Source organism: Erythrolamprus reginae, chromosome 2 (genome assembly GCF_031021105.1).
Source record: "Erythrolamprus reginae isolate rEryReg1 chromosome 2, rEryReg1.hap1, whole genome shotgun sequence".
In the NCBI taxonomy this organism is placed as follows: Eukaryota; Metazoa; Chordata; class Lepidosauria; order Squamata; family Dipsadidae; genus Erythrolamprus; species Erythrolamprus reginae.
This window is the reverse complement of record NC_091951.1, coordinates 23,772,721-23,830,009: the sequence shown is the minus strand read 5'-3', so window position 1 is coordinate 23,830,009 and position 57,289 is coordinate 23,772,721. Positions and strand designations below refer to the sequence as shown.

The 57,289-nt window shown below is 42.2% G+C and overlaps 6 protein-coding genes across 16 annotated transcripts; all 6 read left to right on the top strand.

Moving 5' to 3' along the window:
- Positions 1-365: 365 nt before the first annotated feature.
- Positions 366-6,558, top strand: LOC139159947 (zinc finger protein 774-like). Of its 2 annotated transcripts, XM_070737437.1 has the most exons (4): positions 366-533; positions 1,090-1,244; positions 4,099-4,275; positions 4,715-6,558. In XM_070737437.1, exon 4 carries the CDS (start codon positions 5,196-5,198, stop codon positions 6,138-6,140), a length of 945 nt encoding a protein of 314 aa, XP_070593538.1. In that variant the 5' UTR covers positions 366-533; positions 1,090-1,244; positions 4,099-4,275; positions 4,715-5,195; the 3' UTR covers positions 6,141-6,558. The 2 variants fall into 2 exon arrangements, with proteins under 2 accessions (XP_070593538.1, XP_070593539.1); XM_070737438.1 differs by lacking the exons at positions 1,090-1,244; positions 4,099-4,275.
- Positions 6,559-11,523: 4,965 nt separating this feature from the next.
- LOC139159917 (zinc finger protein 84-like) lies at positions 11,524-15,857 on the top strand. Of its 2 annotated transcripts, XM_070737373.1 has the most exons (3): positions 11,524-11,650; positions 12,062-12,216; positions 12,805-15,857. In XM_070737373.1, the coding sequence occupies exon 3, from the start codon at positions 13,362-13,364 to the stop codon at positions 14,895-14,897; it is 1,536 nt and encodes a 511-aa protein (XP_070593474.1). In that variant the 5' UTR covers positions 11,524-11,650; positions 12,062-12,216; positions 12,805-13,361; the 3' UTR covers positions 14,898-15,857. The 2 variants fall into 2 exon arrangements, with proteins under 2 accessions (XP_070593474.1, XP_070593475.1); XM_070737374.1 differs by lacking the exon at positions 12,062-12,216.
- Positions 15,858-19,942: 4,085 nt separating this feature from the next.
- On the top strand, positions 19,943-26,577 carry LOC139159935 (zinc finger protein ZFP2-like). Of its 6 annotated transcripts, none has more exons than XM_070737416.1 (4): positions 19,943-20,200; positions 20,612-20,766; positions 23,632-23,808; positions 24,248-26,577. In XM_070737416.1, the coding sequence occupies exon 4, from the start codon at positions 24,729-24,731 to the stop codon at positions 25,839-25,841; it is 1,113 nt and encodes a 370-aa protein (XP_070593517.1). In that variant the 5' UTR covers positions 19,943-20,200; positions 20,612-20,766; positions 23,632-23,808; positions 24,248-24,728; the 3' UTR covers positions 25,842-26,577. The 6 variants fall into 6 exon arrangements, with proteins under 6 accessions (XP_070593517.1, XP_070593518.1, XP_070593515.1 ...); XM_070737417.1 differs by having other exon boundaries at positions 19,943-20,204; positions 20,659-20,766; XM_070737414.1 differs by having other exon boundaries at positions 19,943-20,204.
- A 4,605-nt stretch (positions 26,578-31,182) lies between these two features.
- Positions 31,183-35,661, top strand: LOC139159928 (zinc finger protein 84-like). Of its 4 annotated transcripts, none has more exons than XM_070737393.1 (3): positions 31,200-31,265; positions 31,707-31,864; positions 32,452-35,661. In XM_070737393.1, the coding sequence occupies exon 3, from the start codon at positions 33,525-33,527 to the stop codon at positions 34,806-34,808; it is 1,284 nt and encodes a 427-aa protein (XP_070593494.1). In that variant the 5' UTR covers positions 31,200-31,265; positions 31,707-31,864; positions 32,452-33,524; the 3' UTR covers positions 34,809-35,661. The 4 variants fall into 4 exon arrangements, with proteins under 4 accessions (XP_070593497.1, XP_070593494.1, XP_070593496.1 ...); XM_070737395.1 differs by having other exon boundaries at positions 31,212-31,265; positions 31,710-31,864; XM_070737394.1 differs by having other exon boundaries at positions 31,243-31,261.
- A 1,381-nt stretch (positions 35,662-37,042) lies between these two features.
- On the top strand, positions 37,043-43,147 carry LOC139159930 (zinc finger and SCAN domain-containing protein 2-like). Its single transcript, XM_070737400.1, has 2 exons — positions 37,043-37,170; positions 40,243-43,147. Exon 2 carries the CDS (start codon positions 40,920-40,922, stop codon positions 42,114-42,116), a length of 1,197 nt encoding a protein of 398 aa, XP_070593501.1. The 5' UTR covers positions 37,043-37,170; positions 40,243-40,919; the 3' UTR covers positions 42,117-43,147.
- A 10,391-nt stretch (positions 43,148-53,538) lies between these two features.
- Positions 53,539-55,672, top strand: LOC139159942 (zinc finger protein ZFP2-like). Its single transcript, XM_070737429.1, has one exon. The coding sequence runs from the start codon at positions 54,174-54,176 to the stop codon at positions 55,197-55,199; it is 1,026 nt and encodes a 341-aa protein (XP_070593530.1). The 5' UTR covers positions 53,539-54,173; the 3' UTR covers positions 55,200-55,672.
- Positions 55,673-57,289: the final 1,617 nt, after the last annotated feature.

Here is a 57,289-nt window from a genome sequence, read left to right as displayed (position 1 = left end):
TGGAATGTCCTTCCTCCAGAAGTTGTGGGTGCTGTATCGGAGGAGATTTTTAAGAGGAGACTGGAGAACCATGTATCCGGAATAGTAAAGTCTCCTCTGATTGGAGAATTGGTTTATTCTGTAAGAACTTCCCGAACGTTCAGGGCTCGGCATGTAGCTAATCTCGCCAAGTTTCACTATTTCACTTTGATGCATTGCAAAGGTGGCTTGCTCAAAGTGATTTGATGGCATGTAATCCGTGAAAACGTCTTGCAAATGCCTCAATAGGTAGAGACGGGACGAGCCTGTTTTACCCCCTCCTACCGGGAGATGGCGACAGACGGGCAACACGGGCGCCTAGAAAGCCGTCGCTACAGTAAGGAGAGGCCTCTGGCGTTGAGCTTTTTAAGGGGTTAAAACCATCAAGTACTGCATTGCTAGAAAGGAGGAGAGAGAAGGGCTTAATCATTAATGGTAGCGGGTCGCTCACGGGAGGAAGGTGGTCCGCCGAGTATCTTCTGCGCTCTTCAGAGAGTCGCAGCAGCAGCTGGTGGGTGAGTTGGGGACGGGTGGGAGGAGAGACTGGGAGCAAGAAAGGCGGCTTGGTTTCCTCCGCAGCGAGGAAGCAGAGAAGCATCTAGAATATATAAAAACACAGTTGGATGTGAGCTTGGCGGTCCTGTAGTCCAACCGCCTCCTCCAGCGTGGGAACGTAGAGCGTTTCAGACAAATGGCTGTCTAGTATGTTCGTCAAAGTATCTTCTTCTTCTTCTTCTTCTTCTTCTTCTTCTTCTTCTTCTTCTTCTTCTTCTTCTTCTTCTTCTTCTTCTTATTATTATTATTATTATTATTATTATTATTATTATTATTATTATTATTATTTATTATTTATTATTATTATTATTATTATTATTATTATATTATTATTATTATTAAAAGCCTCCATTGTGGAGCACCCACTGCTTGGGAAGCCAAGCCCTTCCACTGTTCGCTGTCAGGAAATTTCCTCTTGTTCCTAGAATGCTTCTCTCCTTCACTGGTTTCCATCCATTAGGTGTTGTCTTGCCTTGTGGTGCTTTGGGAGGTAATCTCTTCTCTTCTTTCTGGCAGGACCTCAAGTATTGGAAGATGTCACTTCTAACCCTTCTTTTCACCAGACTAGACCTACCCAATTCCTACAACTGCTCTTCATATTTTTTAGCCTCAAGCCCCCAGTCATGATTGTTGCTCTTTCATTTCTTCTCGTGAAAGGAACCTTCCTGTTGGTAAGTATTAAGTCCAGTATAGCTGACCCTCTAATCCAGTGTTTCCCAACCTTGGCAACTTGAAGATATTTGGACTTCAACTCCCAGAATTCCCCATCCAGCGAACGCTGGCTGGGGAATTCTGGGAGTTGAAGTTCAGATATCTCCAAGTTGCCAAGGTTGGGAAACACTGCTCAAATCTAATCATCCTCCATCTTTTGCATGAGAGATTCCTCAGGAACCTCCAAGAAGAAACTGGACAGCCATTTATCCAGAATGGTAGGGGTTCTCCTGACTGAGCAGGAGATTGATCTAGATCTAGAAAATCTCCAAGATCTCTTCCAACTCTGAAGTTGTGTTATGGACATGCTGGGTTTTTTGACACTAATATTGGAAATCCCCAGAAATATCTTCTGGGATGTTTCCTTTTTTGTTTCCATATCTGTCCAATAACCATGGCATTTCCTATTGGTGCCCCATCCATGTATTAATCAGTTTCAACAGTGTTTAAGGCAGCACTTTTTAAAAAATAGCTTTGAGAACCTTTGGGATGTTCAGTTGTATAGGTAACCCTCCCTTACCATTTGTTCCCTGAGCCTTCACAGTTACAATGGCACTGTAAAGGGAGATATACATCTGGTCCACAAATTAGTGGTCATTGTAACACTTGTTCAGTGACCTGAAGAAGTCAGCAGTTCCTGTGGTTATGATGGTGCAAGAAAAGGAGGTGCACATTTATAATTTCAGTCTACCACATTCAGGATCCCCATTTGTGGCATTCCCAGCTAAAGTTCAAAATCTTTTTCTTGCATGCAGAAATAAAAAATGTGTTTCTCTGTAACAAGTCATTGATTTCATAAATGCAAAACACTATAGTTTTTTTTATACATAGAATAAAGGTAAATATTGATAGTGGGTGTTATCTTTAATTTAGATGTCAAAAGGGTTTTGAGGGTCTCGGTATTTTTTTTCTCTGGGAAATGGGATCAGATGGTTCAGTGAGTGTTTAAGGTTACTGGTATTAAAAGAAAACTTTTATTTTTTTAATCTTTTATGTTCTCTTTAATAATCTTCTGTATTAAGATTTAATTTAATTTATTTGACTTATACACCGCCCTCCAATATTTCTATGCCACATGTCCACCATAAATGATAAATTTTCTTATTTACATTTCCAACATTCAAGGTGCCTTTATACATTCTTTAATTTTAGGCACCAACATCATAAAACCATTTGGTATAGAGCTTCCTGCCTGAGCAGATGGTTGGACTAGAAATCCTTCTAATAGAATCCTTCTATGTGTTCAAGCATTATTTCCTTATCCACTGAATCATACAATGCTTTACCCACCCATTCTGCAAATTCAATGTCAGGGTTCCATGTAACACTCTCAACCAATGAAGACTCCGAGGCAGGCAATTCCTCAAAGTTTGAATTTATAGAAGATGTCATGTCGGCACATTTGGAAAAACCTGAATCTGAAAGCTTTCGGTTTTCCCCACCCAAAAGAAAATCACAGTTCCATACACTGCACCCACATATCCATCACACGATCCAATCATTCCACTGTCCCAATTGGAGACATTCCCTGTGCGTCTATCCAGGTGTAGACTGAACCTCCTTGACTCCCAGAGAAATTTACTCTGCCCCGAGTCTGCGAGGAGAAGGGCAGCCAAGGAAGGAAGGAGGGAGGGAGGGATGGAGGAAGGAAGGAAAGAAGGAAAGAAGGAAGGTTGTTATGGCTATAAATATCAGTCAGGTCACAACCCCCCCTCCCTATTTCCCATTCACTAAATTTGATAGCACTGAAGATCCAAAAGAAAAGATGGGTCCCAGGGCTGACATCCAATTTCAATAGCAGTTTATAAACCTTACAACAATATGTTCAACAATTCATTTCCAATTTCTAATACATTTTTCACAAAATCGTATCCATAACTCTTTTTGTCTAGTTCAAATATTTATTTCGATTGTACATATATAAATCAATGGCAAACATTCTTCCGATTCCAACTGCTCTTTAGATTTGAGGATAGGATCACAACCAAAAGTCCACCAGTCTGGCCTGTAACACAAATTTTGTTCCCAGCTTTTAAATGTTATATTCCAATTGCTTATGTCTAAAACAAATTTAAAAAATGTTTACATTCATCATAAACTTCGGTTTTGTGACCATGGCAATGAAAATTATGCATTTTTTTCTATAGAAACAGAAGCTTTTATCTAATAAATTCCATTGCTTGAATCTTGATGTCAGAAGCTCAGCGTTGGACTTGGTGAGACCAAGTCTCTGATCAGATCGTTGAGGTCTTTTTGGTTAGGGACGTATGGCTTCTGCTCCTCATCTGCATATGAAGAGAAACTTTGGCCGGCCAGGAAGGACGTCTTTGTGACGTCAAAGCTCCACCCATGGAATTCCCTATTGGGATTCCCCACCTCCTTTCTAGCCTCCCGACCGGCCCGACAGCTCCGCTGCTGTTTCAAAAAGCTAACAGCCGGGCGGTGGTGCTTCTCGGCCTCCTCATGAACCGAACGCGACCCCGAACTTTTGCTGAACTTCCGGGTTCGGCGTTCAGGTGGCCGCCGAGAAGTCCCCCAGCTGTTTCAAAAGGCGACAGTGGGGCTTCTTGGTGGCCTCCCGAACGCCGAACCTGGACGTTCGGCAAAAGTTCGGGTTTGTTGTTCGGGTTCGGGAGGACGCCGAGAAGCCCCGCCAGGCAGCGGGGCTTCTCAGTGGCCACCCGAACTTTTGTCGAACCACTGTATGTATATATATATGTGTGTGTGTGTGTGTTTGTGTCTGTGTCTGTTTTCGTAGATTTTCACGGGTACAGCTATGACGGTCTTGGTATATTCTGGTGTCTTCCCGTGTAGGATTTGGAAATTTCTGGTGACGTTTCGACGAGGTCCCACTCGTCATCTTCAGGCTGGTGTTTCTGTCCTTGTTCTCAGGCGAACACTGCGAGACCTGAGCTGCCTTCCTTCTATAAATACTGGTGGCTGGGTGTGGTTTGATGGCTCAGCAATTGTCTGCTGTGTAGAAACTTCCTGGTGAGTCAGTGGGGTAACATCTGGGGTCGTTGATGTAGCTGAGGTATGCTGATTAGTTAATGGTTGTAGATTAGGCGTGATATCCTGAGTAGTTGGAACTTGCAGGCTACTTGATTGTTTTGCAATTTGTTTTCTGAGTCTGGTTTCTATGGCTGGGATACGTTTGAGAGCTGGTTTCCAGATGTCTGGTAAGCGGGAGGTATCAATATGAACAAGCGGGATGTTATTGACCCAAGTCAACAAGTTTATTTCCTGATTGAATGAATATTTGAATTTGGATCTCAGAGAGCTGCACTGTATCAAATGAATCATAATTAACATTAGAAGCTATTTCAGCATTGTGGCATGTTGGATTGTAATGTACGCTTTTTTCACATGTTCTGCAACCGTTTTCTAAAGAAACAATTTTAAACTTACACTTTTGTTTTCAATCTTACAGATGAAGAGAATACCAATAAGAGCACTCGGGACAACTGAGAATAACCAGCAACTTTGAAAATGAAAGCAATGTCCTCAATGTGGGAAAACTTTCATTTTTAACTCAAGCCTGCTGAATCATTGGAGGGCTGAGAATAATCAGCCACTTTGAAATTGAAAGCAAATTGAGCCTTCAGAAAAGCCCACAATTCTCCAGCTGATGAGAGACAAAGGGGAGAAAATCAAGAAGAGATTTCAAATTGGAAAAAGTATTGTGTGCAGAACTCGACAATAGATTATATGAAAAAGTCAAAGGAGATTATATTTTTCGATTCAGAAAAAGAGAAAAATATCTAGAAGTGAGTGGGTAGGAAAAAGACAATTGAAGGGCCACAAAAGGTAGACTCTAATGCAGGTCTGTAAACAGTAATGCAGGCCTTTCTCTCTGCGGAAGAAAACAATAGTTTGAATCAAAGCTCCGTGCAACAAAAGATGTACAAAAAATGAAACCTTTTGAATGTCCTGATTGTCGGAAAAGTTTCACTGCAAATTCCCACCTGCTGGGTCACCAGAGGACTCACACAGGAGAGAAACCCTTTGAATGTCCTGATTGTGGGAAAGGTTTCAGTTTCAATTCAAGACTGGTGGTTCATCAGAGGACTCACACAGGAGAGAAACCTTTTGAATGTCCTGACTGTGGGAAAGGTTTCAGTTTCAATTCAAGCCTGGTGATTCATCAGAGGACTCACACAGGAGAGAAACCTTTTGAATGTCCTGACTGTGGGAAAGGTTTCAGTCAGATTTCAAGCCTGGTGATTCATCAGAGGACTCACACAGGAGAGAAACCATTTGAATGTCTTGATTGTGGGAAAGGTTTCAGTCGCAATTCAAGCCTGGTGATTCATCAGAGGACTCACACAGGAGAGAAACCTTTTGAATGTCCTGATTGTGGGAAAGGTTTCACTGCAAATTCCCACCTGTTGGATCACCAGAGGATTCACACAGGAGAAAAACCCTTTAAGTGTCCTGATTGTGGGAAATGTTTCAATTTGAATTCCAATTTGATTAGACACCAGAGGACTCACAAAGGAGAGAAACCTTTTGAATGTCCTGATTGTGGGAAAAGATTCACTCAGAATTCATGCCTGGTGAATCATCAGAGGACTCACACTGGAGAGAAACCATTTGAATGTCCTGATTGTGGGAAAGGTTTCAGTCGCAATTCAAACCTGGTGAAACATCAGAGGATTCACACAGGAGAAAAACCCTTTAAGTGTCCTGATTGTGGGAAAGGTTTCAATTCTAATTCCAATTTGGTTAGACACCAGAGGACTCACACAGGAGAGAAAACTTTTGAATATTCTGTTCATGGGAAAAGTTTCAATCAGAATTCTCAACTTTTGGAACACCAGAGGACTCACACAGGAGACACCCTTTCAGTGTCCTGATTGTTGGAAATGTTTCTGTCATAGGTCAAACTTGGTGGTCCACCAGATGATACCTACAGGAGAGAAACCATACAAATGACTTATAAGTAATACAGGTGTACACACAGGAGAAAAAGGAAAAAAAGGTCCATATTAGGCAAAAGTTGATGAATTTAGAGAAGGCATAAATTTCATTTTTCATCTGTCATTGGAAGTGTAGGTGAGAAATGGATTATTTAAGTTGGAGCCTGATTCATTTTACTGAAAGATACATTATCTCAGAAGTAGATCTATGAATGAAGAAAAACAAGTGAAAACATTTCTTTGGTAAAGGAATAATATATGGGTTTTTTTTAAGGCAAATATTGATGAGTTTAGATAAGGCTTAAATTTGATCTTTGATCATTCACTGAAAAATATTAATTTGATGGAGGTGAAATGTCTGGTTTTTGTTTTTGTTTGTTTGTTATCAAGATCTTCCATCTCCATAGCGTCCCTCCAAGCCAGAGGTCCCCAAACTATGGCCCGCGGGCCAGATACTGCCCACTGAGACCATCTATCCAGCCCGCGGCAGTGCACAAGATTTTTCTGATCGAATCTCCCGTCCACTCAGTGCGTGCGGTCTTGCTGCTGAGCTTCTGGTGGCCGCGAGGAGAGGTGGAGAGCAAAGCAGCAGGGAGGAAAGCGAACCTGCAATTGGCCCCTTTCTTTCCCGCCTTTAGTGAGAGAAACTGTTGTTGCTCTGCCATAGGGAGCAAAAGTTCCTCTCCCTAAAGGCGGGAAAGAAAGGGGCCAATTGCAGCTCCACTTTCCTCCCAGCTGCTTTGCTCTCCACCTCTCCTCACTGTCACCAGAAGCTCAGCAGCAAGACCACACTGAGTGGACGGGAAACTTCGCCCTGCCTGCTTTCCAGCATCTTGGTTCCTCCGGTGCTGCTTTTTTCCCTCTTCAAAGTTTTTGCAGGGCGAGGTTTGCATTTGGGCAAGGATTCGGGGGGGCGTCTGCTGCAGAGAGGGAGGGAGAGAAAAGGAGAGAGAGTGTGAAAGAGAGAAATAAAGCAAGAGAGAGAGAGAGTGAGTGAGAAATAAAGCAAGAGAGAAGGAGAGAGAAAGCAAGAGAGAAATTGAGAGAGGGAAGAAGAGAGAGAGAAAGGGAGAGGAGATAGAAAGAGAGAGAAATAAAGCAAGGGAGGGAGGGAGAGAGAAAGCAAGAGAGGCTTATAGGGAGAGAGAGAAAAAGAGGGAGAGAAAGCAAGAGAGAAACGGAGAGAAAGAGTGAGAGAGAGAGGAAGAGTGGGAGATAGAAAGAGAGGGAAATAAAGCAAGAGGGAGGGAGAGAAAAAGCAAGAGAGAGAAAGAGAGAGAAAAAGCGCGAGAGAGAAATAAAGCAAGAGAGAGAGAAAGCGCGAGAGAGAAACGGAGAGAGAGAAGGAGATTTGTTCATATGTTTTTTTATAGTCCGGGCCTCCAACAGTCTGAGGGACAGAGAACTGGCCCCTGTGTAAAAACTTTGGGGACCCCTGCTCCAAGCCTTGCCCTCTTCCACAGGATCCTTATAGGTATTTCTCTCCTCCCCAAGATCTCCAGAAGCCTGGTCTATCCATAGGGAAATGCTTTCACCCAAGAGCCAACAAAGATAGGATTAGTCCTTCCCAAGGTCTCCACAAGCCTTTCCCACACACACACAGATTCCCCAAAGGCTTTATCCTCTCCTGCTGTGTCCCCCCAGTACTTAGGCCTAACTCCCACCCCACTAGGCCTCACAGCCTCCTCCATACCCTTGGAATATCTCTGAACCTAGTGTTGATGAAAAAGGCCAGGACCCGCATCCGATGGCCACATGGCTATGTCCTGGAAAAAGCCATTATTTTCAGTGTGCCTGGGATTCAACCTTGGGCGGGCCATGGGATGGATTTGTGGATACAGCTGGCTAGCACTGATCAGCCCATAAATTTTAGAATGACTTGTGTAATATTTTTGTTACTACCAATATAATTTGGTAGTAAAGATAGAGATGAGAAAAGAAAGCACTGCGTGCAAAGTTGGTGTATGAATGAGAGTACAAAGAGAAATAAAGAAGAAGATATTGTGTTTTTGCAAAGAGATGCATTGAGCAATCATTTATTACCTGAATTAGCCTGAAACCAGAACAACCTCACCAGCAGGTCGCTACAACCAGAAAGAACCCACCTCTGCTCAATCCATAGGGAATTCAATTCAATTCAATTTATTAGATTCGTATGCCGCCCCTCTCCGAAGACTCGGGACGGCTCACAACAGTAATAAAAACAGTATAACAATGGAACAAATCTAATAATAAAATATATAAAAACCTCAACAATTAAAAACCATACAGCACATACACATCAAACATGAAATATAATAAGCCTGGGGGAGATGTCTTAGTTCCCCCATGCCTGGCGATATAGGTGGGTCTTAAGTAACTTGCGAAAGACAAGGAGGGTGGGGCCGTTCTAATCTCCGGGGGAAGTTGATTCCAGAAGGCCGGGGCTGCCACAGAGAAGGCTCTTCTCCTGGGGCCCGCCAAACGACATTGTTTGGTCGACGGGACCCGGAGAAGGCCAACTCTGTGTGACCTTATTGGCCGCTGGGATTCGTGCGGTAGAAGATGGTTGGATCACCCAAGATCCAACAAAGGTAGGATTAGTCCTCTACCCATCTAGTAACAGAACTCTGCACATAGCTGGGAAGATTACATCACACAGCAATGCTCAACCAAGCATGGGACTCAGGACAGACTACACAAATCCCCCTACATGGCCCAGTGGGAGCCTGACAACCTGACAACTGTAAAAAATACGACTTTAGTAATAGAGTTCTTGAAGCGTGGAACTCATTACCGGACTATCCCCTAACCCCCAACATTTTACCCTTAGACTGTTCACGGTTGACCTATCCAGATTCCTAAGAGGTCAGTAAGGGGCGTGCATAAGTGCACTAGAATGCCTTCCGACCCCTGTCCTATTGACTCTCCTATATCCCATATATCTTCTCTTCTATCCCTATATATTTCTTCTATTCTCTCATCCATTATTTTATCCTCTACTCTCTCTTCTATTCTTTCTCTAATTCTATTTCCTCGAAGGTGTCCTCTATTACCTCCATTGTGTATTATTGTGTATTGGACAAAATAAATAAATAAAAATAAAATAAATCAGAATACAAGCTCAACTTCAAAAGCCCAGAGAGGGTATAAAATTCAGCCCCACTCCACATCTCTTCCCCTGTTTTTTTTTCTTTACTCAACGTTTTCAAGGTATGTGATTCTGTCCCTCATTAAACTTTCTTTCCAAGCAACTACTATGAACTCAGCGTCTCTTTCCTCACTCGGAACTGAATCCAGGAGGATATTTCTTCCAACAGATATTACAGGTAATCCTTGACATACAACCACAACTGAGCTGGGCTGACACACACAAACACACAAACAAAACGAAGGGTGGGGGATGGCAGCCTATTCTTCAAATCTCCAGAGAATAGGACAAGAAGACATATTAGAAGGGGTCCAACATAGAATTGAGGAGAAACTTCCTGTGGGTATTTTATTTATTTAATTTATTTATTTGTTTGTCAAACAATTATAGGGTGGTAATTTGTACATATAAAACATTAGATAAGTAATAGAAACATAGAAGACTGACGGCAGAAAAAGACCTCACGGTCCATCTAGTCTGCCCTTATACTATTTTCTGTATTTTATCTTTGGGTGGATATATGTTTATCCCAGGCATGTTTAAATTCAGTTACTGTGTATTTACCAACCACGTCTTCTGGAAGTTTGTTCCAAGGATCTACTACTCTTTCAGTAAAATAATATTTTCTTATGTTGCTTTTGATCTTTCCCCCAACTAACTTCAGATTGTGTCCCCTTGTTCTTGTGTTCACTTTCCTATTAAAAACACTTCCCTCCTTGACCTTATTTAACCCTTTAACATATTTAAATGTTTCGATCATGTTCTCCCTGTTCCTTCTGTCCTCCAGAATATACAGATTGAGTTCATGAAGTCTTTCCTGATACGTTTTATGCTTAAGACCTTCCACCATTCTTGTACACGTCATTGGACCCGTTCAATTTTGTCAATATCTTTTTGTAGGTGAGGTCTCAAGAACTGAACACAGTATTCCAAATGTGGTCTCACCAGCACGCTATATAGCGGGATCATAATCTCCCTCTTCCTGCTTGTTATACCTCTAGCTATGTAGCCAAGTATGCTACTTGCTGTCCCTACCATTATTATCATTATTTTTAATGATAAAAAGTAGACAATAGGAACGGGACGGAAGGCACAGTGGTGCGCTTATGCACGCCCCTTACAGACCTCTTAGAAAAGAGGAGAGATCAATTGTAGATAGTCTAAGGTTAAAGGTTTTGGGGTTAGGAGTAGAAACCCCAGAATCAGGTAGTGCATTCCAGGCGTTGATTACTCTGTTGCTGAAGTTGAATTTTTTGTAGTCAAGTTTGGAGCGGTTGACATTTAGTTTAAATCGATTTCGTGCTCGTGTGTTGTTGCGGTTGAAGGTGAAGTAGTCGTTAACAGGTAGGACATTTTGGTATATGATTTTATGAACTATAATTATGTTGGAAGGGAGACGATGGAGTTGTAAGTTGTCTAAACCAAGAATTTCAAGTCTGAACAATTACTAAGTAGAATGGTTTGTCTCCAGAAGTGGGAGACTTGCCTTCCATTGTTTATCCCCCCTCTAATTTTGAGTTATAGAATAGAATAGGAATATAATTTATATTGGCCAAGTGTGATTGGACACACAAGGAATTTGTCTTGGTGCAGATGCTCTCAGTGTACATAAAAGAAAAAGATACACTTGTCCATCGTGGCACAACACTTAATGATTGTCATAGGGGTCAAATAAGCAACGAAGAAGCAATCAATATTAATAAAAATCTCAGGATACAAGTGCCACTGTTATATTTAAGTTTATATTATATTTATTCAGTGGAATGTCCTTCCTCCAGAAGTTGTGGGTGCTGTATCGGAGGAGATTTTTAAGAGGGGACTGGAGAACCATATATCAAGAATAGTATAGGCTCCTCTGATTGGAGAATTGGTTTATTCTATAAGAACTTCCCGAACGTTCAGGGCTCGGCATGCAGCTAATCTTGCCAAGTTTCACTATTTCACTTGGATCCATTGCAAAGGTGGGTTGCTAAAAATCGAAAGTGAGTTGATGGCATGTAATCCGTGAAAACGTCTTGGAAATGATAGACGGGACGAGCCTGTTTTACCCCCTCCTGTCGGGAGATGGCGTCAGACGGGCAACACGGGTGCCTACAAACCCGTCGCTACAGTAAGCAGGAGCCTCGGGCGTTGAGCTTTTTAATGGGTTAAAACCAACAAGTACCGCATTGCTAGAAAGGAGCGGAAAGTCGGCCGGATCTGGCTGGTCGCTCACCGGAGGAAGGTGGCGGTGCCTTCTATGCTCTTCCAAGAGTCGAAGCAATAACTGGTGGGTGAGTTGAGGACGGGCTGGAGGAGACACTGGGAGCAAGAACCGGTAAGCGAGAAAGCAGAGAAGGAACTAGAATATAGAAAAACACAGTTGGATGTGAGCTTGGCGGTCCTGTAGTCCAACCCCCTCCTCCAGCGTGGGAATTTAGAGCGTTTCAAACAATTGGCTGTCTGGTATCTTCGTCCAAGTATCTTATTATTATTATGATATTATTATTATTATTATTATTATTATTATTATTATTATTATTATTATTATTATTATTATTATTATTATTATTAAAAGCCTCCAGTGAGCAGCAGCCATAGCTTGTGAATTCAAGCCCTTCCACTGGTCGCTGTCAGGAAATTTCCTCTTGTTCCTAGAATGCTTCTCTCCTTCACTGGTTTCCATCCATTAGGTGTTGTCTTGCCTTGTGGTGCTTTGGGAGGTAATCTCTTCTCTTCTTTCTGGCAGGACCTCAAGTATTGGAAGATGTCACTTCTAACCCTTCTTTTCACCAGAGTTGACCTACCCAATTCCTACAACTGCTCTTCATATGTTTTCACCTCAAGCCCCCAGTCATGGTTGTTGCTCTTTCATTTCTTCTCTTGAAACGAACCTTCCTGTTGGTAAGTATTAAGTCCAGTAGAGCTGACCCTCTAATCCAGTGTTTCCCAACCTTGGCAACTTGAAGATATTTGGACTTAAACTCCCAGAATTCTCCATCCAGCGAACGCAAGAAACCCTCATTTTCCCCCTCTGCGCAGGCACAGAAGGCTTTCCACATATCCAGAGGGTTAAAAACAAGAAAATGGCAATGTGCAGGTGGGTGGGCAGAGAATGATGCTGCTGCCGCTACCAGTTCTCAGAATCACTGGCAGTGCCATTACCGGTATGCCCGAACTGGGCTGAGCCATTACCATTTCACCCTGATTTAAAATGTTTGTAAAACATTTATCTGAATTTCAGAGATTCTACCCAATAATTACAGTATGAAGAATTTGTTATTGACCCAAGTCAACAAGTTTATTTCCTGATTGAATGTACATTTGAATTTGGATCTCATTAATCTGCAGTGTATCAAATGAATCATAACATTAGAAGCTATTTCAGCATTGTGGCATGTTGGATTGTAATGTACGCTTTTTTCACATCTTCTGCAACCATTTTCTAAAGAAACAATTTTAAACTTACACTTTTTTTTCCCAATCTTACAGATGAAGAGAATACCAATAAGAGCACTCGGGACACCTGAGGATAACCAGCAACTTTGAAAATGAAAGCAATGTCCTCAATGTGGGAAAACTTTCAGTTTTAACTCAAGCCTGCTGAATCATTGGAGGGCTGAGAATAATCAGCCACTTTGGAATTGAAAGCAAATTGAGCCTTCGGAAAAGCCCACAATTCTCCAGCTGATGAGAGACAAAGGGGAGAAAATCAAGAAGAGATTTCAAATTGGAAAAAGTATTGTGTGCAGAACTCGACAATAGATTATATGAAAAACTCAAAGAAGATTACATTTTTGGATTCAGAAAAAGAGAGAAATATCTAGAAGTGAGTGGGTAGGAAAAAGACAACTGGAGGGCCACAAAAGGTAGACTCTAATGCAGGTCTGTAAACAGTAATGCAGGCCTTTCTCTCTGCGGAAGAAAACAATAGTTTGAATCAAAGCTCCGTGCAACAAAAGATCACACGTATTTCAAGCATCAGAGGGGCAGACAGCTGATTGTAGCAAAATTTCAGTCAGAATTCCAACCTGATGGTACACTAGAGGATGTACAAAGTAAAGAAATCATATAACTGTCCTGATTGTGGGAAAGGTTTCAGTTTCAATTCAAGACTGGTGATACACCAGAGGACTCACACAAGAGAGAAACCTTTTGAATGTTCTGACTGTGGGAAACGTTTCAGTCGCAATTCAAGCCTGGTGATTCATCAAAGGACTCACACAGGAGAGAAACCTTTTGAATGTCCTGACTGTGGGAAACGTTTCAGTCGCAATTCAAGCCTGGTGATTCATCAGAGGACTCACACAGGAGAGAAACCATTTGAATGTCCTGTTTGTGGGAAAAGTTTCACTGCAAATTCCCACCTGTTGGATCACCAGAGGACTCACACAGGAGAGAAACCGTTTGAATGTCCTGACTGTGGGAAAAGTTTCAGTTTCAATTCAAGCCTGGTGATACACCGGAGGACTCACACAAGAGAGAAACCATTTGAATGTCCTGATTGTGGGAAAGGTTTCAGTAAGAATTCAAGACTGGTGATTCATCAGAGGACTCACACAGGAGAGAAACCTTTTGAATGTCTTGATTGTGGGAAAGGTTTCAGTCGCAATTCAAGACTGGTGATTCATCAGAGGACTCACACAGGAGAGAAACCTTTTGAATGTCTTGATTGTGGGAAAGGTTTCAGTCGCAATTCAAGACTGGTGATTCATCAGAGGATTCACACAGGAGAAAAACCCTTTAAGTGTCCTGATTGTGGGAAATGTTTCAATTTGAATTCCCATTTAGTTAGACACCAGAGGACTCACACAGGAGAGAAACCTTTTGAATGTCCTGATTGTGGAAAAGGTTTCAATCACAATTCCTACCTGTTGGATCACCAGAGGACTCACACTGGAGAGAAACCCTTTGAATGTCCTGATTGTGGGAAAAGTTTCAGTTTCAATTCAAGCCTGCTGAATCACCAGAGGACTCACACAGGAGAGAAACCCTTTAAGTGTCCTGATTGTGGGAAATGTTTCAATTTTAATTCCCATTTGGTTAGACACCAGAGGACTCACACAGGAGAGAAACCTTTTGAATGTCCTGATTGTGGGAAAGGTTTCACTGAAAATTCCCACCTGTTGGATCACCAGAGGACTCACACAGGAGAGAAACCTTTTGAATGTCCTGATTGTGGGAAAGATTTCAGTATGAATTCAAGCCTGGTGAAACATCAGAGGACTCACACAGGAGAGAAACCTTTTGAATGTCCTGATTGTGGGAAAAGTTTCAATCAGAATTCTCAACTGTTGGAACACCAGGGGACTCACACTGGAGAGAAACCCTTTAAGTGTCCTGATTGTGGGAAAGGTTTCAGTCGCAATTCAAACCTGGTGAAACATCAGAGGATTCACACAGGAGAAAAACCCTTTAAGTGTCCTGATTGTGGGAAAGGTTTCAATTCTAATTCCAATTTGGTTAGACACCAGAGGACTCACAAAGCAGAGAAACCTTTTGAATGTCCTGATTTTGGGAAAAGTTTCAATCAGAATTCTCAACTGTTGGAACACCAGAGGACTCACACAGGAGACACCCTTTGAATGTCCTGATTGTTGGAAATGTTTCTGTCATAGGTCAAACTTGGAGGTCCACCAGAGGACTCATATGGGAGAAATGATACAAATGTCCTTATTGTGGAAAAAGTTTCAGTTGGAATTCTGATCTATGGATACACAAGAATATACAGGAGTAAAGCTACATAAGTGTCCAGAGTGTGGGAAAAGTTTCACTTACTGTTCTGACCTGGTGAAATACCAGATATCTCATATAGGAGAAAAGCCTTATGAATGTCCAGATTGTGCAGAATGTTGCAGTCTCTCTGTGTGTAGTGATATAGTACAAGAACAGGAGAGAAACCCTTTGAATTGATTGTGGCAAAAGGTCCAGTCACCGTTTTCTCCTGGTGGTCCACCAGATGATACCTACAGGAGAGAAACCATACAAATGACTTATAAGTAATACAGGTGTACACACAGGAGAAAAAGTAAAAAATGGTCCATATTAGGCAAAAGTTGATGACTTTAGAGAAGGCATAAATTTCATTTTTCATCTGTCATTGGAAGTGTAGGTGAGAAATGGATTATTTAACTTCAAACCTGATTCATTTTACTGAAAGATACATTATCTCAGAAGTAGATCTATGAATGAAGAAAAACAAGAGAAAATATTTCTTTGATAAAGGAATAATATATGGGGTTTTTTTAAGGCAAATATTGATGAGTTTAGATAAGGCTTAAATTTGATCTTTGATCATTCACTCAAAAATATTAATTTGATGGAGGTGAAATGTCTGGTTTTTGTTTTTGTTTGTTTGTTATCAAGATCTTCCGTCTCCATAGCATCCCTCCAAGCCAGAGGTCCCCAAACTAGTGGCCAGATACTGCCCACTGAGACCATTTATCCGGCCCGCGGCAGTGCACAAGATTTTTCTGATCGAATCTCCCGTCCACTCAGTGCGTGCGGTCTTGCTGCTGAGCTTCTGGTGGCCGCGAGGAGAGGTGGAGAGCAAAGCAGCAGGGAGGAAAGTGGAGCTGCAATTGGCCCCTTTCTTTCCCGCCTTTAGTGAGAGAAACTGTTGGTGCTCTGCCATAGGGAGCAAAAGTTCCTCTCCCTAAAGGTGGGAAAGAAAGGGGCCAATTGCAGCTCCGCTTTCCTCCCTGCTGCTTTGCTCTCCAACTCTCCTCGCGGCCACCAGAAGCTCAGCAGCAGGACCGCACTGAGTGGACGGGAAACTTCGCCCTGCCTGCTTTTCAGCATCTTGCTTCCTCCGGTGCTGCTTTTTTCCCTCTTCAAAGTTTTTGCACGGCGAGGTTTGCATTTGGGCAAGGATTCGGGGGGGGGGAGGGGAAGTTTGTTGTGGAGAGGGAGGGAGAGAAAGAAAGGGAGAGAGTGTGTGAAAGAGAGAAATAAAGCGAGAGAGAGAGAGTGAGTGAGAGAAATAAAGCAAGAGAGGGAGAGAGAAAGCAAGAGAGAGAAAGAGTAAGAGAAAAAGCAAGAGAGAGAGAGAGTGAGAAATAAAGCAAGAGAGGGAGGGAGAGAGAAAGCAAGAGAGAGAAAGTGAGAGAGAGAAAAAGAGAGGGAGAGAGAGGAAGAGTGGGAGATAGAAAGAGAGAGAAATAAAGCAAGGGAGGGTGGGAGAGAGAAAGCAAGAGAGAGAGAGAAAGAGGGAGGGAGAGAGAGAAAGTGAGAGAGGGAGAGAAAGCAAGAGAGAAACGGAGAGAGGAGGAGAAAGAGGGAGAGAGAGGAAGAGGGAAATAGAAAGAGGGAGAGAGAAATAAAGCAAGAGGGAGGGAGGGAGAGAGAAGGCAAGAGAGAGAATAAGAGGGAGAGAGAGAGGAATAGGGGGAAATAGAAAGAGATAGAAATAAAGCAAGAGAGAGAGAGAGAGAGAGAGAGAGAGGGAGACAGAAAGCAAGAGAGAGAAACGGAGAGAGAGAAGGAGATTTGTTCATAGGTTTTTTTATAGTCCAGCCCTCCAACAGTCTGAGGGACAGTGAACTGGCCCCCTGTGTAAAAAGTTTGGGGACCCCTGCTCCAAGCCTTGCCCTCTTCCACAGGATCCTTATAGGTATTTCTCTCCTCCCCAAGATCTCCACAAGCCTGGTCTATCCATAGGGAAATGCTTTCACCCAAGAGCCAACAAAGATAGGATTAGTCCTTCCCAAGGTCTCCACAAGCCTTTCCGACACACACACAGATCCCCCAAAGGCTTTTTTCCTCTCCTGCTGTGTCCCCACAGTACTTAGGCCTGACTCCCACCCCACTAGGCATCACAGCCTCCTCCATACCCTTTGAATATCTCTGAACCTAATGTTGACGAAAAAGGCCGGGACCCGCATCCCAGGGCCACATGGCTATGTCCTGGAAAAAGCCATTATTTTCACTGTGCCTGGGATTCAACCTTGGCCGGGCCATTGGATGGATTTGTGGATACAGGTGGCTAGCACTGATCAGCCCATAAATTTTAGAATGACTTGTGTAATGTTTTTGTTACTATCAATATAAGTTGGTAGTAAAGATAGAGATGAGAAAAGAAAGCACTGCGTGCAAAGTTGGTGGATGGATGGGAAGACAAAGAGAAATAAAGAAGAAGATATTGTGTTTTTACAAAGAGATGCATTGAGCAATCATTTATTACCTGAATTAGCCTGAAACCAGAACAACCTCACCAGCAGGTCGCTACAACCAGAAAGAACCCACCTCTGCTCTATCCATAGGGAATTCAATTCAATCCAATTTATTAGATTTGTATGCAGCCCCTCTCTGAAGACTCGGGGCAGTTCACAGCAGTAATAAAAACAGTGTAACAATGGAACAAATCTAATAATAAAATATATAAAAACCTCAACAATTAAAAACCATACAGCACATACACATAAAACATGAAATATAATAAGCCTGGGGAGATGTCTTAGTTCCCCCATTCCTGGCGATATAGGTGGGTCTTAAGTAACTTGCAGAAGACAAGGAGGGTGGGGGCCGTTCTAATCTCTGGGGGAAATTGATTCCAGAGGGCCGGGGCCGCCACAGAGAAGGTTCTTCCCTTGGGGCCCGCCAAACGACGGGACCCGGAGAAGGCCAACTCTGTGTGACCTTATCGGCCGCTGGGATTCGTGCAGTAGAAGGCAGTTGGATCACCCAAGATCCAACAAAGATAGGATTAGTCCTCTACTCATCTAGTAACAGAGCTCAGCACATAGTAGCTGGGAAGATTACATCACACAGCAATGCTCAACCAAGCATGGGACTCAGGATAGACTACACAAATCTCCCTACATGGCCCAATGGGAGCCTGACAACCTGACAACTGTAAAAAATACGACTTTAATAATAGAGTTGTTGAAGCGTGGAACTCATTACCGGACTATCCCCTAACCCCCAACATTTTACCCTTAGACTGTCCACGGTTGACCTCTCCAGATTCCTAAGAGGTCAGTAAGGGGCGTGCATAAGTGCACTAGAATGCCTTCCGACCCCTGTCCTATTGTCTCTCCTATATCCCATATATCTTCTCTTCTATCCCTATATCTTTCTTCTATTCTATCATCGATCATTTTATCCTATACTCTCTCTTCTATTCTTTCTCTAATTCTATTTCCTCGAAGGTGTCCTCTATTACCTCCATTGTGTATTATTGTTTATTGGACAAAATAAATAAATAAAAATAAAATAAATCAGAATACAAGCTCAAATTCAAAAGCCCAGAGAGGGTATAAAATTCAGCCCCACTCCACATCACTTCCCGTTTTCAAGGTATGTGATTCTGTCCATCATTAAACTTTCTTTCCAAGCAACTACCATGAACTCAGCGTCTCTTTCCTCACTCAGAACTGAACCCAGAAGGATATTTCTTCCAACAGATATTACAGGTAATCCTTGACATACAACCACAACTGAGCTGGGCTGACACACACAAACACACAAACAAAACGAAGGGTGGGGGATGGCAGCCTATTCTTCAAAGCTCCTGAGAATAGGACAAGAAGACATATCAGAAAAGGATCCAACCTAGAATTGAGGAGAAACTCACTGTGGGTATTTTATTTATTTTATTTATTTATTTGTCTGTCAAACAATTATAGGGTGATAATTTCTACATATAAAACATTAGATAAGTAACGATAAAAAGTAGACAATAGGACAGGGACGGTAGGCACAGTGGTGCGCTAATGCACGCCCCTTACAGACCTCTTAGAAAGGAGGAGAGATCAGTTGTAGATAGTCTAAGGTTAAAGGTTTTGGGGTTAGGAGTAGAAACCACAGAATCAGGTAGTGCATTCCAGGTGTTGATTACTCTGTTGCTGAATTCGAATTTTTTGCAGTCAAGTTTGGAATGGTTGACATTTAGTTTAAATCGATTTCTTGCTCGTGTGTTGTTGCGGTTGAAGGTGAAGTAGTCGTTAACAGGTAGGACATTTTGGTATAATTTATGAAGTATAATTAAGTCGGAACGTAGACGATGGAGTTCTAAGTTGTCTAAACCAAGAATTTGAAGTCTGAACTATTACTCAGTAGAATGGTTTGTCTCCAGAAGTGGGAGACTTGCTTTCCATTGTTTATCCCCCCTCTAATTTTGAGTTATAGAATAGAATAGGAATATAATTTTTGTTGGCCAAGTGTGATTGGGCACACAAGGAATTTGCGTTGGTGCAGATGCTCTCAGTGTACATAAAAGAAAAAGATACATTTGTCAATGGTGGTACAACACTTAATGATTGTCATAGGCGTCAAATAAGCAACGAAGAAACAATATAAATAAAAATCTTAGGATACAAGTGCCACTGTTATAGTTAAGTTTATATTATATTTATTCAGTGGAATGTCCTTCCTCCAGAAGTTGTGGGTGCTGCATCGGAGGAGATTTTTAAGAGGAGACTGGAGAACCATGTATCCGGAATAGTAAAGTCTCCTCTGATTGGATAATTGGTTTATTCTGTAAGAACTTCCCGAACGTTCAGGGCTCGGCATGTAGCTAATCTCGCCAAGTTTCACTATTTCACTTTGATGCATTGCAAAGGTGGGTTGCTCAAAGTGAGTTGATGGCATGTAATCCGTGAAAACGTCTTGCAAATGCCTCAACAGGTAGAGACGGGACGAGCCTGTTTTACCCCCTCCTACCGGGAGATGGCGACAGACGGGCAACACGGGCGCCTAGAAAGCCGTCGCTACAGTAAGGAGAGGCCTCTGGCGTTGAGCTTTTTAAGGGGTTAAAACCATCAAGTACTGCATTGCTAGAAAGGAGGAGAGAGAAGGGCTTAATCATTAATGGTAGCGGGTCGCTCACGGGAGGACGGTGGTCCGCCGAGTATCTTCTGCGCTCTTCAGAGAGTCGCAGCAGCAGCTGGTGGGTGAGTTGGGGACGGGTGGGAGGAGAGGCTGGGAGCAAGAAAGGCGGCTTGGTTTCCTCCGCAGCGAGGAAGCAGAGAAGCATCTAGAATATATAAAAACACAGTTGGATGTGAGCTTGGCGGTCCTGTAGTCCAACCGCCTCCTCCAACGTGGGAATTTAGAGCGTTTCAGACAAATAGCTGTCTAGTATGTTCGTCAAAGTATCTTATTATTATTATATTATTATTATTAAAAGCCTCCATTGTGGAGCACCCACTGCTTGGGAAGCCAAGCCCTTCCACTGTTCGCTGTCAGGAAATTTCCTCTTGTTCCTAGTATGCTTCTCTCCTTCACTGGTTTCCATCCATTAGGTGTTGTCTTGCCTTGTGGTGCTTTGGGAGGTAATCTCTTCTCTTCTTTCTGTCAGGACCTCAAGTATTGGAAGATGTCACTTCTAACCCTTCTTTTCACCAGACTACACCTACCCAATTCCTACAACTGCTCTTCATATGTTTTCGCCTCAAGCCCCCAGTCATGATTGTTGCTCTTTCATTTCTTCTCGTGAAATGAACCTTCCTGTTGGTAAGTATTAAGTCCAGTATAGCTGACCCTCTAATCCAGTGTTTCCCAACCTTGGCAACTTGAAGATATTTGGACTTCAACTCCCAGAATTCCCCATCCAGCGAACGCTGGCTGGGGAATTCTGGGAGTTGAAGTCCAGATATCTCCAAGTTGCCAAGGTTGGGAAACACTGCTCAAATCTAATCATCCTCTATCTTTTGCATGAGAGATTCCTCAGAAACCTCCAAGAAGAAACTGGACAGCCATTTATCCAGAATGGTAGGGGTTCTCCTGACTGAGCAGGAGATTGATCTAGATCTAGAAAATCTCCAAGATCCCTTCCAACTCTGAAGTTCTGTTATGGACATGCTGGGTTTTTTGACACTAATATTGGAAATCCCCAGAAATATCTTCTGGGATGTTTCCTTTTTTGTTTCCATATCTGTCCAAGAACCATGGCATTTCCTATTGGTGCCCCATCCATGTATTAATCAGTTTCAACAGTGTTTAAGGCAGCACTTTTTTAAAAATAGCTTTGAGAACCTTTGGGATGTTCAGTTGTATAGGTAACCCTCCCTTACCATTTGTTCCCTGAGCCTTCACAGTTACAATGGCACTGTAAAGGCAGATATACATCTGGTCCACAAATTAGTGGTCATTGTAACACTTGTTCAGTTACCTGAAGAAGTCAGCAGTTCCTGTGGTTATGATGGCGCAAGAAAAGGAGGTGTACATTTATAATTTCAGTCTACCACATTCAGGATCCCCATTTGTGGCATTCCCAGCTAAAGTTCAAAATCTTTTTCTTGCATGCAGAAATAAAAAATGTGTTTCTCTGTAACAAGTCATTGATTTCATAAATGCAAAACACTATAGTTTTTTTAATACATAGAATAAAGGTAAACATTGATAGTGGGTGTTATCTTTAATTTAGATGTCAAAAGGGTTTTGAGGGTCTCGGTATTTTTTTTCTCTGGGAAATGGGATCAGATGGTTCAGTGAGTGTTTAAGGTTACTGGTATTAAAAGAAAACTTTTATTTTTTTTTATCTTTTATGTTCTCTTTAATAATCTTCTGTATTAAGATTTAATTTAATTTATTTGACTTATACACCGCCCTCCAATATTTCTATGCCACATGTCCACCATAAATGATAAATTTTCTTATTTACATTTCCAACATTCAAGGTGCCTTTATACATTCTTTAATTTTAGGCACCAACATCATAAAACCATTTGGTATAGAGCTTCCTGCCTGAGCAGATGGTTGGACTAGAAATCCTTCTAATAGAATCCTTCTGTAAATCTATTCTTCCAGTGTTCAAGCATTATTTCCTTATCCACTGAATCATACAATGCTTTACCCACCCATTCTGCAAATTCAATGTCAGGGTTCCATGTAACACTCCCAACCAATGAAGACTCCGAGGCAGGCAATTCCTCAAAGTTTGAATTTATAGAAGATGTCATGTTGGCACATTTGGAAAAACCTGAATCTGAAAGCTTTCGGTTTTCCCCACCCAAAAGAAAATCACAGTTCCATACACTGCACCCACATATCCATCACACGATCCAATCATTCCACTGTCCCAATTGGAGACATTCCCTGTGCGTCTATCCAGGTGTAGACTGAACCTCCTTGACTCCCAGAGAAATTTACTCTGCCCCGAGTCTGCGAGGAGAAGGGCAGCCAAGGAAGGAGGGAGGGAGGGAGGGAGGGAGGGAGGAAGGAAAGAAGGAAAGAAGGAAAGAAGGAAAGAAGGAAGGTTGTTATGGCTATAAATATCAGTCAGGTCACAACCCCCCCTCCCTATTTCCCATGCACTAAATTTGATAGCACTGAAGATCCAAAAGAAAAGATGGGTCCCAGGGCTGACATCCAATTTCAATAGCAGTTTATAAACCTTACAACAATATGTTCAACAATTCATTTCCAATTTCTAATACATTTTTCACAAAATCGTATCCATAACTCTTTTTGTCTAGTTCAAATATTTATTTCGATTGTACATATATAAATCAATGGCAAACATTCTTCCGATTCCAACTGCTCTTTAGATTTGAGGATAGGATCACAACCAAAAGTCCACCAGTCTGGCCTGTAACACAAATTTTGTTCCCAGCTTTTAAATGTTATATTCCAATTGCTTATGTCTCAAACAAATTTAAAAAATGCTTACATTCATCATAAACTTCGCTTTTGTGACCATGGCAATGAAAATTATGCATTTTTTCTATAGAAACAGAAGCTTTTATCTAATAAATTCCATTGCTTGAGTCTTGATGTCAGAAGCTCAGCGTTGGACTTGGTGAGACCAAGTCTCTGATCAGATCGTTGAGGTCTTTTTGGTTAGGGACGTATGGCTTCTGCTCCTCATCTGCATATGAAGAGAAACTTCGGCCGGCCAGGAAGGACGTCTTTGTGACGTCAAAGCTCCACCCATGGAATTCCCTATTGGGATTCCCCACCTCCTTTCTAGCCTCCCGACCGGCCCGACAGCTCCGCTGCTGTTTCAAAAAGCTAACAGCCGGGCGGTGGTGCTTCTCGGCCTCCTCATGAACCGAATGCGACCCCGAACTTTTGCTGAACTTCCGGGTTCGGCGTTCAGGTGGCCGCCGAGAAGTCCCCCAGCTGTTTCAAAAGGCGACAGTGGGGCTTCTCGGTGGCCTCCCGAACGCCGAACCTGGACGTTCGGCAAAAGTTCGGGTTTGTTGTTCGGGTTCGGGAGGACGCCGAGAAGCCCCGCCAAGCAGCGGGGCTTCTCAGTGGCCACCCGAACTTTTGTCGAACCACTGTATGTATATATATATGTGTGTGTCTGTTTTCGTAGATTTTCACGGGTACAGGTATGACGGTCTTGGTATATTCTGGTGTCTTCCCGTGTAGGATTTGGAAATTTCTGGCGACGTTTCGACGAGGTCCCTCTAGTCATCTTCAGGCTGGTGTTTCTGTCCTTGTTCTCAGGCGAACACTGCGAGACCTGAGCTGCCTTCCTTCTATAAATACTGGTGGCTTGGTGTGGTTTGATGGCTCAGCAATTGTCTGCTGTGTAGAAACTTCCTGGTGAGTCAGAGGGGTAACATCTGGGGTCGTTGATGTAGCTGAGGTATGCTGATTAGTTAATGGTTGTAGATTAGGCGTGATATCCTGAGTAGTTGGAACTTGCAGGCTACTTGATTGTTTTGCAATTTGTTTTCTGAGTCTGGTTTCTATGGCTGGGATACGTTTGAGAGCTGGTTTCCAGATGTCTGGTAAGCGGGAGGTATCAATATGAACAAGCGGGATGTTATTGACCCAAGTCAACAAGTTTATTTCCTGATTGAATGAATATTTGAATTTGGATCTCAGAGATCTGCACTGTATCAAATGAATCATAATTAACATTAGAAGCTATTTCAGCATTGTGGCATGTTGGATTGTAATGTACGCTTTTTTCACATGTTCTGCAACCGTTTTCTAAAGAAACAATTTTAAACTTACACTTTTGTTTTCAATCTTACAGATGAAGAGAATACCAATAAGAGCACTCGGGACAACTGAGAATAACCAGCAACTTTGAAAATGAAAGCAATGTCCTCAATGTGGGAAAACTTTCATTTTTAACTCAAGCCTGCTGAATCATTGGAGGGCTGAGAATAATCAGCCACTTTGAAATTGAAAGCAAATTGAGCCTTCAGAAAAGCCCACAATTCTCCAGCTGATGAGAGACAAAGGGGAGAAAATCAAGAAGAGATTTCAAATTGGAAAAAGTATTGTGTGCAGAACTCGACAATAGATTATATGAAAAAGTCAAAGGAGATTATATTTTTCGATTCAGAAAAAGAGAGTAATATCTAGAAGTGAGTGGGTAGGAAAAAGACAATTGAAGGGCCACAAAAGGTAGACTCTGATGCAGGTCTGTAAACAATAATGCAGGCCTTTCTCTCTGCGGAAGAAAACAATAGTTTGAATCAAAGCTCCGTGCAACAAAAGATGTAGAAAAAATGAAACCTTTTGAATGTCCTGATTGTCGGAAAAGTTTCACTGCAAATTCCCACCTGTTGGGTCACCAGAGGACTCACACAGGAGAGAAACCCTTTGAATGTCCTGATTGTGGGAAAGGTTTCAGTTTCAATTCAAGACTGGTGGTTCATCAGAGGACTCACACAGGAGAGAAACCTTTTGAATGTCCTGACTGTGGGAAAGGTTTCAGTTTCAATTCAAGCCTGGTGATTCATCAGAGGACTCACACAGGAGAGAAACCTTTTGAATGTCCTGACTGTGGGAAAGGTTTCAGTCAGATTTCAAGCCTGGTGATTCATCAGAGGACTCACACAGGAGAGAAACCTTTTGAATGTCCTGACTGTGGGAAAGGTTTCAGTTTCAATTCAAGCCTGGTGATTCATCAGAGGACTCACACAGGAGAGAAACCTTTTGAATGTCCTGACTGTGGGAAAGGTTTCAGTCAGATTTCAAGCCTGGTGATTCATCAGAGGACTCACACAGGAGAGAAACCATTTGAATGTCTTGATTGTGGGAAAGGTTTCAGTCGCAATTCAAGCCTGGTGATTCATCAGAGGACTCACACAGGAGAGAAACCTTTTGAATGTCCTGATTGTGGGAAAGGTTTCACTGCAAATTCCCACCTGTTGGATCACCAGAGGATTCACACAGGAGAAAAACCCTTTAAGTGTCCTGATTGTGGGAAATGTTTCAATTTGAATTCCAATTTGATTAGACACCAGAGGACTCACAAAGGAGAGAAACCTTTTGAATGTCCTGATTGTGGGAAAAGATTCACTCAGAATTCATGCCTGGTGATTCATCAGAGGACTCACACTGGAGAGAAACCATTTGAATGTCCTGATTGTGGGAAAGGTTTCAGTCGCAATTCAAACCTGGTGAAACATCAGAGGATTCACACAGGAGAAAAACCCTTTAAATGTCCTGATTGTGGGAAAGGTTTCAGTTCTAATTCCAATTTGGTTAGACACCAGAGGACTCACACAGGAGAGAAAACCTTTGAATATCCTGTTCATGGGAAAAGTTTCAATCAGATTTCTCAACTGTTGGAACACCAGAGGACTCACACAGGAGACATCCTTTCAGTGTCCTGATTGTTGGAAATGTTTCTGTCATAGGTCAAACTTGGTAGTCTACCAGAGGACTCATATGGGAGAAATGATACAAATGTCCATATTGTGGGAAAAGTTTCAGTCAGAATTCTGATCTATGGATACACAAGAATATACAGGAGTAAAGCTACATAAGTGTCCAGAGTGTGGGAAAAGTTTCACTTACTGTTCTGACCTGGTGAAATACCAGATATCTCATATAGGAGAAAAGCCATATGAATGTCCAGATTGTGCAGAATGTTGCAGTCTCTCTGTGTGTAGTGATATAGTAGAAGAACAGGAGAGAAACCTTTTGAATGTCCTGATTGTGGCAAAAGGTTCAGTCACCGTTTTCTCCTGGTGGTCCACCAGATGATACCTACAGGAGAGAAACCATACAAATGACTTTTAAGTAATACAGGTGTACACACAGGAGAAAAAGTAAAAAAAGGTCTATATTAGGCAAAAGGTGATGAATTTAGAGAAGGCAAATATTTCATTTTTCATCTGTCATTGGAAGTGTAGGTGAGAAATGGATTATTTAAGTTGGAGCCTGATTCATTTTACTGAAAGATACATTATCTCAGAAGTAGATCTATGAATGAAGAAAAACAAGAGAAAATATTTCTTTGATAAAGGAATACTATATGGGGTTTTTTTAAGGCAAATATTGATGAGTTTAGATAAGGCTTAAATTTAATCTTTGATCATTCACTGAAAAATATTAATTTGATGGAGGTGAAATGTCTGGTTTTTGTTTTTGTTTGTTTGTTATCAAGATCTTCCATCTCCATAGCGTCCCTCCAAGCCAGAGGTCCCCAAACTATGGCCCGCGGGCCAGATACTGTCCACTGAGACCATTTATCCGGCCCGCGGCAGTGCACAAGATTTTTCTGATCGAATCTCCCGTCCACTCAGTGCGTGCGGTCTTGCTGCTGAGCTTCTGGTGGCCGCGAGGAGAGGTGGAGAGCAAAGCAGCAGGGAGGAAAGCGGAGCTGCAATTGGCCCCTTTCTTTCCCGCCTTTAGTGAGAGAAACTGTTGGTGCTCTGCCATAGGGAGCAAAAGTTCCTCTCCCTAAAGGCGGGAAAGAAAGGGGCCAATTGCAGCTCCGCTTTCCTCCCTGCTGCTTTGCTCTCCACCTCTCCTCACTGTCACCAGAAGCTCAGCAGCAAGACCACACTGAGTGGACGGGAAACTTCGCCCTGCCTGCTTTTCAGCATCTTGGTTCCTCCCGTGCTGCTTTTTTCCCTCTTCAAAGTTTTTGCAGGGCGAGGTTTGCATTTGGGCAAGGATTCGGGGGGGGGGGGGGTCTGCTGCAGAGAGGGAGGGAGAGAAAAGGAGAGAGTGTGTGAAAGACAAATAAAGCAAGAGAGAGAGTGAGTGAGAAATAAAGCAAGAGAGAAGGAGAGAGAAAGCAAGAGAGAAATTGAGAGAGAGAAGAAGAGAGAGAGAAAGGGAGAGAGAGAGGAAGAGTCGGAGATAGAAAGAGAGAGAAATAAAGCAAGAGAGGGAGGGAGGGAGAGAGAAAGCAAGAGAGGCTTATAGGGAGAGAGAGAAAAAGAGGGAGAGAAAGCAAGAGAGAAAGGGAGAGAAAGGGAGAGAGAGGAAGAGTGGGAGATAGAAAGAGAGAGAAAAATAAAGCAAGAGGGACGGAGAGAAAAAGCAAGAGAGAGAAATAGTGAGAGAGAAAAAGCGCGAGAGAGAAATAAAGCAAGAGAGAGAGAAAGCAAGAGAGAGAAACAGGGAGAGAGAGAAGGAGATTTGTTCATATGTTTTTTTATAGTCCGGGCCTCCAACAGTCTGAGGGACAGAGAACTGGCCCCTGTGTAAAAACTTTGGGGACCCCTGCTCCAAGCCTTGCCCTCTTCCACAGGATCCTTATAGGTATTTCTCTCCTCCCCAAGATCTCCACAAGCCTGGTCTATCCATAGGGAAATGCTTTCACCCAAGAGCCAACAAAGATAGGATTAGTCCTTCCCAAGGTCTCCACAAGCCTTTCCCACACACACACAGATTCCCCAAAGGCTTTATCCTCTCCTGCTGTGTCTCCCCAGTACTTAGGCCTAACTCCCACCCCACTAGGCCTCACAGCCTCCTCCATACCCTTGGAATATCTCTGAACCTAATGTTGATGAAAAAGGCCAGGACCCGCATCCGATGGCCACATGGCTATGTGCTGGAAAAAGCCATTATTTTCAGTGTGCCTGGGATTCAACCTTGGGCGGGCCATGGGATGGATTTGTGGATACAGCTGGCTAGCACTGATCAGCCCATAAATTTTAGAATGACTTGTGTAATGTTTTTGTTACTACCAATATAATTTGGTAGTAAAGATAGAGATGAGAAAAGAAAGCACTGCGTGCAAAGTTGGTGTATGAATGAGAGTACAAAGAGAAATAAAGAAGAAGATATTGTGTTTTTGCAAAGAGATGCATTGAGCAATCATTTATTACCTGAATTAGCCTGAAACCAGAACAACCTCACCAGCAGGTCGCTACAACCAGAAAGAACCCACCTCTGCTCAATCCATAGGGAATTCAATTCAATTCAATTTATTAGATTTGTATGCCGCCCCTCTCCGAAGACTCGGGACGGCTCACAACAGTAATAAAAACAGTATAACAATGGAACAAATCTAATAATAAAATATATAAAAACCTCAACAATTAAAAACCATACAGCACATACACATCAAACATGAAATATAATAAGCCTGGGGGAGATGTCTTAGTTCCCCCATGCTTGGTGATATAGGTGGGTCTTCAGTAACTTGCGAAAGACAAGGAGGGTGGGGCCGTTCTAATCTCCAGGGGAAGTTGATTCCAGAAGGCCGGGGCTGCCACAGAGAAGGCTCTTCTCCTGGGGTCCACCAAACGACATTGTTTGGTCGACGGGACCCGGAGAAGACCAACTCTGTGTGACCTTATTGGCCGCTGGGATTCGTGCGGTAGAAGATGGTTGGATCACCCAAGATCCAACAAAGGTAGGATTAGTCCTCTACCCATCTAGTAACAGAACTGAGCACATAGTAGCTGGGAAGATTACATCACACAGCAATGCTCAACCAAGCATGGGAGTCAGGACAGACTACACAAATCCCCCTACATGGCCCAGTGGGAGCCTGACAACCTGACAACTGTAAAAAATACGACTTTAGTAATAGAGTTGTTGAAGCGTGGAACTCATTACTGGACTATCCCCTAATCCCCAACATTTTACCCTTAGACTGTTCATGGTTGACCTATCCAGATTCCTAAGAGGTCAGTAAGGGGCGTGCATAAGTGCACTAGAATGCCTTCCGACCCCTGTCCTATTGTCTCCTATATCCCATATATCTTCTCTTCTATCCCTATATATTTCTTCTATTCTCTCATCCATTATTTTATCCTCTACTCTCTCTTCTATTCTTTCTCTAATTCTATTTCCTCGAAGGTGTCCTCTATTACCTCCATTGTGTATTATTGTGTATTGGACAAAATAAATAAAATAAAATAAAATAAATCAGAATACAAGCTCAACTTCAAAAGCCCAGAGAGGGTATAAAATTCAGCCCACTCCACATCTCTTCCCCTGTTTTTTTTCTTTACTCAACGTTTTCAAGGTATGTGATTCTGTCCCTCATTAAACTTTCTTTACCTTATACTATTTTCTGTATTTTATCTTTGGGTGGATATGTTTATCCCAGGCTTGTTTAAATTCAGTTACTGTGTATTTACCAACCACGTCTTCTGGAAGTTTGTTCCAAGGATCTACTACTCTTTCAGTAAAATAATATTTTCTCATGTTGCTTTTGATCTTTCCCCCAACTAACTTCAGATTGTGTCCCCTTGTTCTAGTGTTCACTTTCCTATTAAAAACACTTCCCTCCTTGACCTTATTTAACCCTTTAACATATTTAAATGTTTCGATCATGTTCTCCCTGTTCCTTCTGTCCTCCAGAATATACAGATTGAGTTCATGAAGTCTTTCCTGATACGTTTTATGCTTAAGACCTTCCACCATTCTTGTACACGTCATTGGACCCGTTCAATTTTGTCAATATCTTTTTGTAGGTGAGGTCTCAAGAACTGAACACAGTATTCCAAATGTGGTCTCACCAGCACGCTATATAGCGGGATCATAATCTCCCTCTTCCTGCTTGTTATACCTCTAGCTATGCAGCCAAGTATGCTACTTGCTGTCCCTACCATTATTATCATTATTTTTAATGATAAAAAGTAGACAATAGGAACGGGACGGAAGGCACAGTGGTGCGCTTATGCACGCCCCTTACAGACCTCTTAGAAAAGAGGAGAGATCAATTGTAGATAGTCTAAGGTTAAAGGTTTTGGGGTTAGCAGTAGAAACGCCAGAATCAGGTAGTGCATTCCAGGCGTTGATTACTCTGTTGCTGAAATTGAATTTTTTGCAGTCAAGTTTGGAGCGGTTGACATTTAGTTTAAATCGATTTCGTGCTCGTGTGGTGTTGGGGTTGAAGGTGAAGTAGTCGTTAACAGGTAGGACATTTTGGTATATGATTTTATGAACTATAATTATGTTGGAAGGGAGACGATGGAGTTGTAAGTTGTCTAAACCAGGAATTTCAAGTCTGAACAATTACTAAGTAGAATGGTTTGTCTCCAGAAGTGGGAGACTTGCCTTCCATTGTTTATCCCCCCTCTAATTTTGAGTTATAGAATAGAATAGGAATATAATTTTTATTGGCCAAGTGTGATTGGACACACAAGGAATTTGTCTTGGTGCAGATGCTCTCAGTGTACATAAAAGAAAAAGATACATTTCTCCATCCTGGCACAACACTTAATGATTGTCATAGGGGTCAAATAAGCAACGAAGAAGCAATCAATATTAATAAAAAATCTCAGGATACAAGTGCCACTGTTATATTTAAGTTTATATTATATTTATTCAGTGGAATGTCCTTCCTCCAGAAGTTGTGGGTGCTGTATCGGAGGAGATTTTTAAGAGGAGACTGGAGAACCATATATCAAGAATAGTATAGGCTCCTCTGATTGGAGAATTGGTTTATTCTATAAGAACTTCCCGAACGTTCAGGGCTCGGCATGCAGCTAATCTTGCCAAGTTTCACTATTTCACTTGGATCCATTGCAAAGGTGGGTTGCTAAAAATCGAAAGTGAGTTGATGGCATGTAATCCGTGAAAACGTCTTGGAAATGATAGACGGGACGAGCCTGTTTTACCCCCTCCTGTCGGGAGATGGCGTCAGACGGGCAACACGGGCGCCTACAAAGCCGTCGCTACAGTAAGCAGGAGCCTCGGGCGTTGAGCTTTTTAATGGGTTAAAACCAACAAGTACCGCATTGCTAGAAAGGAGCGGAAAGTCGGCCGGATCTGGCTGGTCGCTCACCGGAGGAAGGTGGCGGTGCCTTCTATGCTCTTCCAAGAGTCGAAGCAATAACTGGTGGGTGAGTTGAGGACGGGCTGGAGGAGACGCTGGGAGCAAGAACCGGTGAGCGAGGAAGCAGAGAAGCAACTAGAATATAGAAAAACACAGTTGGATGTGAGCTTGGCGGTCCTGTAGTCCAACCGCCTCCTCCAGCGTAAGAATTTAGAGCGTTTCAGACAAATGGCTGTCTGGTATCTTCGTCCAAGTATATTATTATTATTATTATTATTATTATTATTATTATTATTATTATTATTATTATTATTATTATTATTATTAAAAAAAGCCTCCAGTGAGCAGCAGCCATAGCTTGGGAAGTTAAGCCCTTCCACTGGTCGCTGTTATGAAATTTCCTCTTGTTCCTAGAATGCTTCTCTCCTTCACTGGTTTCCACCCACTAGGTATTGTCTTGCCTTGTGGTGCTTTGGGAGGTAATCCCTTAATCTTCTCTTCTTTGTAGCAGGACCTCAAGTATTGGAAGATGTCACTTCTAATCCTTCTTTTCACCAGAGTTGACCTACCCAATTCCTACAACTGCTCTTCATATGTTTTCGCCTCAAGCCCCCAGTCATGGTTGTTGCTCTTTTATTTCTTCTCTTGAAACGAACCTTCCTGTTGGTAAGTATTAAGTCCAGTAGAGCTGACCCTCTAATCCAGTGTTTCCCAACCTTGGCAACTTGAAGATATTTGGACTTAAACTCCCAGAATTCTCCAGCCAGCGAACGCAAGAAACCCTCATTTTCCCCCTCTGCGCAGGCACAGAAGGCTTTCCACATATCCAGAGGGTTAAAAACAAGAAAATGGCAATGTCCAGGTGGGTGGGCAGAGAATGATGCTGCTGCTGCTACCAGTTCTCAGAATCACTGGCAGTGCCATTACCAGTATGCCCGAACTGGGCTGAGCCATTACCATTTCACCCTGATTTAAAACATTGGTGAAACATTTATCTGAATTTCAGAGGTTCTACCCAATAATTACAGTATGAAGAATTTGTTATTGACCCAAGTCAACAAGTTTATTTCATGATTGAATGTATATTTGAATTTGGATCTCAGAGATCTGCAGTGTATCAAGTGAATCATAACATTAGAAGCTATTTCAGCATTGTGGCATGTTGGATTGTAATGTACGCTTTTTTCACATCATCTGCAACCATTTTCTAAAGAAACAATTTTAAACTTACACTTTTGTTTTCAATCTTACAGATGAAGAGAATACCAATAAGAGCACTCGGGACAACTGAGGATAACCAGAAACTTTGAAAATGAAAGCAATGTCCTCAATGTGGGAAAACTTTCAGATTTAACTCAAGCCTGCTGACTCATTGGAGGGCTGAGAATAATCAGCCACTTTGAAATTGAAAGCAAATTGAGCCTTCAGAAAAGCCCACAATTCTCCAGCTGATGAGAGACAAAGGGGAGAAAATCAAGAAGAGATTTCAAATTGGAAAAAGTATTGTGTGCAGAACTCGACAATAGATTATGAAAAAGTCAAAGGAGATTATATTTTTCGATTCAGAAAAAGAGAGAAATATCTAGAAGTGAGTGGGTAGGAAAAAGACAATTGGAGGGCCACAAAAGGTAGACTCTAATGCAGGTCTGTAAACCGTAATGCAGGCCTTTCTCTCTGTGGAAGAAAACAATAGTTTGAATTAAAGCTCCGTGCAACAAAAGATGACACGTATTTCAAGCATCAGAGGGGCAGACAGCTGATTGTGGCAAAATTTCAGTCAGAATTCCTACCTGATGGTACACTAGAGCAGTGATTTTCAACCTTTTTTGAGCTGCGGCACATTTTTTACATTTACGAAACCCTGGGGCACATTGAGCGGGGCGGGGGGGCTAAAAAAAAGTTTGGACAAAAAAATTCTCTCTCTCTCTCTTCCTCCCTTTCGCTCTATTTCTCTCTCCCTCTTTCTCTCCCTTCCTTCCTCTTCCTTTCTCTCTCTCCATCCCTCTTTCTTTCTCTTCCTTCCTTCCTCTCTTTTTTGCTCTCTTTCTCTATCCCTCCCTCCCTCCCTCTATGTCTTTCTCTCTCTCTCCTTCCCTCCCTCTCTTTCTCTCTCCTTTCTTTTTCTTTCTCCCTCTTTCTCTCTCGTTTGCTCTTTCTCTCTCTTGCTTTCTTTATCTCTCTCTCTTGCTTGCTTTCTCTTTCTTTCTTTCTTTCTTTCTTTCTCTCTTGCTTGCTTTCTCTCTCTGAGCTTCGCGGCACACCTGACCATGTCTCACGACACACTAGTGTGCCGCGGCACACTGGTTGAAAAACACTGCACTCGAGGATGTACAAAGTAAAGAAATCATATAACTGTCCTGATTGTGGGAAAGGTTTCATTACAAATTCCCACCTGGTGATACACCGGAGGACTCACACAAGAGAGAAACCATTTGAATGTCTTGATTGTGGGAAAAGTTTCAGTCGCAATTCAAGACTGGTGATTCATCAGAGGACTCACACTGGAGAGAAACCATTTGAATGTCCTGATTGTGGGAAAAGTTTCACTGCAAATTCCCACCTGTTGGATCACCAGAGGACTCACACTGGAGAGAAACCCTTTGAATGTCCTGACTGTGGGAAAGGTTTCAGTCAGATTTCAAGCCTGGTGATTCATCAGAGGACTCACACAGGAGAGAAACCATTTGAATGTCTTGATTGTGGGAAAGATTTCAGTCAGATTTCAAACCTGGTGAACCATCAGAGGATTCACACAGGAGAAAAACCCTTTAAGTGTCCTGATTGTGGGAAATGTTTCAATTTGAATTCCAATTTGGTTAGACACCAGAGGACTCACAAAGGAGAGAAACCTTTTGAATGTCCTGATTGTGGGAAAAGTTTCAATCACAATTCCTACCTGTTGGATCACCAGAGGACTCACACTGGAGAGAAACCCTTTGAATGTCTTGATTGTGGGAAAAGTTTCAGTTTCAATTCAAGCCTGCTGAATCACCAGAAGACTCACACAGGAGAGAAACCATTTGAATGTCCTGATTGTGGGAAAGGTTTCAGTCGCAATTCAAGTCTGGTGAACCATCAGAGGATTCACACAGGAGAAAAACCCTTTAAGTGTCCTGATTGTGGGAAAGGTTTCAATTTGAATTCTAATTTGGTTAGACACCAGAGGACTCACACAGGAGAGAAACCTTTTGAATGTCCTGATTGTGGGAAAAGTTTCAGTAAGAATTCAAGCCTGGTGATTCATCAGAGGACTCACACAGGAGAGAAACCTTTTGAATGTCCTGATTGTGGGAAAAGTTTCACTGCAAATTCCCACCTGTTGGATCACCAGAGGACTCACACTGGAGAGAAACCATTTGAATGTCCTGATTGTGGGAAAGGTTTCAGTCGCAATTCAAACCTGGTGAAACATCAGAGGATTCACACAGGAGAAAAACCCTTTAAATGTCCTGATTGTGGGAAATGTTTCAGTTTGAATTCCAATTTGGTTAGACACCAGAGGACTCACACAGGAGAGAAACCATTTGAATATCCTGTTCATGGGGAAAGTTTCAATCAGAATTCTCAACTGTTGGAACACCAGAGGACTCACACAGGAGACACCCTTTGAATGTCCTGATTGTTGGAAATGTTTCTGTCATAGGTCAAACTTGGTGGTCCACCAGGGGACTCTTATGGGAGAAATGGTACGAATGTCCATATTGTGGAAAAAGTTTCAGATGGAATTCTGATCTATGGATACACAAGAATATACAGGAGTAAAGCTACATAAGTGTCCAGAGTGTGGGAAAAGTTTCACTTACTGTTCTGACCTGGTGAAATACCAGATATCTCATATAGAAGAAAAGCCTTACGAATGTCCAGATTGTGGAGAATGTTGCAGTCTCTCTGTGTGTAGTGATATAGTAGAAGAACAGGGGAGAAACCCTTTGAATGTCCTGATTGTGGCCAAAGGTTCAGTCACCGTTTTCTCCTGGTGGTCCACCAGATGATACCTACAGGAGAGAAACCATACAAATGAGTTATAAGTAATACAGGTGTACACACAGGAGAAAAAGTACAAAAAGGTCCATATTAAGCAAAAGGTGATGAATTTAGAGAAAGCAAAAATTTCATTTTTGATCTGTCATTGGAAGTGTAGGTGAGAAATGGATTATTTAACTTTATCTTCTATTCCTATATCTTTTTTCTATTCTCTCATCGATTATTTTATCCTATATTCTCTCATCTATTCTTTCTCTAATTCTATTTCCTTGAAGGTGTCCTCTCTTACCTTCATTGTGTATTACTGTATTGTGTATTGGACAAAATAAATAAATAAAAATAAAATAAATCAGAATACAAGCTCAAATTCAAAAGCCCAGAGAGGGTTTAAAATTCAGGCGCACTCCACATCGCTTCCCCTATTTTTTTTTCTTTATTCAACGTTTTCAAGGTGTGTGATTCTGTCCATCATTAAACTTTCTTTCCAAGCAACTATCATGAACTCAGCGTCTCTTTCTGCCTTCCATTGAGGACCTGTATACTGCACGAGTCAAAAAGAGGGTGGGGAAAATATTTACTCACCCCTCACATCCTGGACACAAACTTTCAACTCCTACCCTCAAAACGTTGCTACAGAGCACTGCACACCAAGACAACTAGACACAAGAACATGTCAAACAATTATAGGGTGATAATTTGTACATATAAAACATTAGATAAGTAATGATAAAAAGTAGACAATAGGACAGGGACGGTAGGCACAGTGGTGCGCTTATGCACGCTCCTTACAGACCTCTTAGAAAGGAGGAGAGATCAGTTGTAGATAATGTAAGGTTAAAGGTTTTGGGGTTAGGAGTAGAAACCACAGAACCAGGTAGTACATTCCAGGCTTTGATTACTCTGTTGCTGAAGTCGTATTTTTTTGCAGTGAAATTTGGAGCCGTTGACATTTAGTTTAAATCGATTTCGTGCTCGTGTGTTGTTGCGGTTGAAGGTGAAGTAGTCATTAACAGGTAGGACATTTTGGTATATGATTTTATGAACTATGATTAAGTTGTAACAGAGACGACAGTGTTGTAAGTTGTCTAAACCAAGAATTTCAAGTCTGAACAATTTCTCAGTAGAATGGTTTGTCTGCAGAAGTGGGAGATTTGCCTTCCATTGTTTATCCCCCCTCTAATTTTGAGTTATAGAATAGAATAGGAATATAATTTTTTTTGGCCAAGTGTGATTGGACACACAAGGAATTTTTCTTGGTGCAGATGTTCTCAGTGTACATAAAAGAAAAAGATACATTTGTCAACGGTGGTACAACACTTAATGATTGTTATAGGGGTCAAATAAGCAACGAAGGTACAATCAATATTAATAAAAATTTTGGATACAAGTGCCACTGTTATATTTAAGTTTATATTATATTTATTCAGTGGAATGTTCTGCCTCCAGACGTTGTGGGTGCTGCATCGGAGGAGATTTTTAAAAAGAGACTGGAGAACCATGTATCCGGAATAGTATAGGCTCCTCTGATTGGATAATTGGTTTATTCTGTAAGAACTTCACGAACATTCAGGGCTCGGCATGTAGCTAATCTTGCCAAGTTTCACTATTTCACTTGGATCCATTGCAAAGGTGGGTTGCTCAAAGTGAGTTGATAGCATGTAATCCGTGAAAACGTCTTACAAACGCCTTAATAGGTAGAGACGGGACGAGCCTGTTGTACCCCCTCCTATCGGGAGATGGCGTCAGACGGGCAACACGGGCGCCTAGAAAGCCGCCGCTACGTAAGCGGAGGCCTCTGGCGTTGAGCTTTTTAAAGGGTTAAAACCATCAAGTACCGCATTGCTAGAAAGGAGCGGAAAGTCGGCTGGATCTGGCGGGTCGCTCACGGGAGGAAGGTGGTGGTGTCTTCTATGCTCTTCCAAGAGTCGAAGCAATAATTGGTGGGTGAGTTGAGGACGGGCTGGAGGAGACGCTGGAAGCAAGAACCGGTGAGCGAGGAAGCAGAGAAGCAACTAGAATATATAAAAACACAGTTGGATGTGAGCTTGGCGGTCCTGTAGTCCAACCCCCTCCTCCAGCGTGGGAACTTAGAGACTTTCAGACAAATGGCTGTCTAGTACTGTATCTTCGTCAAAGTATCTTATTATATTATTATTATTATTATTATTATTATTATTATTATTATTATTATTATTATTATTATTATTATTATTATTATTATTATTAAAAGCCTCCAGTGAGGAGCAGCCACAGCTTGGGAAGTCAAGCCCTTCCACTGGTCGCTGTCAGGAAATTTCCTCTTGTTCCTAGAATGCTTCTCTCCTTCACTGGTTTCCATCCATTAGGTGTTGAAAGATGTCACTTCTAATCCTTCTTTTCGCCAGACTAGACCTACCCAATTCCTACAACTGCTCTTCATATGTTTTCACCTCAAGCCCCCAGTCATGGTTGTTGCTCTTTTATTTCTTCTCTTGAAACGAACCTGCCTGTTGGTAAGTATTAAGTCCAGTATAGCTGACCCTCTAATCCAGTGTTTCCCAACCTTGGCAACTTGAAGATATTTGGACTTCAACTGCTAGAATTCCCCAGCCAGCGAATGCTGGTTGGGGAATTCTTGGAGTTGAAGTCCAGATATCTCCAAGTTGCCAAGGTTGGGAAACACTGCTTTAATCTAATCATCCTCTATCTTTTGCATGAGAGATTCTTCAGAAACCTCCAAGAAGAAACTGGACAGACATTTATCCAGAATGGTAGGGGTTCTCCTGACTGAGCAGGAGATTGGTCTAGATCTAGAAGATCTCCAAGATCTCTTCCAACTCTGAAGTTCTGTTATGGACATGCTGGGTTTTTTGCCACTAATATTGGAAATCCCCAGAAATATCTTCTGGGATGTTTCCTTATTTGTTTCCATGACTGTCCAAAAACCATGGCTTTTCCTATTGGTGCCCCATCCATGTATTAATCAGTTTCAACAGTGTTTAAGCCAGCACTTTTTTAAAAATCGCTTTGAGAACCTTTGGGATGTTCAGTTGTATAGGTAACCCTCCCTTACCATTTGTTCCCTGAGCCTTCACAGTTACAATGGCACTGTAAAGGCAGATATACATCTGGTCCACAAATTAGTGGTCATTGTAACACTTGTTCAGTGACCTGAAGAGGTCAGCAGTTCCTGTGGTTATGATGGTGCAAGAAAAGGAGGTGCACATTTATAGTTTCAGTATACCACATTCAGGATCCCCATTTGTGGCATTCCCAGCTAAAGTTCAAAATCTTTTTCTTGCATGCAGAAATAAAAAATGTGTTTCTCTGTAGCAAGTAATTGATTTCATAAAGGCAAAACACTATAGTTTTTTTTATACATAGCATAAAGTTTGGCCTGATTACCATTTATTTTCTAACAAAACATCCTAGGGAGATACCCAAAGAAGAAGGCATGTCTAACAAAGTGATGATTAAGATCAACATTTGTTTTAATCTTATCATACTATATTGTACAGAATGCGGCCACAAGAGCTATTGTGGGGTTACGTAGGTTCGCCCACGTCTCTCCAACACTCCGTGGCTTGCATTGGCTGCCGACCAGTTTCCGGTCACAATTCAAAGTATTGGTAATGACCTATAAAGCCCTACATGGCATCGGACCAGAATACCTCCGGGACTGTCTTCTGCTGCACGAATCCTAACAGCCGATAGGGTCCCACAGAGTTTGCCTTCTCTGGGTCCCGTCGACTAAAGAATGTCACCTGGCTGGCCCCAAGGGAAGAGCCTTTTCTGTGGTGGCCCCGGCCCTCTGGAATCAACTCCCGCCAGAGATTAGTACTGCCCCCACCCTCCTTGTCTTTCGTAAATTTCTTAAGACCCACCTATATCGCCAGGCATGGGGGAATTGAGACATCTCCCCCAGGCTTATATAGTTTTATGAATGGTATGCTTGTGTTGCATGGTTTTTAAATGTTCGATTTTTAATGTGTTTTCTTTTAAACATTAGATTTGTCACATTGTACACTGTTTTATTATTGTTGTGAGCTTCGCTGAGTCTGTGGAGTGAGGTGGCATATACATTATTATTATTATTATTATTATTATTATTATTATTATTATTATTATTATTATTATTATGAGTTGTGCCATCAAAATCTTTTTTCATGTCCGTGACGCTCTTATTTTGGAGAGTCACTCTTTTTGCCAGAAAAAGACAAGCATCAAAATACAGGTTCAAATCCGGTCAACTCAAACCTCTTTCCTTATCACCTTGCAATTATTTTATGTTTAATTTTTGTTTTTTTCCACATGACATATAAACTTAGAGATGTCCATCTGCCATAGTTTGAATTGAGTTTCAGTTATATCATTCAAAGTGTGAAAGAGAAATAATATATTTGGTAAAACATTTACCTGAATTACAAATATTCTGCCCAATAATTACAGTATGAAGAATTTGTGATTGACCCAAGTCAACAGTGTATTTTATGATTAAATGTATATTTGAACTCGAATCTCAGTAATTTGCAATATGTCAAATGAATCATGATCATAATTATTATTAGAAGCTATTTCAGCATTGTGGCATGTTTGCTTTTTACATGTGATTGACCGAAATCAATGATTAAATGTATATTTGAATTTGGATCTCAATAATCTCAATCTCAATAACCTCCTTGCCTTTCGCAAGCTCCTTAAAACCCACCTCTGTCGTCAGGCATGGGGGAATTGAAATTTCCCTTCTCCGTAGGCTTATAGAATTTATACATGGTATGCTTGTATGTATGAGTGGTTTTTTAAATTGGGTTTTTTTAGATTGTCTTAATATTAGATTTGTTTACATTGTCTTTTTATATTGTTGTTAGCCGCCCTGAATCTTCGGAAAGGGGTGGCATACAAATCTAAAAAATACAAACACAAATCTTGAATGTGTGAAAAGCATCATAATTAACATTAGAAGCTATTTCAGCATTGTGGCATGTTTGCTTTTTACTTGTGATGTACACTTTTTTCACATCTTCTGCAACTATTTCATAAAGAAACAATTTTTAACTTACACTTTTATTTCAATCTTACAGATGAAGAGGATACCAAGAAGAGCACTCAGGACAACTGAGAATAACCACAACTTTGAACATGAAAGCAAATTGAACCTTCAGAAAAACACACAATTTTTCTCTTTCCCCAGCTGGTGAAAGGCAAAGAAGAAAATCAAGAAGAGATTTCAAACTGGGAAAAAGTGGAGTATACAGAACTCAACAATATATTACATGAAAAAGGTCAAAGGAGATTATTTTTTCCATTCAGAAAAAATATCTAGAAGTGAGTGGGGAGGAAAAATAAATTGGATAGTCACAAAAAGTAGACAGCAGCTCTGTAAACAGTAATGTAGGCCTCGCACTTTGAGGAAGAAAATAGTATATTGAATCAAAGCTCTATGCAACAAGATCACCTATATTTTTTACCTCTTCAAAAACATCACTTGTGCCTATTGAGGGAAAAGCGCAAATCACAGATTACACATAGCAGGATCCATACTGGAAGAAAGCCATGAAATTATCTGAATGTGCGAAATATTTAGTTAGGTGGTTCATGAAAGGACTCACACAGGAGAGAAGCAATATAAGTGCTCCGAATGAAGTAAATGGTTTTGCAAGACTTGGAGATACGTCACAGAACTCACACGAGGGGAAAACCCTTTGAATGTGCTGATTGTAGGAAAATTTTCAGAATTCCGTACTAGGGAAACCAGAGGATGCATACAGGAGATAAATCTTATAATGTTCCTGATTGTGAGAATATTTTAATTAAAAATTGCCACCTGGAACACCAGAGGACTCACACAGGAGAGAAACCTTTTAAATGTCCCGATTGTGGGAAAGGTTTCAGTCAGAATTCCCACCTGGTGATACACCAAAGGACTCACACAGGAGAGAAACCCTTTAAATGTCCTGATTGTGGGAAAAGTTTCAGTCAGAATTCAAGCCTGGTGATTCATCGGAGGACTCATACTGGAGAGAAACCCTTTGAATGTTCTGATTGTGGGAAACGTTTCAGCTGGAATTCCAATTTGGTTAAACACCAGAGGACACACACAGGAGAAAAACCCTTTGAATGTCCTGATTGTGGAAAAAGTTTCAGTCAGAATTGTGACCTGGTGAACCATCAAAGGTCACACACAGGAGAAAAACCTTTTGCATGTCCTGATTGTGGGAAATGTTTCAGTTGGTATTCTAGCCTGGTTATCCATCAGAGAAGTCACACAGAAGAGAAACCCTTTGAATGTCCCGTTTGCGGGAAATGTTTCAATCAAAATTCCCACCTGTTGGAACACCAGAGAACTCACACAGGAGAGAAACCCTTTGAGTGTCCTGATTGTGGGAAATGTTTCAGCTTGAATTCCAATTTGGTGAAACACCAGAGGACTCACACAGGGGAGAAACCCTTTGAATGCCCTGATTGTGGGAAAGGTTTCAGTTGGTTCTGCAGCCTGGTGATACACCAGAGGACTCACACAGGAGAGAAACCCTTTGAATGTCCAGTTTGTGGCAAACGTTTCAGTCAGAATTCCCACCTGTTGGAACACCAGAGAACTCACACAGGAGAGAAACGCTTTGAATGTCCTGACTGTGGAAAACGTTTCAGTCAGAATTCTAGTCTGGTGAAACACCACAGGATTCACACAGGGGAAAAACCCTTCGAATGTTCTGATTGTGGGAAACGTTTTAGTCAGAATTCCAGCCTGGTGATACACCAGAGGATTCACACAGGGGAGAAACCTTTTGAATGTCCTGATTGTGGAAAAAATTTCAGTGAGAATTCCAATTTTGTGAAACATCAGAGGACTCACACTGGAGAGAAACCCTTTGAATGTCCTGACTGTGGGAAAGGTTTCTGTCATAGGTCCAACTTGGTGGTACACCAGAGGACTCACATGAGAGAAACGATATGAAGGTCCAGATTTTGAAAAAATTATCAGTCAGAATTCTGATCTACAGATACAGCAGAGTACTTATAAAGGAAAGAAAGTGTTCGGGTGTCCAGATTGTGGGAAAACGTTTAGTTGGAATTCCCACCTGGTGAAACATCAAAGCACACAAACAGTGTTTGATGGGTGAGAGGTGTGGAGGGAAAAAGTGAAGTAAAATTTCAAATGAAAAGACTATTCTGTCTTCCAGGTGAACCTGATGGAGGAGAGATATAGGGATATTACTGAGTTGCGGAGAAAAGGGAATACAGTGTTCCCTCGATTTCTGTGGGGGATGCGTTCCGAGACCGCCTGCGAAAGTCGAATTTCCACGAAGTAGAGATGCGGAAGTAAATACACCATTTTTTGGCTATGGACAGTACCACAAACCATCCCTTAAGACTTTAAACCCTTAAATTACCATTTCCCATTCCCTTAACAACAATTTACTCGCTATTATTACTGGTACACACCATTGAATAAGACACTTAGTGATCCTGAGATTTATAAACATAATTATTTATTAACAATTTTTTTTTTTTGTTATTTGCAAAAATTATTAGTTTGGTGATGACATATGACGTCATCGGGTGGGAAAAACCGTGGTATAGAAAAAAACGCGCGAAGTAATTTTTAATTAATATTTTTTGAAAAACCGTGGCATAGGCTATTCGCGAAGTTCGAACCCGCGAAAATCAAGGGAACACTGTATAGCTTTCATGACAGGATCCTGTTTTCTTGTAAGTGCCTGCTTGTTTCACTTTGATGGGTTTTGGAATCACTGTGACATATCCTCTTGGTGGTGGCGATGTGAGAATGAAATTGAATGGTGGGAAATAATGCAATTTGTAATGTAAGAACTGTCAATACCTTTTGGCAAGGAAAATATCGGGTAGTATCAGACTGTCAGTGTTGCTATGCATGTTAGGGCAACGGAAGGCACCCAGAATGGCTTCATATTGCCAGATGTGCAGGGAATAAGTTTAATAATTAAATTTAAAAAATTGTAACACAAAGTCCTTTTCTCAATTCTTCACACATACCGTGGGTTTCTAACACACTACAGCAGAGAGAAACCCTTTGAATGTCCTGATTATATAAATACTTCCAGCAATTTTAAATGTCCATCTAAAACTAATGCAATTTCATGTATTTTTAGCAAATTTTCTATTTCTTCCCTTAGATTCTTTCCCCCTCTGATTAAAAAGTTTTACGCAAGGTGATAAGTCACTTTAAAAATAATTATGAGTCTCTTTTCCTGGATATAATAATAATTAATTAATTTATTGGATTTGTATGCCGCCCCTCTCCGTAGAATCGGGGCGGCTAACAACAATGATAAAAACAGCATGTGACAATCCAATAATAAAAAAACTAAAAACCCTTATTATAAAACCAAACATACACACACACATACCATGCATAACTTGTAATGGCCTAGGGGGAAGGAATATCTCAACTCCCTCATGCATAGTTCCCTCTAAGCTGAGCAGTGAGAAATCGCTCACTTAAAAATCATCATCAACTCAAGAGTTTTTCAAACCTGCCCAGAAGCCGAGAGGGAAAGAGTGAGAGGGAAGGAGAGAGAGAGGAAGAGAGAGAAACAGATAGAAAAAAGAGAGGAAGGAAAAGAGAAAGAAAAAGAATGGGAGTAAGGAAGAGAGAAAGGAAATCAAAATCTAGTTTGAAACTAGCTCAACTATTTAAGTGGCATTTTGATATTGATAGAGTTGCCCTATTATGAGCTCACTGTTATAGACACACAGTACAGTATTTTATTTTGAAATTCTCTGAGGCAAAACAGGGTGGGTTTTTTATTTGTTTGTTTGTTTGTTTGTTTATTTAATATTTCTGTGCCGCCCAGTCCCAAAGGGACTGCCGCTCAGACACTATACTTTTCCGCCCCCCCCCCCCAAAATTAGAGGGAACACTGCCCCCATGCCTGGCGGTATAAATGAGTCTTGAGTAGTTTACGAAAGACAGGGAGGGTGGGGGCAATTCTAATCTCTGGGGGGAGTTGGTTCTAGAGGGCCGGGGCCGCCACAGAGAAGGCTCTTCCCCTGGGGCCCACCAAACAACATTGTTTAGTCCAGTGATTTTCAACCTTTTTTGAGCTGCGGCACATTTTTTACATTTGCAAAATCATGGGGCACATTGAGCGGGGCGGGAGTGGGGGGGCTAAAAAAAGTTTGGACAAAAAATTCTCTCTCTCTCTCTTCCTCTCTTTCGCTCTCTTTCTCTCCCTCTTTCTCTCTCTTCCTTCCTCTCTCCATCCCTCTTTCTTTCTCCCTTCCTTCCTCTCTTTTTTGCTCTTTCTATCTCCCTCCTTCCCTGCCTTTCTTTCTCTCTCTCTTTCTTTCTTTCTCTCTCTCTCTTGTTTTCTTTCTCTCTCTCTTGCTTTCTTTCTCTCTCTCTCTCTCTTGCTGAGCTTCACGGCACACCTGACCATGTCTCGCGGCACACTAGTGTGCCCCGGCACACTGGTTGAAAAACACTGGTTTAGTCGACGGGACCCGGAGAAGGCCAACTCTGTGGGACCTTATCGGTCGCTGGGATTCGTGCGGTAGCAGGCGGTTCCGGAGGTAGTCTGGTCCAAAGCCATGTAGGGCTTTAAAGGTCATGACCAACATTTTGAATTGTGACCAGAAACTGATCGGCAGCCAATGCAAGCCATGGAGTGTTGAGGAAACGTGGGCAAATCTTGGAAGCCCCACGATGGCTCTCGCGGTTGCGTTCTGCACAATCTGATATACAATATACTTTTGGGGCTAAATTTTAAAGGGTTAATCCTACCATTGCTGAATCTTGGGAGAAGGCATTTGCTTATGAATAGACCTAACTATCTCTTTATCTCTTAGGTGCAGACATTTGCTGTGGGTTATAGAGGAGGTTGGGGGCTATTAAGTGTGTGTCTATTTACAGTGATCCCTCGAGTTTCGCGATCTCGTTCTTCGCGAAACGCTATATCGCGATTTTTCCACCCGATGACGTCATACGTCATCACCAAGAGTCACTTCTCTGTCTCTTTCTCTTTCTTTCCTGTCATTCTCTGCTTCAATCATTTTCTCATTTCTCTTCCTTCCTTTCTCATCTTTCTTTCTCTCTCTCTTTCTCTCTCTTGCTTCTTCCTCTCACACTCTCTTCCTCCCTCTCTCATCTCTTTCTTTCCTTCTCTCTCTTTCTCTATCTCTCCCCCTCTTGCTCTCGAGCGGCTGCCTAGCAGCTGATCTGCTCGGCAGCGCAGCACCAGCGAGGAGCCGAAGATCCGGGTTTCCCCACCCGGATCTTCGGCTCCTCACTGGTCCCCAATTCCGCCAACATCAGGCTCTCCACACGCCCTTTCGCCGTAACACGAGAGCCTTCCGAAAACTCTTTCCGAGCGCCTCAGAGCAGCACCCCCACCCCTCTTTGATTCCCTCAACCCGCCCGGCCCCTCGCTCCCCTTTTCCACACTCCAACCGAGAGAGGAGTCCGCGCTGCTCCGGCTGCCGTGTCTCCTTCTCCCTCCTCCTCTTCTTCCCCGCTCTTCCATCCTCCGCCGCCGAGGTCGCCAGGAAGGGAGAAGAGTCAATGAACGGCGCCAGCCGCCGCCTCGCCCAACGCAAAGCGCGAGAGCCCAGACCCGGAGGCAACCCGCTCACTGTCCGCGGCACTTCGAGTTTCTCCTCCCGGAGGCGCGCTCGGCGCTCGCTGCAGCGGGGGAAGACCCAGGGAAGGTTCCTTCGTCCGCTGCCCACGGAAAGGGGAAACCCGGATCTTCGGCTGCAGCGAGCGCTGAGCGCGCCTCCGGGAGGAGAAACTCGAAGCGCCGTGGACAGTGAGCGCCAGGAAGGGAGAAGAAGAGTCAATGAACGGCGCCAGCCGCCGCCTCGCCCAACGCAAAGCGCGAGAACCCAGACCCGGAGGCAACCCGCTCGCTGTCCGTGGCGCTTCGAGTTTCTCCTCCCGGAGGCACGCTCGGCGCTCGCTGCAGCCGAAGATCCGGGTTTCCCCTTTCCGTGGGCAGCGGGGAAACCCGGATCTTCGGCTCCTCGCTGGTGCTACGCTGCCGAGCAGATCAGCTGCTAGGCGGACGAAGGAACCTTCCCTGGGTCTTCCCCCGCCGCCCACGCAAACTCCACCATCTGCGCATGCGCGGCCATGAAAAAAAAGGGTGCGCATGCGCAGATGGTGTTTTTACTTCCGGAACCCTACATTGCGAAAAATCGATTATTGCGAGGGGTCTGGGAACGGAACCCTCGCGATAATAGAGGGATCACTGTACTGCCTAAAAAAGACATCCTACTCCATTTCTCATCCCGGGAAATATAATATTCTGCCTTTTTAATATTAATTGAAGTATTTTTCTAGGAGATGGATGGGTGCTAAATTCCTACACCTATAAAGATCCATCCACTCATGCAACCAGATGGTCAGCTGCCCTGGAACCACAGGCTGGTTCTGCTCCTCAATAAACGGACCTCCTTTCTTAAATAGCCTCCATTTTATTCTCGGCTTGGAACTGGACCTGGATTTTTCTTCCAATAAGATGTAGAGCAGTTTTGATCTCCACTGAGAGTAACACAAGTTTGCGGAGAGGGGCGGCATATAAATCCAATAAATCTAATCTAATCTAATCTAACACTAAAAAAACATAAGGAATTTCTAATTCAGCTTTTTACAAAGTAGGGTCCTCCAAGGGTTTCGCTCAGGGTGCCTTCCTCGGAAGAATTAAGGTGGAAATCTACCTCCTTTGGAAATTGGGAAATTTGCTCAGAGCAATTCTTTAGGCCAGTGTTTCCCAACCTTGGCCACTTGAAGATATCTGGACTTCAACTCCCAGAATTCCTCAGCCAGCATTTGCTGGCTGGGGAATTCTGGGAGTTGAAGTCCAAATATCTTCAAGTGACCAAGGTTGGGAAACACTGCTTTAGGCTGTGCAAGAATGAAGATAAAAATATACTCCAGACAATCCTTGACATACAATCACAATTGAGCTGGGCTGACACAGAAAGTGTGTTTGGGGTTGGGAGGGGGCAGCCTGCTCTTCAAAGCTCCGGTGACAAGTAGTAAAAGAGGGAGCCATATCAGAAAGGGGTCCAACCAAGAATTAGGGAGAAACTTCCTGTCAGTAAGAACAATTACTCAGTGGAATGTCCTTCCTCCAGAAGTTGTGGCTGCTCCATTGGAGGAGCCTTTGAAGAGGAAACTGGACAGCCAATTTGTCCGGAATAGCATAGAGTTCCCAGATTGGAGAATTTATCCCTTCCAACTCTTATTCTGTAATTTTGTAAGAACTTCATGAACTCAGCCTGTAGCTAATCTTCCCAAGTTTCACTATTTCACTCGCATGGGAGTCGCAAATGACTTGATGGCAAGTAATCCGTGAAAACGACTTGCAAAAGCTTAACAGGGAGAGACGGGATGAGCCTGTTTTATCCTCTCCTACCGGGAGAGGGCGGTCAGACGGGCAACAGCGCATAGAAAGCGGTCGCTACAGTAAGCAGAGCCCTCTGAGGTTGAGCTTTAAGGGGTTAAAACCATCAAGTACTGCATTGCTAGAAAGGATGGGAGAGGGGTTCGGTCTAGCCGCGGGTCGCTCACGGGAGGAAGGTGGCGCGCCAAGTATCTTCTGGGCTCTTCTGAGAGTCGCAGCAGCAGCTGGTGGGTGAGTTGGGGACGGGTGGGAGGAGAAGCTGGGAGCAAGAAAGGCGGCTTGGTTTCCTCCGCAGCGAGGAAGCAGAGAAGCAACCAGAATACAGAAAAACACAGTTGAATGCGACCTTGGCGGTCCTGTAGTCCAACCCACTCCTGGAGCATGAGAATTTAGAGTGTTTCAATAATAATAAATAATAATAACAACAACAACAACAACAACAACAACAACAACAGAGTTCGAAGGGATCTTTGTGGGTCATCTAGTCCAGTGATTTTCAACCTTTTTTGAGCCACGGCACATTTTTTACATTTACAAAATCCTGGGGCACACCACCAACCAAAATGACACAAAATGACACCCTAAGACACTCTCCTCTCTTTTTCCATCCCTGTCTCCTCCCCACCCTTTTGTGTGTGTGTGTGTGTGTGTGTGTGTGTGTATACACACTCTTGAACCATTTCCAAAAACAGGTGAGGGTTGGGTTTTCTCTCTTATTCTTTGGGTGCTTTTTATCATATGCTTTAAATCAAGAGTCACTTCTCTCTCTCTCTTTTGTTTCTCTCTCTTTCCTTTCATTCTCTGCCTCAATCGTTTTCTCATTTATCTTTTTTCTCCCCTTTTTGATCATTTCTCTCTCTCTCTCCCTTGTCTCCTTTTCTCTCTCTCTCTTGCTTTCTTTCTCTCCCTTTCTCTCTTGCTTTCTTTCTCTCTCACTCTTGCTTTCTTTCTCTCTTTTCTTTCTCTCTTGATTTCTCTATCTCTCTCACTCTCTCTTCCTCTCTTCTCTCTCTCTCTCTTGCTTTCTTTCTCTCTTTCTCTCTCTCTTTTTTTCTCTCTCACTTTTGCTTTCTCTCTCTCTCTTGATTTCTCTCTCTCTCACTCACTCACTCTCCCTTCCTCTCCTTTTCTCTCTTGCTTTCTTTCTCTCTCTCTTGCTTTCTCTCTTTTCTTTCTCTCTCTTGATTTCTCTCTCTCTCACACTCTCTTCCTCTCCTTTTCTCTCTCTCTTGCTTTCTCTCTCTTTCTCGCTCTCTCTTGCTTTCTTTCTCTCTCACTCTTGCTTTCTCTTTCTCTTTTCTTTCTCTCTTTTGATTTCTCTCTCATACACACTCTCTTTCTCTCTCTTTCTTTCGCTCTCTTTCTCTCTCTCTCTCTCTCTTTCTTTCTTTCTCTCTCACTCTCTCTCTCTCAGCAAAAAGTTGTGAGACCGGAACCTGAGCTTCCTTCTTCGTGGCACACCTGACCATGTCTCGCGGCACACTGGTTGAAAAACACTGATCTAGTCCAACCCCCTGCTCCATCAGGAGACTGTACATCATTTCAGACAAATGGCAGAAGATGTCAGAAGAAACTGACAGCCATTTATCCAGAATGGTATGGACTCTCCTGATTGAGCAGGGGATTGGTCTAGATCTAGAAGATCTGCAAGATCCCTTCCACCTCTGTTGTTCTGTTATGGATCTGCTTGGTTTCTTGGCAATAATATTGGAAATCCCCAGAAATCTCTTCTGGTATTTTTGCTTTTTTGTTTCCATAGCTAGCCAACAAGCATCGTATTTCCTATTCCCATCAGATTCAACTGTATAAGACAGCAATTAAAAAAATAATAATAGCTAAGAACCTTTGGGATGTTCAGTTGTATCGGCAGCCCTAACTTACCATGAGCCTTCACAGTTACAATGGCAATAGCATAGCATAGAACAGTGATTTTCAACCTTTTTTGAGCCACGGCACACTTTTTACATTTACAAAATCCTGGGGCACACCACCAACCAAAATGACACAAAATGACACCCTAAGACACTCTCCTCTCTTTTTCCATCCATGTCTCCTTCCCACCCTTGTGTGTGTGTGTGTGTGTATACACACTCTTGAACCATTTCCAAAAACAGGTGAGGGTTGGGTTTTCTCTCTTATTCTTTGGGTGCTTTTTATCATATGCTTTAAATCAAGAGTCACTTCTCTCTCTCTTTTGTTTCTCTCTCTTTCCTTTCATTCTCTGCCTCAATCGTTTTCTCATTTATCTTTTTTCTCCCCTTTTTGCTCATTTCTCTCTCTCTCCCTTCTCTCCTTTTCTCTCTCTCTCTCTCTTGCTTTCTTTCTCTCCCTTTCTCTCTTTCTTGCTTTTTCTCTCTCACTCTTGCTTTCTTTCTCTCTTTTCTTTCTCTCTTGATTTCTCTATCTCTCTCACTCTCTCTTCCTCTCATCTCTCTCTCTCGCTTTCTTTCTCTCTTTCTCTCTCTCTCTTTTTCTCTCTCACTTTTGCTTTCTCTCTCTTTCTCTCTTGATTTCTCTCTCACTCACTCACTCTCCCTTCCTCTCCTTTTCTCTCTTGCTTTCTTTCTCTCTCTCTTGCTTTCTCTCTTTTCTTTCTCTCTCTTGATTTCTCTCTCTCTCACACTCTCTTTCTCTCCTTTTCTCTCTCTCTTGCTTTCTCTCTCTTTCTCGCTCTCTCTTGCTTTCTTTCTCTCTCACTCTTGCTTTCTCTCTTTCTCTCTTTTCTTTCTCTCTTTTGATTTCTCTCTCATACACACTCTCTCTCTCTTTCTTTCTCTCTCTTTCTTTCTCTCTTTCTCTCTCACTCTCTCTCTCAGCAAAAAGTTGTGAGACCGGAACCTGAGCTTCCTTCTTCGTGGCACACCTGACCATGTCTCGCGGCACACTAGTGTGCCACGGCACACTGGTTGAAAAACACTGGCATAGAATATAGGATGGGGATGAAATGGAATTTTATTGGCCAACTATGATTGGACACATAAGGAATTTGTCTTGGTGCATATGCTCTCAGTGAAAAAAAAAAGACAACTTCATCAAGAATCCTAAGGTACAACATTTAATGATAGTCTGGGTACATACTGTATAAGCAATCAAATCATTTTAAGAACCAGTGAATATAAATTGTAAGGATGCAATTTACAAAGTTACAGTCCTACAGTCATTTGTGGGAGGAGATGGGTGATGGGAACTTAGGAAATGTAGTCATTCAATTCCTTGATGGTGGGCTTCTTTGGCACTGGGATGATAGTAGAGCATTTGAAGCAAGAAGGAACATAGCACATCTCTAGCGATTTATTGAAAAATTGGGTGAAGATGGGGACCAATTGGTCAGCACAGACTTTTAAGCAAGGAGGAGTTATCTTGTTATGCATTACATTACATCCAAAGCCTGTGCCCATGAATCATACAGTGCTTTACATACTGATTCTGCAAATTCAATGTCAGGATTCCAAGTAACACTGTCAACCAATGAAGACTCCAAGGCAAGCAATTCCTCAAAGTTTGAATTTATTCAAGATGTTATATTAGCACATCTGGGAAAACCTGAATCTGAAAGCATCCGGTTTTCCCCATCCAAAAGAAAGTCATAGTTTCATACCCTGCACCCACATATCCATCACACTCCACCTTCTCAACTGGAGAAATCCCCCAGTGACACCTATCCAGGTGTAGGCTGAACATCCTTGACTCCCAGAGAAAAGAAGGTTGTTATGGCTATATATATCAACTAGCTCACAATCCCCCCTCCCTATTTCCAAGACACCAAATGTGACAACTCTGAAGAGCCAAAAGAAAAGATGGGTCCCAATGCTGTCATTCGATTTCAATAGCAATTTATCGATCTCAGCAGTAATATGTTCAAAAATTAATTTCCAATTCATTTTTCACAAAATTGTATCCATAGATCTTTTTGTCTAGTTCAAATCTCAAATTTTCAATTGTTTCAATTCAATATACAGTACCTACCAACTGATGGGGACCAAGCTTTCTGAGATCTTGGGATTTTGGTGGACAGCTCAATGAAGATGTCAACCCAGTACACAGCAGCAGTAAAAAAGCAAATTCCATGCTTGGCATAATTAGGCAGGAAATCGAAAATAAGTCAGTGTGTTGTATTGCCTCTGTACAAATCAATGGTGAGACCACACTTGGAGTACTGTGTACAGTTCTGGTCACCCCACCTCAAGAAGGATAGAATGGAACTGGAAAAGGTGCAAAAAAGGGCAACAAGTATGATCAAGGAAATGGAACACCTCCCTTATGAAACCAGGTTGCAACGCCTTGGTCTCTTCAGCCTTGAAAGACGGCATTTAAGGGGTGACTTGATCGAAGTGTATAAAATCATGCATGGGATAGAAAAGGTGGATAGAGAAACATTCTTTTCTCTATCACACAATACTAGGACGAGGGGGCACTCCCTAAAGCTCATAGGTAAGAAAGTGAGGACAAATCAAGGGAAATATTTCTTCACCCAGAGGGTTGTTGGTTTATGGAATTCACTTCCAGAAGAGGCCGTGACAGCTGTCAGCCTTGATAGCTTCAAGGCAGAATTAGACAGATTCATGGATGCCAAGCATATAGATGGCTATTGAAACAGATGTCCAAATGCTCTATGTTGGTTGAGGCAGGCAGGATTCCCTTGAGTACCACTTGTTGGGGGTCAAGGGAAAGGGAGGGTCTTGCCTTCTCTTTCTGCTCAAGATCTCCATGGACAATTGGTGGGCCACTGTGGGACACAGAATGCTGGACTCGATGGGCTTTGGCCTGATTCAGCATGGCTCTTCTTATGTTCTTATGTTCTTAATAAATCAATGGCAAACATTCTTCCAATTCCAACTCCTCTTTAGATTTGAGGATAGAGTCACGATAATTGAATTAAACTATTTGACCATAAGTACACCAATCTGGCCCCGCCATCAATTCTTTTCTAAAAAAATTTCCTGGGGAAGACAAAGAGGAAGGCATGTCTAACAAAGTGATTATTAAAATCAACATTTCCTTTAACCTTATCATACCATAAAGAGCTCTGCCATCAAAATCTTTATTCATACCTGTGAAGCTCAAGGAAATTTTTATATTATAGAGTCAATAAATATTTTCCCCACAAAACAACAAGCATCAAAGTATAATTTCAAATCTGGTCAAGTCAAATCACTTTCCTTAGCACCTTGCAATAATTTATGTTTAATTTTTGTTTTTTTCCACATAAACTTAGAGATATCCCACAGAGTCGGCCTTCTCCGGGTCCCATCAACAAAACAATGCCGCCTGGTGGGACCCAGGGGAAGAGCCTTCTCTGTGGCGGCCCTGACCCTCTGAAATCAACTCCCCCCAGAGATTAGGACTGCCCCCACCCTCCTTGCTTTTCGCAAACTGCTAAAAACCCACCTTTGTTGCCAGGCATGGGGAAATTGATTCCCCTCAGCCGTTCCGTTTTATGTATGGTTTGTTTACGTTGTATGAGTGTTTTTAATCAAGGGTTTTTAACTGTTTTGCTTTTTTAATCATTGGATTTGTATTTTGTATTTCTGTTGTGAGCCGCTCCGAGTCTTCGGAGAGGGGCGGCATACAAATGTAATAAATAAATAAATAAAATAAATGTCCATCTGCCATAAAATAAATGTCCATCTGTCAGTCGAAATCTGCCATAGTTTGAATTGAGTTTCAGTTATAATATTTAAGCTATGAAAGAGAAATACCATAGTACATTTTGTAAAACATTTATCTGAATTACAGAGATTCTACCCAATAACTGCAATATGAAGAATTTGTGATTAACCCAGGTTAACAAGTTTATTTCATGATTTAATGTATATTTGAACTCGGATCTCAGTAATTTGCAATATGTGAAATGAATCCTAATTAACATTAGAAGCTATTTTAGGATTGGGGCCTGTTTGCTTTTAATGCATACTTTTTTCACATCTTCTGCAACCATTTTATAAAGAAACAACTTTAAACTTACACTTTTATTTCAATTTTACAGATGAAGAGGGTAGCAATAAGAGCACTCAGGACAACTGAAAATAACCAGCAACTTTGAAATGAAAGCAAATTGAGTCTTCAGAAAAGAACATTAAAAAAAAAATCAAGAAGAGATTTTAAACAGGAAAAAGTGGAGTATGCAGAACTCAACAATAGATTACGTGCAAAAGTCAATGGAGATTATTTTTTCCATTCAGAAAAAGAGGGAAATATCTAGAAGTGAGTGAGGAGGAAAAGGACAATTGGATAGCCACAAAAGGTAGACAGTAATGCCTGTCTTGCTCTGTGAGGTAGAAAACAGTCGCTTGAATCAAAGCTCCATGCAACAAAAGATCACACATATTTTTGACCTCTTCAAGAACATCAGTGGTGGAAAATCACACATAGAAAATCACAGATTATGCATAACAGGATCCACACTGGAGGAAAAAATTCAATTTATTCGAATGTGGGGAAATATTGAGTTAATTCACCTCCCTTGTGGTTCATGAAAGGACCCGCAAGGAGAGAAGCCCTATAAGTGGTCCCAAATGCAAGAAATACAACTTGGAGATACATCAGTGAACTCACAGGAGGGGAAAACCGTTTGAATGTGCTAATTGTGGGAAAACATTTAGCCCAACCTAGTGGTACCCTAGAGGATGCCCTCAGGAAAGAAATCATATAACTGTCCTGATTGTGGGAAACATTTCATTGCAAACTCCCACCTGGTGACTCATCAGAGGACTCACACAGGGGAGAAACCCTTTGAATGTCCAGATTGTGAGAAAAGTTTCATTACAAATTCCCACCTCTTGGAACACCAGAGAACTCACACAGGAGAAAAACCCTTTGAATGTCCTCATTGCGGGAAAGGCTTCAGTCAGAAATCAAGTTTGGTGAACCATCAGAAGATTCACAAAGGAGAGGAACCCTTTGAATGTCCTGATTGTGGGAAACGTTTCAGTCAGAATTTCCACTTGGTGATACACCGGAAGACTCACACAGGAGAAAAACCCTTTGAATGTTCTGATTGTGGGAAAGGTTTTAGTCAGAAATCAAGCCTAGTGACACACCAGAGAACTCACACAGGAGAGAAACCCTTTGAATGTCCTGATTGTGGGAAAGGTTTTAGTTGGAACTCTGGCCTGGTGACACACCAGAGAACTCACACAGGAGAAAAACCATTTGAATGTCCTGATTGTGGGAAAGATTTCAGTCAGAAATCAAGCCTGGTGAACCATCAGAAGACTCACACAGGGGAGAAGCCATTTGAATGTCATGATTGTGGGAAAGGTTACAGTTGGAACTCCAGCCTGATGATACACCAGAGAACTCACACAGGAGAAAAACCATTTGAATGTCCTGACTGCGGGAAAAGCTTCAGTCGAAATTGCAATTTGGTTAAACACCAGAGGACTCACACGGGAGAGAAACCCTTTCAATGTCCTGATTGTGGGAAAAGTTTCAGTCAGAAATCAAACCTGATGGAACACCAGAGAATTCACACAGGAGAGAAACCCTTTGAATGTCCAGTTTGTGGGAAAAGTTTCAGTCAGAATTCCAACCTCGTGGAACACCAGAGGAAACACACAGGAGAAAAACCCTTTGAATGTTCTGATTGTGGGAAACGTTTCAGTTGGAATACCAGTTTGGTTAAACACCAGAAGACACACACAGGAGAGTAACCCTTTGAATGTCCCGATTGTGGGAACCATTTCAGTTGGAAGTCCAGCCTGGTGATATACCAGAGAACACATACAGGACAGAAACCCTTTCAATGTCCTGTTTGTGGGAAAAGTTTTAGTCAGAATTTTGACCTAGTGGTAGACCAGAGGACTCACACAGGAGAGAAATGCTTTGAATTTCCAGATTGTTTGGATACGGTTTGTTCTGTCGGGCTCTCTGGTAGACTTCTCCCAAAAATTCACAGGCACAAATTTCACACACACACACGTTTGAAAATTCAAAACAATGTTCTTTATAATGAAAAGTCACTGAAACCAAGCCCTCTTTTGGGATAGCAAAGAGCACTCGTCTCCAAACAAACTGGTAATTTGTACAAGTCCCTTATCAGTTCTGTGATACTTAGCTTGCAGCTGTGAGGCAATTCACAGTCCTCCTTCTTTCACAAAGTGAAACACACTTTGCTCTGGTTTAGTTTCAAAGCGGGGAAAAATCAGCACACAAAAGGTCAAAGTCAGTAAAGCACGAAACACAATGATCAGATAATCCTTCACAATGGCCAAACCCACAGGCTGCTATAAATAGCAGCCTCACTAATTACCACAGCCCCACCCAACCACAGGTGGCCTCATTTTCTTTGATAATAATCTCTCAGTGATTGTTGCCTATGCATCGCTCTCCGCATGCGTGGCTGGATTCAGAACTCTTGTTCTGAATCCAAGGAGGAGCTAGATAATTGATCTCCTTCTGAGCTGTCTGCCACACTCTCCTCCTCCCTGTCACTCATGTCTTCTTGGTCAGAGGAGCCTTCATCAGCAGATTCCACCGGGGGCAAAACAGGCCTGCAGCATGTGGATGTCTCCCCCACATCCACAGTCCTTGGGGCAGGAGCTGGGCCAGAGCTAACCACAACACGGTTCAATCAGAATACAAGCCTGGTGAGACACCAGAGGATACATACTGGAGAGAAACCATACAAATGTCTTATAAGTAATGTAGGTTTATACACCGGAGAAAAAGTCAAAGAAATCCACATTAGGCAAAAGTTGATGAGTTTAGAGAAGGCAGAAATTTCATTTTTGATCTGTCATTGGAAACGTTGGTGAAAAATTGATTATTTAACTTTGAGCCTGATTCATTTTACTGAAACATATCTATATCTAAGTAGATCTATGATTCAAAAAATTGAGACTATTAATTGAGGTATACTGTCTTGTTTTCTTGGGTGAGAGGTTGTTGTTATTATGAAGCCTTTTCATTTCCACAGGACTCCTCCTCTCCTTCAAGTTTTGCCATCTCCTATAGGGTGGCATTTAACTCCTCCCAGAGTCCCTACAGTCCTTTCCCTCCTCCCCCAGGGACTCCACAAGTCTTTCCCCCACCCACAGCATCCCAAAAGGCTCTTTACCTCTCCTGTCCTGGAAGCAGCTGTTATTTTCAGTATGCCCAGGATTCAACCCTTGGCCATGTGAGGGACTTGTGGATGAAGCTGCCATTTTGTCACACCTACCTCAGGGCCAAAATGGCGGCTGATTCTGTGTCATTGTCATACAGGAGTGGGAGAAACTGCTCTGTTTTGCAACCTTAGCACTGTGCAACCAGCATTGAGGGATTGTGAATGCACTGAAAATGATGGTGTCAACCTTCCAAATAACATCTGAGAAATAAATCAGATTCATAGAAACATAGAAGACTGACGGCAGAAAAAGACCTCACGGTCCATCTAGTCTGCCCTTATACTATTTCCTGTATTTTATCTTAGGGATATATGTTTATCCCAGGTATGTTTAAATTCAGTTACTGTGGATTTACCAACCACATCTGCTGGAAGTTTGTTCCAAGGATCTACTACTCTTTCAGTGAAATAATATTTTCTCATGTTGCTTTTGATCTTTCCCCCAACTAACTTCAGATTGTGTCCCCTTGTTCTTGTGTTCACTTTCCTATTAAAAACACTTCCCTCCTGGACCTTATTTAACCCTTTGACATATTTAAATGTTTCGATCATGTCCCCCCTTTTCCTTCTGTCCTCCAGACTATACAGATTGAGTTCATTAAGTCTTTCCTGATACGTTTTATGCTTAAGACCTTC

Coding starts and splice junctions, on each gene's coding strand:
- LOC139159930 (XM_070737400.1), top strand. CDS start 40,920: ATGCATACAGGAGATAAATCTTATAATGTTCCTGATTGTGAGAATATT.
- LOC139159928 (XM_070737396.1), top strand. CDS start 33,525: ATGTACAAAGTAAAGAAATCATATAACTGTCCTGATTGTGGGAAAGGT.
- LOC139159917 (XM_070737374.1), top strand. CDS start 13,362: ATGTACAAAGTAAAGAAATCATATAACTGTCCTGATTGTGGGAAAGGT.
- LOC139159935 (XM_070737416.1), top strand. CDS start 24,729: ATGAAACCTTTTGAATGTCCTGATTGTCGGAAAAGTTTCACTGCAAAT.
- LOC139159942 (XM_070737429.1), top strand. CDS start 54,174: ATGCCCTCAGGAAAGAAATCATATAACTGTCCTGATTGTGGGAAACAT.
- LOC139159947 (XM_070737438.1), top strand. CDS start 5,196: ATGAAACCTTTTGAATGTCCTGATTGTCGGAAAAGTTTCACTGCAAAT.